The sequence below is a fragment of the Mauremys mutica genome, chromosome 4 (genome assembly GCF_020497125.1).
Source record: "Mauremys mutica isolate MM-2020 ecotype Southern chromosome 4, ASM2049712v1, whole genome shotgun sequence".
Taxonomy (NCBI): Eukaryota; Metazoa; Chordata; order Testudines; family Geoemydidae; genus Mauremys; species Mauremys mutica.
Genome location: NC_059075.1, coordinates 27,535,603 through 27,607,691, shown reverse-complemented (window position 1 = coordinate 27,607,691; position 72,089 = coordinate 27,535,603). Strand labels below are relative to the sequence as shown.

Here is a 72,089-nt window from a genome sequence, read left to right as displayed (position 1 = left end):
TTAGGGTTCTAAGAAAGCGCCCAAGCCATATAAATGTGACTGAGACGGTAGAGGATCTGTCAGGAAAAGAGGCAGGTGAGAGCTGCCTGCATCAGGAAAGAGTCAGCTGCCTGGCAACAGTCTGAAAGAGTCAGGAGATTGGCAGGTGAAAGTTGCCAGAGACTAGGAGGTCCCTGTAGGAAGTTGCATATTTTCCTGGGGGAAGGCTGAAGGCAGGAGAGTGATTTGCCAGCTAACCTGCCCAGGCCAGAAGGCTGGAGAAGGCTGAAGACCAGAGAGCAGCAGAGGATGTTGCCTGCTGGCTTCTAAGCCGGAGAACTGCTGGAGAGGGCTGAAGGCACAGGAGTAATAGAAGGACTTACCCGCTGACCTCTCCATGCTGGAGAGCTGGAGCCAGGTAATCAGTGGAAGGGCCTACTTGTTGGCCTGTCTCTGAGATGAGATTGTAATGGAACAGGTGAAGTGAGGCATGATTCTCTGGAGAGGATGAACTCCCAACGCAGGCTTGCAGGGGAGCAGTGTTCCTGCTGGGAAGAGCTGGAAGGGCTGAGGTGGCTGCCTTGGTAAAAGGACAGAAGAGAACTGAAGAGCCCAAGTATGGCAGAAGATGTGGTATTTGCTATGTCAATGGTCAGGAGGATGTGGGATTGTAAGGACTATATACGCTGGATGTGAGAAACGGACTATGTTTGGGGCTTTTGTTATCAGTTATTTGAACAATATTTTAGTAACAAACTGGTCCCAAAGGAGGGCATTAGGGAATCAAGAAAGCATGCATGGAGTTACTGGTTACTCTAAAGGAGGGAATCTAAGGCAGACCGCTTGCTGGATGGCGGTCCAGGTGGGGATGCCCTCTGACAGGTGCTCATCACAATAGTATTTGTGTGTTTCACAAACATTAATTAGTTAATCTTCACAACAGTCCTGTGAGATGAGGGAGTATTATTAGTCCCCAATCTGTAAAATGGGGATGAGGCACAGAAAGGTTAAGGACAAAAGTTTCCACTAGTTTTGAGTGCCCAATTTGAGACACATAGGACCTGATTTTTTTAGAGTACATAGCACTTTCTGTGTTCAAAGCACAGCTCCCACTGACTTCAGTTGCAGCTGTTAGTGCTCAGCAGTTCTTCAAATCAGACCCCAGGGTCTTAAGTCAGGCACCCAGAGAATGAGGAACACATAATTAGCGACCACCTGTGAAAGATCTGGTTTAAGTGACTAGCCCAGAATCACATAGGAACTCTGTGATGGAGGCAAGGAAAGAATCCAGTTCTCCAGGGTAGCATTCAACTACCTCAGCCATGAGCCATCTCCTGTCATCCCCTGCCTCATTCACTACACACCTTCAGGCTTCTGCACAGATGAAACAGGAGTCTTACTGACAACAGCCTCCTTCACTATACAAGAGAGATTAATTCACAGAGCATGCCCAGCCAGTGCACTGAAGGAGCCCTATGGGTGGATGGAGAATGCTCAGTTGCTCTGTGGGGATGACACACAGGGCCGGCTCCAGGCACCAGCTTAGCAAGCAGGTGCTTGGGGCGGCCACTCCGGAGAGGGGCGTCAGGTCCAGCTATTCGGTGGCAATTTGTCGGAGGGTCCCTCACTCCCGCTCTGAGCGAAGGACCTCCCACTGAATTGCCGCAGATCGCAATCATGGCTTTTTTTTGGCTGCTTGGGGTGGCAAAACCCCTGGAGCCAGCCCTGATGATACACGAGCAGTCTGATCGCAGGTAGGACCTGTGATGGGTTGGTGCATACTCAGCTGCTCTGTGAGCATGGTGCATGCACAATCTGGTCAGCACGGAGAGCTGTGAAAGGCTCAAGCATGCTCAGTGGGGACAGAATCTTCAGAGATTTTAGCTGCTAAAATCAAAGAAGTTTCTATGAGCATGTGCGAACTGTGATTGTTTTTTCCCTGAAGGCTTATGAATCGGCCAAATGTGGGCAGATTTTCCTGGGGATGAAAAAAGGCACATCCCTGACAGAAAGGTCACCTTCCGCCAAATGTCAGATCCCTGCTCCAGAGCATGAAGGTGCTAAATCTTTTAGAGGAAAAGGTCACAAGGATTTTTTTTTAACATGGGAGAAACAATGTATTTTTTCCCCTAACCTGGTTCTCAGAAAAACAACAGTTTTGGCTGAACTTTTCCAAAAACAAATAATAATAATAAGCCTGAAGCAGAAGCAAGCATATAAAATTTCAACATGAGTGGTTAAAGTCTGGCAAAGTTATAAGCAACTGGAAACAGGCAACCTTGATAACAGGCTTCCTTCCCCATGTATAATATTTCACTTTTGTTAGCATGATAAGAAAAGATGTTAATCACACGGCCTACTTTTGCTCTTCTTTTAATCTCCTCTGCCCATCTGTTCTGTTTCCCTTTGTAGGAAACAAGGCATGGAAATCAGCACCATTTAACCAAGTGATCACCAGACCACCGCAGTAGTTCACAGACCTCTGTTTGGAAAACCTCTGCTTTAGAGCATAAATGACTTTGACATTTGTTTGTCAGTGGAATTTTTCAGAGTTATGAATATCATGCTAGATATGATGTAATCTTAAAGATAAGGTGTCCCCCTCCCATGCCCAGCTAGCTTAAAAGAAGGCACCTGGGGCTGAGAAGAGAGAGAGACCTAGTGAATCAGGCTTGCCTGAGAGCATAGACTGGAAGAGCAAAGAAACGGGCATATGAGAGCTGCCTGAGAGAGACAGAGTCTGCAGAGAGCAGCAAGCTCTGCAGGCGCTCCGTGGGAAAAGAGGAATTGGCTGGGAGACCAGCAGAGGCCTTAGTCCGCTGACCTTCCTGAGCTAGAGAGCTCCAGTGCTGGGAGGCTGAAGAGGGCTGACAGCTAGTGGTGGGATGCACAAAGGGACTTAGGTGTTGCAATGCTGAGCATCACAGTGCCTAACCTTTAGGAGCTTAAATAAAAACCATAGGAACAATGCTGAGACCCACAAAGCCTGAGTTAGGTGTCTAGGCTCCCAGTACATTGAATGGGGAGAGACAGACACTTTAGAATGTGATCCACAAAGCCACAAGGCTAGACAGAATGCTGCCTAAACCGGCCCATGGGAGATGCTGACAAGAGGGTTGTCAGCCCACTCCGCTCTCAGAGGGACTAAGCCAGGGAGGCATCTATTTCTGTTTATCGATTCACAAATGGGAACCCACCACCTGGAGTCAGGCAGCTTAGGTGGCTAAGTCTTTTCTCAAAGAAAAGACTCTGCTTTGCTCCACACCAAATGGTTGGGGGAGGGGGTGGTGGTCACCATATAACTTTCAGCTCAGTAATTATAGCACTCTCCTGGAATGGAGCGGCCCAGGTTCAATTCCCTCCTCTCTGCCAGAGAAGGAGAAAAGATTTGAATGTTCCCTGTTTCACACATTTCCTCCATAAGTGTCTACTTGTTTCCTCACCATGCACCATTAGTTCACAAACCATGCCCCAAATCCTTTGTTCTGGCTACATCAGTTCTTTAAAGAAGAGACAGTGACACATCTGGGATACTGGGCACCCCTAAAGTTTCCTGCCACACCTGACTGAGAAGTGTGGATACCCTTTTTGGAGGAGGGGACCAGATGGGCAGAATCTCTGAAGCCTCACAAAAGCAATTTGGGGCCAACCTACAGAAAAATGACTGAAGTGGTTCCCTTTCAGATCTGGTGATGACCACTTCAGTGTGACATTGGCAATACAAGCAGTTGCCTGCTGCCCTCGATGTGTATTGTGGCAGAAGAATGATACAAGAAAGACAAAATAAATTACAGAAACAGAAAATAAGGTTAGCAAGTGATGCAAGCCTGTAAGATGGAGAAGACCTGAGTCAGAAACACAAGTTGAGGTAGGAAATTGTAGCTAAAATACATGTGTTTTCCTCCCCCTTCCTTTCTCCCCTTTGACTGGAAGGATCTTAACAGGCCACTTTACCTTGAATGGTCCCTTGAAATATGTTAACTACTTATGCTAAACAATCTGTTCCACCTTGTACTTAGCTGTGACACTCAGAGTGTGTTTCCCAGACCTGAAGAAGAGAAATCTATATAATTGTATACTTGGGTAATTAATGTGGGGTATTAGATTAGATCTGAGTTGTAGGTTTAAGTGGTAAAATATAAGTAGGCTGACACCACAGGGGTAGGTGACTAATAAGTATGTATCGCTGATGAGTGTGTATTAGGTATATAGGAAAGATAAGGCTGTAATGCAAGGCCTAGGTCTGTAAGATATAGCTTGGCCATAGAAGGCCTCAGGTCAGAAACAGGTCGGCATGACTAGTATTGGTAAAGTGTAAGATTACAGTAAAAGATGTGTTAAGGTGCTGATGTTCTGACAGCTATGCAGCAATAGACTGGGAAATAGGTCGCAATGTATGAGTTAGTATTGCATGATGACCAGTAATAATGTCTTGAGGAATTCTGCAATGACCGCATGTTACCATAGTAACTTATTGACATAAATACTAATGAATGAAAAAGGAACTAAGGCGTTAGCCTATGAAAAACAAGACACCTTGAAATTAGTGGAGTGTGGAAGCACAGATAAAGAAAAGGAGCTGAAACCATTATGCATAAGCATATGGTACAGGGGCATTAGGGTAATGCACTGTAAAGGCTGTATCTTGGAATGTGTGCCTTGAGGGAAAAACATGCCAGGATGACAACTACTGATGATGATGATGATGATGATGATTGATGATAATAATGGTTGACTCCTCAGTGTCTGTACCAGGAAATGTAAGAGATGCCAGTATTAGAATTAGACATGCTGTTTTACCCCTTTCTTTTGTGTTGTATTGCCGTGTTTTTTATATTGTTTATTGACTTAGTAAGATTCTTAATACAAGGACAGTTGAGAACTTGTGAGTACATCGGTTGTGTTTTTATTACTCATGTGCTCCTAGAGTCTCCAAATCTAATTATTTTCTTAATGGTGATTCTCACCCTGCTAATCCTGATACTGTAGTCATTTAGGAGTCCAAACTCTTAACCCAGGGTACTGTGATCTAGTACAAAACCAATCAATAAATTAATCCAGAAATTAATAAAAATGATGATTTTTTAAAATTTAGTATTATTAATAGGAAGATGTGTTTAAAAAAGCAATAACACTGTTCATGCTCTGTTGGTAGAGAAGGTTCTAACTTTTCCAAAACCAAATTCGGACTCTGGCACGTTGAGGAAGAGGCAAAAGGATTAAGAACTAAGCTGTAACTCCACTGACAATGTAATTATACCAGGAATTATTTTTTTAAATTGTCTCTCATCCCATAAATTGATGTGGCTGAGTTCTGTAAGCAGTGTAAAGAATGGCAGCTCCCTGAATGTAAGGTATCTTGTAGAAAGCTTGTCTTGCTAGCATGGACTGGACTGAATAGAGACATGGGATTTATGGTTTATTACAACAATGGATAACCCACTAACAATGCCCCCTCCCGTGCTTTTCCCTCCGCCTTCCTTTCTCCCCTATGACTGGAAGGATGTTAACAGGCCCCTTCACCTTGAATGGTGCCTTGAAATATGTTAACTACTTATGCTAAACAATCTATTCCACCTTGTACTTAGCTGTGACACTCAGAGTATGTTTCCCAGACCCGAAGAAAAGCTCTGTGTAAGCTCAAAAGTTTGTCTCTCTCCGCAACAGAAGTTGGTCCTATAAAAGATATATATATACCTGGTCTCTCTGCTAGCATGGTTATATAACCCCCACTTATTTTATGTAGACTTGTGCTCTCTAGGTCCCACTTAACCAGAGAAAATACGGTCACTGGAACATAGTGGAGATTTGTGACAGCAAATGTTACTTGCTGTTCTCTGCAATAGTTTGGCCTTAAGTCTTATGTCTCTCAGGCATGCAAGTCTTGAGCAGTGGGTTACAGCGTTGTCTTTTATTAGTGATTACTCATGATGGGTCTTCTGTACTCCTGGTACCAGAGAAGGAAACTTCAGTGTAAGCATCTTTCAGCCTTGATTTTTCTGCAGAAAAGTTGTCCTTTGGGAGGAAACTCAAATAAAGCACCTTCCTAAACTGCACTCCAGATGACTGAACACAACAGGACCAAACCCAATTATTTAAGGAGATGCTGATATTAGTCTTTTTTCAATAAAAAACACCAAGCAGAGACAATTCATTGAAACGAACTAAACTCTACATAATTAAAGGTTGCCCCCTCTGCCTCCTTGTTTGAATTGTTATAAAATTATTGACAAACATGGAACAAAATCACAATGTTAAACCTCCAAAACTGGAAAGAAAGACGAATAGTACACTACAAAAGGATAATTTGCATACATTGCAATGACCAGCAGCAATGGTTTTCTATTAGTCTGCACCACATTCTTCCACTTTGCACTGAGCAGACTGAACAATTTGTCTCCATATAATTGTGCTAAGGCCACAGGCATCTGAAATTCCTGATAAAATTTTGCCATCCTTTGTTGTGATGATGAATCACTGTGTGTGTTTCTTCTGTGCTTGTTAATCTCGCTCTGCAGTCTGTACCCTGTATCTGTGCTAAGAGATAAATTGAACATTGACCTTAAATGGCAATGAACTAGGAATGGTTTTTTAAACATATTGTTTTAAAGTCATCCTATTTCATTCTTCAAAGCTATCTGCTTGAATATGTCCTGCAGTTGGGAGATGTCACAATTCCCCCCACAGTGGCTGATTTAGAAATGGATTCATGTATAGAGCATTTGATCCTTAAAATGAAGAGCAGGAATTAATCCCATGAACAAGAGTGCCTTACAAAAACAATAGGAGAGTGTTCTAATATATCTATCGACATGCTGAGGCCTGTTTGGGAAAACAGGGGAACCAATCTTGAAACAAAACAGCTGTGTGTTGCTGCCATCACATAAGACAATAAAGAATTCAGTAAATGTATGGGCTGGCTGGGAAATTTTAATAGAGCTACTTAGCCAAAGAGAATCATGAATAAGTAAGCTAATGATAGAACAATGCAATCTACTCCGAGCAGTGGCAACATTTCATTTTAGTCAGTGGGTTGCTTACTGCTCACAGCAATTGGTGCACCCAAGCAAGAAAATGAATGCAGTCAATCAAGCACCTGCTGCACTTCATCTCTCTCTCAGCGGACACCAGAACCTTTGTCAGACACAGTATCAGCCGTGGACGGAACAACAGGAGGAAGTTCAAAGACCAGATTCAGTCTATTGGTAAAATGCCAGTAATCTGGTTGAAGCTAGTTATATAAACATGTACATACATGTATATCTCCTCCATGTTGTAGTCACTATTAGTATCTACATATCTTACTCAGCTGCTATATTGGAGAAATGAAAACAAGGCTAAAGAGAAAATATTCAAGAGCTAATTAGTAACTTAGGTGGAATGGCTCAAAGGAGTTGTAGTTCTATTGCCTTGCATCCCCATTCTCCTTTGTGGTGCCAATGACTTTCTATGAGACTTAGGCTACTAAGTGTCTAAGTCACTTTTTAAAATGGGGCTTGAGCTCCTAAATCACTAAGACACTTCTGGAAATTTTACCCAAGGGTTCTGTCTTTACTAACAGCTATGGAAAAGATTTAGGATAATTGCTCATAGGAATAATTGTTTAGCCTAGAGGAATAACCCATAGTTATGGGTGCTTCATCAGATTCTATAGAAGTTAGTCCTTCATTAAAAAATAACTTCTTAATGCAAACCAATGCAGGGCTGTCTTGCTAAGTTGCAGATTCAGACAAAAATAATACTTGTTAAGAGTAGACTGTCCCATTCAGGTCAATGGCATGTTGACTCTGAAGACTGATGACAACACAAATCTCATCATTAACTATTTCACTGCTGATATTCCAAATCAGAAATTCAGTCTCTGGTGCTTAGTTGCTGAATCCATTAATCTCACTTATGATTTCTTTATCACCTCCTATGAGGTTAAGTTTTTCCTTTGCAAACTGTAAAAAATGTTTTGCTCTGAATCTGTGAACTCAGTCAGAAGGGATCATTGCCTACCCATCAAGAAGGCCTATGAAAACGAAATGGGCCATTGTGGGACATCACAATACAAAGACTGTTAATTGCCCCTTCAGACCCAGGAAGAAGTTATGTGCAGAAAGGCTTGTCACCTAAGCTTGAATTCTGGAAGAAGGAAATAAAAATAGCCGACAAGAAATTTTTTCATATCTTGTGCTGTTTGGACTCTCACAGGGCTGGAGCTATGTAAGAGAAGCAGAGACTCCCAGGGTTAGCCCCAAAAGACATTCAGAGCTGACAGATTACTGTAACTCTGTCACCTTTTAAAACCATAGGCTGACTAATTTGTGTATATATGCTTGCCTGCTTTAACCTTGTAGTAACTCATTTCTTTTCTCAGTTAATGTAAGATCTAAGGTATAAATTGACCTGGGGTAAGTGACTGGTCCTTTGGGACTGGGAGTAACCTGAATATTGTTGTAATATTTTGGTGTAAAGTGACCATCTATCACTGAGTCCAGCTTGCCTGGGTGGCAAGATAGATAGGAGTGCCCAAGGGAACTGACTGTAACTCCATGGTGTTCTAGCACTTCAGGAGTTCACACTTGCTGCTGGGTTGGTAAAATCTAATTATAGAACAACTGGTTTGGGGTGTCTGCCCTGCTTCTTGACAGTCTGTCCTGAGCCTGGCACTCATGGTTGTGAACCACTCCAGACAGCGCGGCAATTGGCATAAGGTTTCTGGTGTGAATGCTCACCAAACATGAATTAAAAAATTGCTTTCTGTATGCTCAAAAATCTCTTACAGCAACATCCTAGAAAATGTCCTAGATAGCTGAATCATATTAATGTTCATAAGAGGACAGAAAAGGGGTGTGAACATTGTCAGAACAGATTAGTTTTCAAAATTTAAAAGGATATTTGCTGAATTGTTCTGGCATTATTCACCCAGCATTCAATATAGAATGATGATAATTGTTCCATTCTGATAGTCATTCTAAATGTAGGATCTCATTATCAATGCAACAATTTTGTAATAATGAAAGGTTGAAGTGATTAATTTGTAAGGAAAAAGTAAAAAAGCTCCAGTAAGTTTGTATATATAGCTCAGTTTAAGAAATGACAAAATGGGTGTGTCAGGAGACAACATGATACAAGTATTTGCAGAGTTTCAACACCTCTGGATAGAGAGGGATTATTTAGGATTGTCCATTGGTGTTATACCTAGTAGCAATGAGTTGGTACTTTTAAAATGAAAACATAGGCTGAGGACAAAATTCCTGACAGTGAATCCTTTAGGTGGTCTCCTAAGGAAAAAGGAAGCTCCATTACTTTAAAACAAGACGTGTAAAGCAGAGGAGAATGCACGGTTGCAAACTATGGTATACTGGCAGGGGGTGGACAGTGACCCAGCGGAGTCACAGGAATCTGATTCTGGGAGCTTTGCCTTTCTGCTCCTTGAATGGCATGAGTTTGCCCCCCCCCCAAGTATTCATTGTGAGGCTAATGGCTCAAAGGCATGTTCATGTTTGTAGATGTTGCAGGGAGACCCTGGTACATTTGCCTGACTAACCTAATTGCCTTCTATGATGAGATAACCGGCTCTGTGGATGAGGGGAAAGCAGTGGATGTGCTATTTCTGGACTTTAGCAAAGCTTTTGATACAGTCTCCCACAGTATTCTTGCCAGCAAGTTAAAGAAGTATGGGCTGGATGAATGGACGGTAAGGTGGATAGAAAGCTGGCTAGATGGTCGGGCTCAACGGGTAGTGATCAATGGTTCCATGTCTAGTTGGCAGCCGGTATCAAGTGGGGTGCCCCAAGGGTCGGTGCTGGGGCCGGTTTTATTCAATATCTTCATTAATGATCTGGAGGATGGTGTGGACTGCACCCTTAGCAAGTTTGCAGATGACACTAAACTAGGAGGAGTGGTTGATACGCTGGAGGGTAGGGATAGGATACAGCGGGACCTAGACAAATTAGAGGATTGGGCCAAAAGAAATATGATGAGGTTCAACAAGGACAAGTGCAGAGTCCTGCAATTAGGACGGAAGAATCCCATGCACTGCTACAGACTAGGGACGGAATGGCTGGGCAGCAGTTCTGCAGAAAAAGACCTAGGGGTTACGGTGGACGAAAAGCTGAATATGAGTCAACAGTGTGCCCTTGTTGCCAAGAAGGCTAATGGCATTTTGGGTTGTATAAGTAGGGGCATTTCCAGCAGATCGAGGGATGTGATCATTCCTCTCTATTCAGCACTGGTGAGGCCTTATCTGGAGTACTGTGTCCAGTTTTGTGCCCCACACTACAAGAAGGATGTGGATAAATTGGAGAGAGTCCAGCGGAGGGCAACAAAAATGATTAGGGGGCTGGAACACATGACTTATGAGGAGAGGCTGAGGGAACTGGGATTGTTTAGCCTGCAGAAGAGAAGAATGAGGGGGGATTTGATAGCTGCTTTCAACTACCTGAAAGGGGGTTCCAAAGAGGATGGATCTAGACTGTTCTCAGTGGTAGAAGATGACAGAACAAGGAGTAATGGTCTCAAGTTGCAGAGGGGGAGGTTTAGGTTGGATATTAGGAAAAACTTTTTCACTAGTAGGGTGGTGAAGAACTGGAATGGGTTACCTAGGGAGGTGGTGGAATCTCCTTCCTTAGAGGTTTTCAAGGTCAGGCTTGACAAAGCCCTGGCTGGGATGATTTAGTTGGGTTTGGTCCTGCTTTGAGCAGGGGGTTGGACTAGATGACCTCCGGAGGTCCCTTCCGACCCTGAGATTCTATGATTCTATGATTGTGCTGTCTCACAGACCACTGGACCAGCCTCTTCCTCTAGATGCACTGAAGGGGGACAGGCAGCAGCATTCATGTGTGCAACATTTAATTGCTTAGATTTATCAAACACTTTTTTCCTACTAGTTTAATTTAATAGTGTTCTTGACAAAACTGAATACATTTGCTCTGTGAAGCAATTTGCCACTCACATATGAATTTATATATATATATATATATATATATATATATAATTCATGTTCATATATCCTTCATGTTGTTTTACCTTTATATATATTTTCATTTTCAAATGAGAGTAAATTCTCATATCCCTGAAACATTCTGCTGCTGGATTTAGGAATGTTTATGAGAACAAATTGAAGTAATTGGCTCTTGTTTGTCCTGTGTTACATATTACCACCTAAGAAACAAAAGTATAAGTTTCAAAAAGCAATAATTAATGAATGTGAAATACTGCTTGGAACTGCTCCTGTGTGATCATTTTGGGAGACGGAAAAAAGCTGGTAATGGGAAAGCAGCTTTGCATGTAAAAGAATGGACCTAGGTATACACCAAAAACCAAATAGATAACAGAGCAGAGTACACACTTTGTACAAGTAAAGGCAGTGTGGCTACTTTGGCAGGAGCTATAAGTTCACACCCAACATTGTAGCAACTTCCCTCTTTAATTCTGAATTGCACCCTGTGGAAGCCCTGCTTGCAGTGTCTCTCGACTTACAGCAGTGCAACACCATTGAAATCAATGGAATTGCTCCAGATTTTCACCAGTGTGAATGAGGCCAAATTTGGCTCTTCAGTTCCGTCTTGCTGTAGTGGTACATAGGAATTGTCATAGTGCATCAAACCAAAGGTCCATTTATTCGTGTATTCTGTCCCCAGTAGTGGCCAGTACCAGGTATTTCAGAGGAAGATTAAAAAAAACCACGGTGATAAGTAATTATGCCCTCAGAGATAGTTTTATCCTAACACCCAATTGTCACGGAGTGTAGGGGAGTCAGGCCCTGCACCCCCGGGCTCCCTGCCGATTCACAAGGACTCTCAGCCAGCCAGTAAAGTAGAAGGTTTATTTAGATGACAGGAATACAGTCCAACACAGGTCTTGCAGGCACAGATAACAGGATCCCCCCTGTTAGGTCCATCTTGGGGCCCCATAACCCCCATCGGGGATCAGAGCCCTCTCTCTCTGCTTCCCCTCTTTTCCCCAGCCAGCTCCAGTCTGCCCAACCCCCTCCTCTCTGCTCAGCTTCTTTCCCGGGCCAGGAGGTCACCTGACCCCTTTTGTCTCCAACACCTTTAGATGCACCTTTGCAGGGAGGGGCCCGGCCATCAGTTGCTAGGAGACAGAGTGTCAGGCATTCCGCCTTCTGCTTTGCTAGATACTTAGAGGCCTGCACCCAGCATTCCCAGCCCCCAGTACGAACAGTCCCACTTCGTCACACTGATAAGTAATTATGCCCTCAGAGATAGTTTTATCCTAACACCCAATAAAGACCTGACATGCAAGCTCCATCTTGATCCAAGCATAATATTCTGGTACATGCAATTTCTATAGGCAGCACATGCCTGTTAAAGATGGGCAGGGCTAAGGGCCCCCTTTGACCTGCACACACTGTGCTTTGACCATGCCTGGAATAATAGAATCATATCAATCAATGTATCATTGAGGGCTTTTTTATAAGGATAGTTGTGTAAGCAAAGGTCTCACTACAGCTTTTTTAGAATTGGCCAGAGCTTTAACTCCTCTTCCTTAGAAGCTGATAGTCACTTTGCAATTACATTTTTCTGCTGCTGTCTGTGTAAAAGAGCTAGTTGGGAAAGCATCATGGTACAAAACGTGGTTGGCTATGAGATGGAATTATTCAGTCTTGAATGAAAGAATTATTTTATCTTTAGGATTTGATCCATCACCTATTCCGAGCTCTAGGCATGTCACAGAAACTAAAATATATAACAATAGTGAAAAATGTTTGAATTCTTCACTCCCACATTGCTATTATCCAATTATTCAGTTACCTACTGCCCACTGTTAATAAGAAACCCTCCCAACAATAGTGAAGATGAGTACTGAGAAACATACTGAGCTTTTCACCTTTAATCGTTGCTCTCTTGTTTGAGTACAGACTATGGGTGAAATCCTGGTCTCATTGAATTCAATGGGAGTTTTGACATTGATTTCAATGGGGCCAGGATTTCACCCCATGTCTTTAATGATGTTCTCTGTTTAGTGGCCTATTTGAAATCATCATAGAGCATCAAATTACTTCCTATATTTTTACACACTAGCACATTTCCTACTGTTCATTTTGCACTAGTGGTAGCTGCATTGGTGGTAGCAAAGTTGGTAGCATTATGCAGAGCAGAGACATTTTTACTACTGTGTCATGCAGGCCTGCTTAGAAAATGCCAGAGCCCTGTCTTGCCTTTTCTACATTAGTGCTGTTAGCCATGGAGCTGCACCAGTGTCAGATCAACAGTGGGGAAAGTGCTGGCAATCTCTAATGAGAAGTAGAATAGATTCCTTATCTACAACACAGAACTCAGCATGGAGAATGACATTGATTGGATCTTTCATTGGCAGTCTGGAGAGCATCATAGGACTACATAGTGTTGGAGACAGAGGCTGTCTACCCTGGAATTGGGAGATATGATTGCACCACATGTAGACATATCCTTGCAATCTTTAATCTAGCTAGATCAAAGATAGTTCAAGTAACACTAGCAGTGAAGCCAGGGCAGCACATGCAGCAGCATGGGCTAGATCTGCCCACCCAGGATCCTGGGTATGTACTCGAGTGGCTGCTGTGGTGTCATTGCTATTATTACTCCAGCTAGCCTGAGCTAGCTAGATTAAAGCTATCTTGGGTGTGTCTACACATGCTGCAGTCTGAGTTACTTTCTCACCCCAACAGGAAGAGGTGTGCCATGCGATGGGTGAGTTTGTCCATGCTGTCACTGTTCTGTGGGTAAAGTGGGCCTCCATTTAAAGGGGACTCATTTAAAAAGGACCTTTGTCGATGCACCATGGTGGCAGAATGAATGGGCTGATGAGGTACATTTCCCCTAAGGCAAAGATCATGCAGCTAGTGAAGCAAATGGCAAAACTCACAGATTTCATTGATGTCGGATCAGATCCTAGTAACCTTTACCAAAAGGTCATAGAAGCTGGAACTAAGAAACACTATCCAACCCTACTCCCTTGTGTGTCCTTCTATGTGCACTGGATATTTTTCAGCATTTTGCCAAGTGTAGTTTTAACTTTACAAACCAATAGGATTTATGTCACAGTCTTGTGTATCTCAGTCAGAAAGTGTTCATGATATTCAGTGTAAATTCCCTTTCTTAATTCCATTCCATTAATCCTAATTATTCCCCATGTATTGCACCACCCTGTATAATTTCTCTCCATGATTCATGTTTACACCTTTCAATTATGTGAAGCCTCTTATCATGCTCCCCCTCATGTCCCAAAGCCTCTCAGCATATTGTATTCATATTCTAAGGCATATTCCTAAGCCACTAACTTTGCTTTCATTTGATTTATTTGCCATATTCTGAAAGGCAATAACAGCCTAATTTTCATTAGAAAAATTATCCAGTCGGAACATAAATAATTAGGATGTAGCAACAAAAATCCATGTGGACTGCAACATGAGGGAAAGTAGCATTCACACATTTTTTGCTTTAATTCTTGAATGCTTCCGAGTTTAATGCTTGGCTGATCTGTAATAAATGTATTTAATGTAGTTATGTTCTAGGATTCAAAACTTGCTGCATCACAATATGGTGCAAGATTGTGAAGAAAGAATTCAGTAGCACTATGATAATACACTGAATACTTACAAATGTATTCTTTACTTCTCAGATTTTGAGGTGAGAAGGGACCAATGTGATCATCTAGTCTGACATTCTGCATAACACAGGCCATAGAATTTCACCTAGTAACTTCTGCAACAAGTCCAGTAAGTTCTTGTTGTTGTTATTATTGAACTAGAATATATTTTTTAGAAAGTCTGCCAAGTTTAATGTTATACTACAAGTGCTGGAGAATCCACCACATCGTTTAGTAAGTAGTTCCCATGCCTAATTACCCTCACTGTTAAAAAATGCACAGCTATTCAATTCACGTAAAAGTTGAAGAACAATATATAGAGGGAGGGATAGCTCAGTGGTTTGAGCATTGGTCTGCTAACTGCAGCGTTGTGAATTCAATCCTTGAGGGGGCCATTTGGGGATTGATCCTGCTTTGAGCAGCGGGTTGGGCTAGATGATCTCAAGGTCCCTTCCAACCCCAATAATCTATGAGATTTAGACCTGCTGAGTGGTTAAATTGGACAATACTACAATTGATGAATCTTGGTACCTTCTTAACCAAGTTCTCTGTTGGTACAACTCCATTGACATTAATAGTGTTATTCTAGCAAAGAATGTGACTCTCAGGCATTTACCCTTGGAATAAGAAAAATTATACAAGTAATTTCTCAGAGGCTAAAATTAGGTTTTGATTTTTAATTTAAAAACTAATGAAACATTTTTGACATTTCTCTGCCCTATGTAATTATTGTTTTAGAGTATTATATTCCGAACAGTTCACAGAGTATTAATGGTAATATTTCAGAGAAAAGCCAATGATCATTAGAGCAGAGAGAGAAGCTTGAACAAAAGGAATCATTTACCAGGTCTTATGAATGGTACATCCAGATACAATGAGGATCCTGCTTCCCCTCCCCCCATCAGATGATTAACTCATTTTTAAATAATGGACTACAGTTCTTCTCTAGTCAATTTTTGCCACTAACGTGGAAGTTCAAACAAAATATTCTTTGGAAAGATGAATGTAGAAATCAAAATGATCATGTAGTATCCCTGGATTATTTAAACATTCTCATATGATAAATATTTGAGATACTGGAATAATATAGAAATTCCTTAGGTTGTAAAGGGAAATACAAATCATGTAAATGGAAGAGAAGTTGCATTGAGTTTCTTCAGATAAATACTCCCTATAATTCTTATGTCAATGTAACACTTGGCAAAACACTATGCAAGAGGTGTACATATGCACAGTGGTGAGCTGGAGCCGGTTCCCACCCGTTCCCAAGAACCGGTTGCTAAAATTAGATCTCTGTGGAGAACCGGTTGTTAAAGGGCCAGAGGGTGGGCAAAGAACTCCGGTTCACGGGCCGGACCATCCTGATGCTCCCAGGATTCCCAGCTGGGGAGGCTGAGGCTCCCCGGGCCCCTCCCCAACTTCACCCCAGCTGCAGCGTGGCCAGCCGCCAGCACCAGCTGGGCAACTCAGCTGAGCTCGGGAGTCGTCCTGCTGCTGCTTTTTGAGTGGCCTGGGGGCGCTGCTGCAAGCTCCAGGGCTGGCCAGAGGGTGGGGGGAGGGGGCAAGTGGGGCAATTGGCCCAGGCCCTGCAGGGGCCCTCGGCCCCACAAGTATGTCTCCCCCCCCGCCCCCCTTAAATCAGAATTTTTTATAGGGAACCGGTTGTTAAGATTTTGGCAGCTCATCACTGCATATGCATCAAATCTTGTGTATTATTAGCTTAAAATGTATCCAGGAAAATACCACTTTAGTGTATTAGGAGACTGCTCAAGCATTGGCAGTAGTCTGTAGCTGCCATTAAAGCTTTGTTTACAACTCTCAGTGCTGCAAAGGAGGACTGAACTGTAAATTAACTACAAGCTAGTTAAACAGTAAGGGCTAAATCATTGCTTCTGTAGCCAGAGGTGCACCTGGGTGATGGTGCAGCATCTGAGCAGTAGTGCCTGGAGGCATTATACCTGCAGGAAGCAAAGGGAGGCGTGATGTCTCCCGAGAAAGGGAGCATGCTCTGAAGTGGCACTTACTGTGCCTTTATAAAAGTGCATCCACACTGAGTGCTGGTCTTCCGGTGCATGGATGTACATGCCTGAACATGCAACACAACATCACAGAATTTTAGATGGGAAACCTGTGTTTCAAATGAATAATCTGATCTCACAGTCCTTATTCAGGCAAAAATAAAAATTTCCACTGAATTCAATGAGAGATTTGCCTCAGGCAGGACTTCTGGACTTGGCTCATAATTAGTAGCACTTTCCTACCAAAGCTTTTATAGAAGATACTAATTCTGTCTTCTTATTCCCAGCAAATGTACTAACATGTGAGAAGAAAGTACTATAGAATGGATGTTTTTTTTTCTGTTGAAGTAATAACTATACCCCTCCAATTTTTTAAACTTTCTTGGTATAAAATATTTCTGATCTTGGGCATGGTCAGCTCAATTCCCAGGCAGAGAAATTTGAGTCCATTCTGCTTGTTGTCATTAGAAGCTAATGATTTTTTAAAAAAACCCTGACCCAATCTATCTCCAAACACTATCAAACTGGGCAGATGTATCTAGTTGGGCCCCACAGGAGTCTGTTCTGGTCCGATATTGTTCAATATATCCATTAATGACTTGGATAATGGAGTGAAGAGTATTCTTATAACTTTGGAGGACAGGATCTGAATTCAAAGGGACCCTGACAAATTGGTCTGAAATCAACAAGATGAAATTGAGTAAAGACAAGTGCAAGTACTGTTACACTTACCTTGTCTACACTAGCAGCAGGGTATAGGGAGCTTGAAGCCACATGCTACAGTGAAAAGCAGGTTGCATGCACACTGCGGTGTGTAGCTACATATGTCAGTGAAAGGCTCTGGTAATGGGAAGACGATGGAGAAAGACTCCAGTCTCCTGGCCTTGTTGAAGTCCTGCCCGTTCCCTCACAGGTGAACCTTCTTCTAATTAGCTTCCTCTAGCTTTACTCTCTTCACCTCCTTCCCTAACTGGCTGATTGGCCTAATTCAGCCCTCTCAGAGCCAGTGTGGGAAGTATGTCCCGTCACATATGTTAAGGGTTGTTATAAAGAGTACAGTGATTAGTCGTTTTCCACGTGCACTGAAGGTTGTGCAAGAAGTAATCAGCTTAGTTTTCAGCCCGGGAGATTTAGGTCAGAAATTAGGAAAAGCTTTCTAAGTATATGGATAGTTAAATTCTGGAATAGATTACCAAGAGAGGTAATAGAATCCCAACCATCTGAGATTTTCAAGAACAGTTTGGATAAACACCTGTCAGGGATGGTCTAGGTATACTTGGTCCTGCCTCAGTTGGATGGATTAGATGATTTCTTGAGGTCCCTTCCAACCCTACATTTCTACCATTCTACGTTTTCACAGGTTTCAGAGTGGTAGCCATGTTAGTCTGTATCAGCAAAAACAATGATGAGTCCTTGTGGCACCTTAGAGACTAACACATTTATTTGGGCATAAGCTTTCGTGGGCTAAAACCCACTTCATCAGATGCATGGAGTGAAAAATACAATAAGCAGTATAAATATTATAGCACATGACAAATGGGAGTTGCCTTACCAAGTGGGGGGGTCAGTGCTAATGAGGCCAATTCAATTAAGGTGGAAGTGGCCTGTTCTCAATAGTTGACAATAAGGGGTGAATATCAAGAGAGGGAAAATTACTTTTGTAGTGCTAATGAGGCCAATGCAATCAAGGTGGATGTCGCCCATTTCCAACAGTTGACAAGGTGTGAGTATCATCAGAGGGAAAATTACTTTTTGTAGTGACCCAGCCACTCCCAGTCTTTATTCAGGCCTAATTTAATGGTGTTCAGTTTGAAAATTAATTCCAGTTCTTCAGTTTCCCATTGAAGTCTGTTTTTGAAGTTTTTTTGTTGAAGAATTGCCACTTTTAAGTCTCTTATTGAGTGTCCAGGGAGATTGAAGTGCTCTCTTACTGGTTTTGGAATGTTACAATTCTTGATGTCTGATTTGTGTCCATTTATTTTTTTGTGTAGAGACTGTCCGGTTTGTCCAATGTACATGGCAGAGGGGCATTGCTGACACATGATGGCATATATCACATTGGTAGATGTGCAGGTAAACGAGTCCCTGATGGCATGGCTCATGTGGTTAGGTCCTATGATGGTGTCCCTTGAATAGATATGCGGACAGAGTTGGCAATGAGGTTTCTTTCAGGGATTGGTTCTTGGGTTAATGTTTTTGTTGTGTGGTGTGTAGTTGCTGGTGAGCATTTGCTTCAGGTTGGGGGGCTGGAAGAATTGCCTTTAAAGGCAAAGTCATTCTTCACAGCATCAGAGAGGCTGAGTTTTTGGAATAGATTCTTTTGGAATGAACCAGACTCAGTACTGGAATGGCCTCTGATTCAATGTTGATTCAATTAGTCAAATTATCCACCCTGCTCCTGAGCCTTCAGAAGCTCTTGTGTTGCCAAGTCCTTGCAATTTTCCACCTTTGTGCATCCCATTCTATACTTTTCACTTGTTGCCAAAGGGGAAATAGTCCCTGTAATTCCCCATAAATGTCATCTTTTAACATGATATTGCAAAGTGTGGGACTGAAGAAGGGAAGAAAGGAATGTGAATTAGCATGAAGCCATGGCAGTGCTTTTTACCAAAAAGATGTCTGCTCTTCTTGATATTGTTTTATCCCTGTGGAATTCCCAAGACGGAAGGGTGCAGTAAAGAAGGAGCACAAAACTTGAACCAAATTCTCAATACCAAGACTTGGCCTCAAACTGACAAAGTGGCCATCAGTTGCACACATGTAACTTTGTTCGTGTAAACACTGGCTTGCATACGTTTCAAGACCAACACCTGTGCATGGAGGTGATGGGCTCATTTGCATAAATTCCACCATATGCCAATGTTGATGCTCAAAAAAGTGAGCATTCAACGTTGAAAGCACATAAATGAGGCTTAATCCCACTTTGAAAATCTGACCCTTGAAACTTTGAATGTGGTTTTGCCACATGTTTGCAGTCATACTTTCTGTTCTTTTTACTTGAAGCACCTCTCATACTAAATTCCCTCTACGCTGCTCGGCTGCGCAGCAGCCTATTAAGTGCCATGCAGGTGCTCGGGGCTGCGGCAGGAAGAGATTCCTCTCCTCCAGCCCCAGCCCCAACCCAGCCCTGGCATGGACCTGCTGAGGCTGGGGGAGATGCACTTATCCCTCCCCACCAGCCCTGGAGCTGCCACAGCGGGGAGAGGTTCACCTCCCCCCGAGCCCAGGTGCTGCTGCAGGGAGACACAGCTGGGGGGAGTTCTCTCTCCCTCTTGTAGCCCTGAGGCAGCTTTCACCCCAAACCCCTCATCCCTGGGCCTACACCAGAGCCCGCACCCCTAGCCAGAGCCATCACCCTCACACCCCAACTCCCTGCCCCAGCCCTGAGCCCCTCATCCCCGGCTCCATCCCAGAGCCCACAACCCCAGCCGGAGCCCTCACACCCCTCCAACCCTCTGCCCTAGCCCTGAGCCCTCTCCCACACTTGAACCCCTCGGCCCCACCTCTGCCACATGAGTTTTGTTATGTGCAGCAATATGGAGGTGATGTGTCACACATCACCTCCACATTGGTGTACATAACAAAATTCATTCTGCACATCAGTGGGAAAAAATAGAGGGAACACTGCTGTCATACACACTGGAAATCCCAGGCAGAAAATATTTTATTGGCTGTAGGAATTTAACTAGCTCCTGTGATTACAAGAGAAATGAGTGAGAGGCTTCCAGGGGCACATTCTCTTCTGTATTGAAGTGAATACAGTCTCTACAGAGAAAGGAATTTGGCCCAAAGTTTTTTAAAGATGGAAACGGAAGGCCTGTTTCCTCCTTCCTTCCTTAGAACGAGAAAGGCAACAAACCGTACTGAAACAATGTCTTTGTACAGATTGCATTTTCACTACCTGCCCTACTTTACAATAACTTACCAGTTATTTTACATTTCCTTAAAGCTAACCAATTAGCATTCCCATTCTTTTTGAAGCTTCAATTCAAAAGCCCTACATAATGATTTTTAAGGCCATGGGTAATATCAGACTTAAAAAAACTGTATCTTAATGGTTATAACTTTCTGCAGGGTAGGCCAACAAGCTACAAAAAGAGATTTGCTTACTGCCTGATTCTTTACATCTTCTTCTGGTGGAACATCATACAATCTTCAAGTTTTTGATGATCAAAGCATATAGATTTGGGTATTGAGCTGGATTATGCAAATATCTGCTCTACAGTTTGTTAGCTCGATAAAAAGGATTCCTTTATGTTTGCAAAGACACGTTTTTTGTCAGATAAGTGTTGTGACACTGCACCCCATATTCATCATAGTAATATTATTATGATATGGTTGTGGCATAATTATGATGCATTTTGTACAAGATAAGTCTTGTGAGGAGTCACTGGAAAAATTATGATTTGCTGGATATGATTATCCTATTTGTATTCATGTATCATTTTTGTATCTGAAGTTATGAATATTGACTAGGGATCTGTATTTTAAATGGGCTTACTCTGGAAAATACCCACAGCCAGCCTTTCAGGTACAACAGTGAAGAAGCCAGATGGGGCTGATAGCCAATCAGCAAAGACAATGGACTGTGGAATAGCTTAACCTTCCTGTGTGTGTTTTGGCCAGTCTATAAGCAATGGGTGCTATAACATTGCAAGGTCATGTGATCAGACCACATGTCTCCAGATTCCATCTTGGGATGTCAGTAATTTTCCACAAACAGGTCCGGGAAGTTTTGAAACAAAGGGTTCTTACCATGTGCTAAAACTATATAAGGCAGGGAGTGACATCATCTGGGATTCTTCACTCCCCATGGAAACACCTGAGGAACAAAGACTGAACTGGGGGAGGTGCTGGGCCCTGGCTAAAGGGATTTCTAGCCTGTGTATGAAAGACCTGAGGATTTCAAGCTGCAAAGCAAGTGCAGCTGGTCCCATAAGAATCTGCAGCCCACCTGTGTCATCAGCTAGGGTGAGAATTTGCTAGTTCATATCCTATCTTCCTAGTGTTTTAGACTTAGTTTGTGTTTTGTTTATGTACTAGGTGATCTGCTTTGATCTGTTTGCTATCACTTATAATCACTTAAAATCTATCTTTTGTAGTTAATAAGCTTATTTTATGTTTTAATCCAAACCAGTGAACTTTGACTAAAGTGCGTGGGGGAAATCTCTGCTTGGCTACCACAAGTGTGCATTCCTCTCTTCACATTGAGGGAGAGGCGGGCTGGGTATTAAACCCATATACTGGCCAGATTTGACCAGGGCAGGACTGTACTGCTCTGGGATCCTAGGCTGCAAAGCTGGTGGTTAGAGAGCCTGTGTGTAACTGCAGCTGGGTGTGTCCCTACCTGTGTGAATGCTGGTGAAAGTGCTGGTTTGGAGGGCTTTGCAGCTCATCGCAGCAGCACAGTGTGAGAGGGAGCCCAGGCTGGTGGGTCAGAGGGCTTGGTAGTACCCCAGTTCCTCCAGGTGGCACCCCAGGGGGAACCCATCCCAAGCACGTGTAAGATTATATTAAAGTCATATCAGTATTTTCAGTTTTTCTACACCCTTCTCTACTTCTTTTCTAACAGATAGTCTCTTGTGATTTATTTACAGATGTAGGGCACATATGGAGTTAAAATAAAGAGGAGGAAATTCTGACCCTATTTTAAAACTTACAAAAATGTGTGACCCGATCATGTTCACATAGTAAATGTGTGGTATTAAATAAAAGGGTAGGGAAAATACTTGGGCAGATTGTTGTGTTGTTTCAGTTTTTGCTGCAGATAGATTGTCGATATGGCTTTAATTAGGAGAGATGGTGATAAATTAGTTACTAGGAAAACAAAGTCAAAGTTCAGAAAGGTTGGAGGAGATCCAGGGTAGAGAAGCAGATGAGAGAAGAATAAAGGAAAAAGAACATTTTTTTCTATTTCATTGGCTTCAATAATTAATATCGCTTCTATTGTATATGGGACAGCTACATGGGAAGGTGTAAAATTTGTGGAGATAAATAGTTTCTATGTAGTAAGCAGGTTTTAAAAACCTTTCTGTGAACCTGGCTTGATTTGGACTCTGTAATGAAAAGAGACAAACCTCTACTTGTTTTGGGTTTCATTTTGAAAGATCTGGAGTGCTCTGTTGTACAATTTATTGAGCCAAATTAGCATGAACGTATAACAGAGAGCAGAATTTGCCCTATCTTCTTAAGCTTCAAACTATTTAAATCAGAAACACAACTCATTAGGATGAGTTCATCAGGCAATTCTGTTGTAGTCTATGTGAATTCACAGGGGACATTAGTACAAAATTTAGTCCTGCATTCCTACAGTAGTCTGTTAACAAGAGAAATATGTGTAATAGATTAAATATATTATGCAGCTAGGGAATTACTCCTGGCAGGTAGGAGTACCTGTTAAGTAATTCTGTAGTCTACAAAATGAAATGTGCTTGTGTGAAAATCTTGCTGACTGGCTGTGTTCTTCTTCTCGGCTATTTGTATCTGCAAATGTGTGTGTATGTATGATTTACACACAAAAAAACTACATTAAAAGAATATTAAGGTTAAAAATTCAAGCACGCTAAAGTTAGGGAATATCAGAATTAAGTTTGCCTATGCAACCTTCATTTGGCCTCTTTGTGCATATGCAGTCTTTGGGCAGGTCTACACAGCAATTAAATGTCATCAGCTAACCCATGTCAGCTGACGCAGGCTTGTGAGGCTCGAGCTATAGGGCTGTTTATTTGTAGTGTAGATATTTAGGCTTGGGCTGGTGCCTGGGCTTTGAGGACCTCCCTCTCCTGGGGTCCCAGAGCCCAGGCTTCAGCCCAAGTCTGAATGTCCACACTGCATTTAAGTAGCTCTGTAGCCCAAGCCCTGTGAGTCCAACTCAGTGGACACAGGCCAGCCGCGGTGAGGTGCTAGAGCATCTTAGTGAAACAGATGCAAGACTTTGGGTTTTTAATATGAGCAAAATGTACTTTCCCCAACTGCATGATTGAAATATGACCATTTATATCAATGATATTGCCATTGTTAGACCATTGCAACAAATTTTATACAAAGAATTTCATATAAGGTGTCAATGGAAAAGTTAGGATTTGCTAAATAAGGTTATGCTGTTTAAATCCATGTATCATCACTGTATCTGAAATTATGAATATTGGCTGTATATCTGTGTATCAAATGTGTTTGTCACTGCCGTGATACTCATAAGGTAGTTTACATCTAGGCTAGACAGCTTTGTGTTGATGGCCTATCAAAGATACTTACCTCTGACAATGGGCCATAGAAGAAACTCATTCCACCCAGATGGCTCTTCCTGCTGATGCCTCTGCTTCCAAGGGGCCAATGGCTACCCCCTGTGAGCAAGCAAGCCCTGTAAGGACATGTGATATGCTCATGTGACCCTGGACTCCATCTTATGCCAGTAACTTTCCACAAACAGAGGCTGTGAGCTGTGTTTTGAACCAGTAAATTTCCAGGCACATGGAATAAAAGACCCCTGAAATGATTCTGTTTTACCTCTTTCCTGCCCTGATTCTCATGACTGTGGATTTACAAATAAAAGGAGCAGATTGAACTATGCACTGAGGACCTTCCAATCTTTTGGAAGTTACCAGAGAAACTTTACGACCTATCAGTCTATAACATTGCGGCTACAAATCAGACATAAGAATGTTTCAGCTATTGTATGTATATGATCTATTGACCATTTTAACTCTCTTCTTTTCTTAATAAACATTTAGATTTTAGTTACTGAAGGACTGGCAGCGGTGTGATTATTGGGTAAGATCTGAGTTACATATTGACCTGGCTATGTGGCTGATCTTTTGGGATTAGAAGAACCCTATCTGTGATTAAATTGGTTTTCAATAACCACTCATCATCAAGTTTAGTATCTGAGTAGTGAAATAAGGGCTGGAATGCTGAAGGAGACTGCATTTTTGACTTCTTAAAAAATGATATGGTGAGACTGAAGTTTACTTTTGTTTCTGTCTTGGTATAATCTAGTGACAGAATAACCACCAGTTTGAGGGTGAGTCTGCCCTATTTCTCAGCCGTTTGTCCTGAATTGGGTATTCTCAGCTGTGACCCACCGAGGCATGGCGACAATTCATTCCTCAAAATGGTGAACCATTTTTGTGGAAACTTTCCCAAAAAATCCCTCGTCTGGTAAAAACTGAAGTTCCTAAAGTGTTCAGGAATTGGGACTATCTAATATGGTGCTCATTAATGCCGTAATAGGGACTTCAGGTGATGAATATATGTTTCCGATCTTAAACACCACCTTCCCCACAGACAGCCCCTTTCTCCCAAAATAAATAAATGCCATATAATTCCATTTTTAAAACTACACCAAAAGTTGTGTGTGATTATGCAATGCACGCATCCACAAGCTTGACACTGCTTCAGGCATGTGTATTATGGTTTGGGTGACCAGATATCAAGTGTAAAAAATCAGGATGGGGGTGCGGGGTTATAGATGCCTATATAAGAAAAAGCCCCCAAAATCAGGACTGTCCCTATAAAATTGGGACATCTGGTCACCCTAATTAGGGTTGGAATAGGTCAGAAAATGGGGGGAAACTGAAATGTTGAAAAATTCTTTTGAAAAGAACTGAGTTTTCAGTACCACATTTTTTTAAATAGTTTTTTTATGCTTTTCCCCTATTATTTTGTCCTATGTCTCCCACTCCTCCCTTTTAGTTATTCATTTTTTTCAATTTTGCCATTGAAATGGGGGAAGGTAGGGGATAATTTAAAAGACAGTCTCTGTAAAATGGAAAAAATTGAAAAATTAAACATTTTTGTCTGAAAAATTTTGACCAGCACTAATTCTGACTAATGAATCTTTAAATGAGTGATTACATACTATTTCTCAAATAATACAATCTAGTGTACTTTTAAACCTTTGTTTAGAAAAAAACATTATTACTATATCAAGTATAAATACAGGCAAAAATGTATGCAGACAGAGGCAAATGAGGCTGCCATGTTCAAAAGTATCTTCGAACAAGCATATCTTCACTGCAGATAGTATTTATCATAATGGAATTTCCAGAGATTAGCACCCAAAGCTAAATATTTTTACGGCTTTGAAATATTATAAGTCTCAGGAAAATTCAGAAGTTAAAAGTAAAGGAAACAGGATCTCATTTTAACTGATTTTAACTTTTAGATGCACACCTTCCAGTATGATAAATCATCCAACATTTATGAAACTAGCACAAGTCTTTCAGAAGCAAAGTGGAACATACATTTAAGCTGAATATTTTGGATTTCTGATGGATCTAGCAATGTGTCTGTAGAACAAACCCATTAAAAGTAATTTAATGTGACATTCTTAGTACACCCAGGAAGAAGACAAAAATGCCCCTTCATTAACAATAATCCTCACCCTGTTCAAGCTACTGGAAAGGAGCTGTCTATGACTAGGTGTCTAGTCAGAAGTGGTCACTTTCTAGGTGTTGCTGATGTAGAGAGGCAGACTATGTATAATTATGAGATGGCTGTGAAACATCAGGCCTAAAATTTGCTCTTCCCTAGTGGTGCTGTGCTGTTTGTTCAAAATCCTCAGCCAAGGTATCTACAGAACATTTCCCCTAATTTTCCCCATAAACTCAACTTTATAACAGCAATAAAATATAGTAAGGAGCACATTTTGGAGGCTTTATTTACACTTTTCAAGAGGCTGAAAGCATTCAGCCCTTGGCCAAAGTCCTCAACACACCAGAGGTTTGTGGTTACCTCCTAGAAACACATTGTCTGCTATATCCTGTGTCTTAAATAAAACACAACCTGCGTGCAGGCTATAACTGGAGTACTCTAAGAAGGAATTATTGGTCACTTCACTAAAAAAAACCTTACCCATGGAATAGTTGGATGACAAGTTTAACAAAATGCTGCTACACACAAAAGTAATTTTTAATTTAAAATGGAAAGTATAACAGCTTATATTTCTATAGTTCCTTTCAACCCAAAGAATCCCCATAATTAAATTGTATAAAACAACTTCTCAAGTGCAAAGAACTGCGAGGTAAAGGGTAACAGCTGTTTCACACTGCACAGCAGCTCCACATAAGAGATCAGCACAGGGAGTGAAGAAAAATAAATCTACAGAAGTAATTTTAGGTAGGTTATAAGGTAATTTCCCAAGTTGGAGTTTGGCCAGAGCACTGCAGTTATTACCCTAAACTTGCGGGAAATGCCACAGGCTCTTTAATGAGCACAGGCGATCAAGACCCTTATTTTTATATCTTATACAAAAGTCAGTCTGTCCCATAGCACAGCATCCCCGGATGCTATGGCAACAGTACTGGTGAAGCAAGAATGCCACATAGCTAACATTTCTGTATTTTGGGGGTCCACCCTCAAACAAAAGATCCATTAACAAGAAGCTCTGTAGACTAAAATCACACAGTGTTGTTCCTCCACTGGAAGCAATAGTAACTGAATGAACAATTAAGATTGGAGAAGGATAATTGGTTATTTGAGTGATGCTAGTGGTTTAGGAAATTGAAAATTTCTTTTTTAGTGCCTTCCTAAATCTAGTGGGGCTCAGTTCCATGACACTTAGTTCGTTTCTAAAGCAGGCAGGTGCGGATACAAATTTAATGACTGAATAGCGAGTGGTCACATCAATAAAGAAGGCTACTACAGAAATAACAGTAACACATTATGAGTATGGATTGTAAGCAGGTTGTAAAGCTAATAGCTTCCTTATCTTCATTAATAATATAATAAAATAATAATAAATAGTAATAACTGAATTTATATACAATTTTCCACCTAAGGACCTCAAAGCACTTTACACAAGTTAATGTAAAGCTTCACATCCCTGGTAAGTAAATATTATTTCCATTTTACATAAGGGGAAATGAAAACACAGAGATAATATTATCATTAAGTGCTGTACTGGACCTTCAATCAAAAACTACAAACTAAAGTTGGACCAGAATAGTGGAGATGAAAAGAGGAAAAAAAGTAGTGTTTCTGGACTGAATTTCATTTTTCCAATCTGGCTTATTATTCCATTTGACAGTCATCAGAGAATGCTTGCCCAGACTTAGCTGTATGAGTTTAGCCATCACCAATTAGAAACAGAAGTGCTAACTCATTGTAATATTATAGTCTCCTTCTTCTTTATGTAGACCTTTATTGATGCATGATGGGTTGGGTTCATCCATGATGTAACTCTGTTGAGAGCAGTGGAGTCCCAGTAGAAAGAAATGTGACCTATTTTGACTATATCTTTGAAATATGTTTGTTGAGATGCAGTTGGGGGTGTGAGAACCACTGACTAAAGGTTTTTCTGTGCCATTTTTCACACAAATGCACAGAAGTCATTGCCATCAACTGTATGCATCAGAACAGCAAGTAACAAAATATTTGTGGTTTATCAAGCTTACAAACTAACATATGGTGAGAATTGTTATTATATATTCATAATATTCAGGCATTTTGCTTTCTTCACAGTGTGAAATTAGAGAAAATTTGAAAGAGAAGAAAAGCAAAAACTATCATATCTCTTCAAGATATTTGTGTGGTTTCTATGCACAGAGCAAAGCCTACTCCTATAAGCTTGTGTTTGACAGAAAGATTGCAGACTTTTGGCAAGTATGCAGAAATGTATGTTTAAAAAAAAACAGACTCTTTCTATGCTGTGATTTCTGCTGGAATTTGATCTCTTTAGATTTTATAATTGAAGCAGGGTTGAGCCTGGTTAGTAGTTGGATGGGAGATTGGCAAGGAAAACCCAGATTGGTAAAGAAAGTGAAATTGGTGATTCAGTAAATGGCATTCTTGCTTCTGAGTCACCACTGAACTGAGGCCCCAGCATGCTGCTGAAGGAGCTGCCTTTCAGATGGAACCTACCACCAAGTTTGCATCCTTCAGCATCCTTAATGGGACTCTCTTTTAAAGGGAAGGGGTAAGGGCCAATTTCTCCCTTGAATTATATCCTGTGCTTCACATCCACTTCCAGAGTAGTAAATCAGAATAGAATCTAATCCAATAGGTGATGACCAGAAGTGAAGAAAAATACAATGTCCAACTGAAACCGCAACAGGAAGTTCGGGTAAGAAGGATATAATTATCTAAACTAAAATTTGGCTGCAGGAACAAAGCTCAGAATGATTCCTTGCATCTAGTGTTTTTCATTGTGACTGTAATAATCATTTGAACATAATTATGAGGAAGCCAAAGAAACTGACAAAGATACTTCCAAACATTCAGTATTTCAATCTTTTTAATCTTGAAACATGTTGATTTTTTACAAAAGAGAATTGGACAAGTGCTTTGGCCCAGTCAAGGTGTATGTATCTCAGGACCCAAGAAAGGGGGGCAGTGGTGGCATTACTCTACCTTTCTGCCTCACTAGTCCTGGTTCCTGACATAATTTATAGCAGCCTCAAGGTTGCTCTAAGTTGAGCCAGCTGTTAGCAGCTCCCTAGGGCCTGTGACACAGTCTGTGCACAATGTGCTCTTGCCATACTCTTCAAACCCTAACATCCCCTACCTATATCAACGGGAGCTGGGAGCAGGAGACACAGTGACTGGCTAGCAGAGCTGTGTGTACTTGGCAAAACCAACTCTCTAAGCATACACATCCTTTTTTTCCACTTGACAAATCCTATTTTTGCAAAATGGTAGCCACTGGATTTTCAGTATTACAACGAATAGGCATGGATTACTATAATAAGAAAAGAGTGGTCTCTGTAAGACTGTCTTTTACAAATATAAACAATCATTAGGAGGGACAATAAAACACAAATATGGGAAACATTAAATAGACCTTGCTTTCTAAGAGATTATTTTGTGGGGAAGTCCAGCCATATAGAATAATCACCAATAAACCCTCTGGGTATGATCTTTTCATAAATTTAGACAGAGGGTTAACTAAGATTACTGTCACTATCCCATTACCTCTTCCCCATCATCTTCTCATCCTCACTCCTTTCATGTGCTTTACCACGGCCCACATCTTCTTTTCATTTTTGTTTTCTTCTCATATTGTCCCCTTCATTCACATTTATTATTATAAATATTATTGATTATTTGTATTTCTGTTAGGCCCAGGGGCCCTAGTCATGGACCATCCTATTGTGCTAGGGGCTGTAGTTTCATCTCTGTCTTTCCCCATATAATGTAATTTCATTCTAGGTTACACTTCCTTATGCTCTGCCTCTCCCCTTGTCTATCTTTTCTATTCTATCTCCTCTCTTTTGGCTTCTCGTTCTTTTCTGACACTTCTGCTTCTCCTTCTACCTTTCCTCAGCCACTTCTCTCCGCCTGGTGACCTATCTTTGATCATCTCCCTTCCTCCTCCTCCTCCTCCTCTACCCTTCCCTTCCGATATCTCTTCCTTTTTTTATCCACCCGTCTTTCTCTTAACTGGCTACAAGCTCATTGAGCACTTCAGAAAGCTCCTCCTGCAGAAGAGTTGGGAATTCTCAAATTTCTGATTGATCTTTGGAGAAGAGATTCAGCTTAGTTCTGGGCACGAGACATGTATAGTTCACAAAAGGTCAGAGTTCAAAGTCTTGCTAGATGAGCTTATTATAGTATTTCCCATTTAATCATAAGCTTAATTTCTAGCAAGCACTTGGTTGAAGCACTGTTTGAAAGCTATTGAAGGAATGGAGGCATAGCATTTTGATGAAGGGGTTACTTTTGTTCATTGGTGGACTACAAAAAATAGCAGGCTCAGGATCATCCACTCTCCTGATCTTGGTTAGGTATTCTGGGCACTAGCACAATGCAAACATTTGATAACAGTAATAAATAGTTATACTTGCTTACTTAGCTCTTTTAATCCTTCCTTAAAAGTCAGTGTCTTCAGTCTCCTATATGCCAGGTACAGCTGGATCAGAGTCAGATATAGAGAGAGAGACTGTTTGGGACTTGGAGTTGTGCATTCATTTCAGAGCACCTCATTACATGAAAGACTAAAAAATCTGAGGGGGGTGAGAGAAAAAGTGATGCGCAGGCTGAAGGGTTTATACTTCTAAGAAAAGATTAAGGATCTGATCCAAATCCCATTCTGTAAACGGAAAGACGTCCATTGTCTACAGTGGGCTTTGATCAGACCCTAAAAGAGTTAAATAGATCTAGTTTAGCTAGACCACAACTAAGAAGGTAGGGAGCATGCGTCTGCTCTAGACACATTTTATTTACTGATTTATAGGAAACATCTTACATCTTGACCTTAAGAGGGTGAGGGGGAGGGGGAAGGAGGATAAATAAGTATGCTTGTGTCTCCAGATAGTCAAATGGTAGCAGCCATTTTTTGTATCTGAAATACAGTCATATTCTTTGATAGAAGATCTTATTATTTAGGCACAGGGAATTAAAGTACCCAACTTAATCAGGAGTAGAAAAGGCCATATTGCATCTGGGTTTATATTCAGTGTTAAAAATAACGATAACAATTATTCTAGACAGCTGATTTCACTCCTTACTAATGTTCCTTGTTTATTGTCTCTTTGTATCACATTTTACACACTGGACAGTGGTACTGGTCAATAGTCTTTGTTTTTAAGCATTTCATTTCGGATCACAGAACTATTTTGCCATTTCAGTAAATTTTGGAAATTGGCTACTAAATTAATTATTTAGCATAAGCAAATAACCAAGACAGATGAAAAAAATTGGCTTGGCTGTAATCCTTTCAGAATGACACCAGGAAAAAATATATATATTTGAAAGTCTGTGGTGCAGGGAGATGAATGTAATGTCTAAAATGAATTGATCCTTGCCTGTCAAAGCCATTTTCATGCTAGACCAATATGTGTGAAAATCTAAACGACATAATAGTCCATCAAACTGTGCATGCTAAGAGACCAATTTTGCAAGGTGCTGGATGCTTCCCACTCCCATCGACTTCAGTGGGAGTTGAGGATGCTCAGCACTTCTCATGAGGTTCTCAGCACTTTACAGAAACAGACCCTAGAGTACCCAGGAGTATTTTATATGGGGAGTTTCACTTTCCAATGTGAAAACAACACTTGGAACAAATTCAATTTTATAAAGTCAATATTTGAAATGACGCATAGTCTCATGGAAAGCTCTTGGTCACATAGGGTTATTAATACTCTACCTTTGGGACATATGCTCTGTAGATTTGAACGGAGAGAATGTGTTTATATATAAACCCTGAGAGCATTTTGTCCCATATACTAGATAGCATTTCTTCAAGATGTGAAATACAAGGCAAGCACTTCTATTCAGGAATTACTGGACACGATTGGAGATGATGTCCATTTTGTAGTGTGGAAACATCAAGCAGTTGATGGTTAAATCATGGTGACAATTCCTAGAGCTGGTGATTTGGGGTGTCTCATCTATTTCACTGCCCAATCTGAGACGAGTTAAAGGGGCCTGGCCGGACTTTCAAAAAGCACTGAATGCCGGCCCTCTGAAAATCAGACCTCTTTAAGCGTTCTCAAGTTGGACACTGAAAAATGGAAGCACCCAAAATCACTAGTCTTGTTGAAAAACAGAGGCCATCACAAACATATTTAAAGATCAAAATTTGTGTTAAGAATGGAATTGTATTGAACACTTTACATTGCAACACTACAGGTTTTTTTTTCTTTTCTTCAGTATCCTTAATCCTTGCTAGGGAAGTTGATTTAAAAGGTCCTCTTTCTATAACTTTTGCAGCTATGTACAATAATTTGTATTTAATTTTAGCACTAACTGCTTATACAGGTGCACGGACCTTCCCATTCCCAATAACATATTTGACTGGCTAGCGATCAAAATCTTTTTACCTTTCATAAAGGGTAGTACATTTGTACATGCAAAATCCAGTGTACACATAAAGCATGTTACCATTTGCTTCTTGTTCTAAATGTCCTTTACATTGATCCTGCACCTTCTCAATAATGGAGTTAAAATGGGCCAAATTCTGCCTTTGGACAAGCATGTACAGCTGCCATTGACGTCAGTGGGACTCACGTGCGTGTATGTGAAGACAGAACTTAGCACCTGGTCTTTTGTGATATTTATTCATATTATAATATAAGGGTAGACCATCCCTTCCATTTTTTTAGGCCCAGAGAGGGATGAAAAGAGCAGGAAACCTGGTACATGGCCAAAAATCTCTGAGGGAAGGAAGCTGAAAACTAAGTAGTGAAGTCTACATGGATGCAGCTCTGCATGTATTGTGGGGGTGTAGCAGGGGGATAACTATTGTCTGTGCCATCATTATCCTGCAGAGCAAGGTGTAATAGATTCTAAATAAGCACGTAAGTCAATGCTTAGAAAGTCAACATTAACTTATGCAGAGTAACCTATGGTCACTGTTTCCTGGATCACTGGCAGTGGCAGTTACTTTCCGTGTGGACTTATCTCCTTGTTGCATATGCATGGTGGCATGGTGAGATCCTGGCCCCACTGAAGTCATTGGGAGTTTTGCCATTGACTTCACTCAGGCCAAGATTTCATCCCTAGGGTCCACAAAGCTGCTCCCCCACTTTCCTGCCAGTACACTTTCCAGAGGAAGTGGGATAGCAGCACCTCAAGCACCCAGAAAGAGTATATTTGAGCATCCCCTTGGTGCTGAACCCCCTCACTGTTAGCCAAACTATTACTGAATTTATATGTGCACATACAAGCAGGCACCAGGCAAGGGACATAAGTTGAATAGGTGCAGATCAAGAAACTTGCAGTCTAAACCCAACACTGTAATTCTTCCTCAGGCCAAACCCCACTGCTGTCAATTAGGTTTGCCTTAGCAAGGACTGTGGGATTATTTATATCTGATGTGCATATTTATACAGAGCACAGCTGTAAAATGTGTGTATTGTTTTCCAGGTGAGATTCAAATTTGCAGGCCTCCACATAGCCACACAGAGTAGCTCCATACTCTACCACAACCACACTTATTGAAATGGCCACACATTTTTTTTTCTGTATATGGTGTTTTGCATTGAATGTTCAGGGCCATAGCAAGCCCTGCCATGGAAAAATGAATGAAAGCGCTAAGAAATCAAACTCTGAATTCACACTTCTCAGGTTTTGCATGGTTTAGTGCCATTGGAGAGACTTTGTCCCTGAAGAGTTTGCAGGGGGTTTTATGGAAGTGAGGCATTTTCCTGTGGTCCTGGAAAGGCAAGGCAAAGCAGGGAGAGGGAGAAAGGAGGAGTGCTGGTGCATGTATTTTGGGGCAGTAATGGGCAGTTTGGTGTGTCCTAGCACTGCATGATGACACAGGAGCAAGCTAACAGAGGTCCTAGTCCACAACCAGGAAGTTGACTTTGATGGGATTTGGATCAGACTTTTAAGGCCAGATTTTCAATTGCTTAAAACCAACCATCACGGCCTAATTAGCCAAAGTACTCAGCACCTACAGCTACCATTTTGACCCTGTAAGAGTGTGTGGCCACCCCTCCTTGTCAATCTCAGAGGGAGGCCATGCTCCCTCACTCTCCCATCCCTAGAAAGGCAATCTGAAAGGGGGAAATTACCTGTCTCTGTCACCCAAGCCCTCTGAGCTGGGCTGGGCAATAATCAGTCTGTGGGCTCAAGGCCTCAGGCAGGGTGGAGCCCCAAACAGTCTAGGGGCCCAGGCCCTGACACAGGGCAGAGCACCACACAGTCTAAGGGCTCTGGCTTGCAAGCAGGGCAGAGCAGAAACTAGTCTAGGGTGTAATGTCCTAGCCCTGGCAGACAGTAGACCAACCCAGGCATCCTGGCCTCAGGTGTGGAGGCTGCTGCCCGAGGGGTGGGGTTGGCAGCAGGAGGGTAGGGGGACCCAGGCCCAACCTACTCCACCAGGTCCCAGCCCAGGGCTCTCACAGTGGCAGAGTGTTCCACCACTGGGCCAGCGGGGAATCCAGGCACAACAAACTGACCTGGATTCAGGCAGCAATGCAAATGGACTAGAATCAGCTGTCCCTAGGCAACGTCATATCCTCCGCTCAGGGTGTACCTGGATCCCTGCAATGTCCTCTGTTACACCAGGGTACACCACCAATGGTAGTCCCAGCAGCTCTGGAATCTTAGGTGAATACTTCAGGCAGCAGCAGAGGAGAGGCATCTGTCTCCCTCAGCAGCTCCAGCCCCAACTGTGCTGCAGGGCCCATTTCTTGTACTTCCTGTCCCATCCCAACATTTCGGGCAGGAAGGGTGTGGCCTTCCTGGCCTCATCCACTGGTGGGCAGGTGGTGGTTCCTCCTTGTCAATCTCGGAGGGAGGCCACACCCCCTTGCTAGAGACCCTTGCTAGAGACCCCCTTGCTAGAGACCCTGATGGCCATATTTTCAAAACAACTCAGCAACACCCAGTGTGCCTAGTTAAAACCGACTTGGTGAGCATTCATGTATGTTTTAATTGGTAACCAATTTTCAGCTGCTTCCCCAGAGATGCTGCTGGATACAGTATCAGAGGGGTAGCCGTGTTAGTCTGGTTCTGTAAAAGCAGCAAAGAATCCTGTGGCACCTTATAGACTAACAGACGTTTTGCAGCATGAGCTTTCGTGGGTGAATACCCATTTCTTCGGATGACTTGCATCCGAAGAAGTGGGTATTCACCCACGAAAGCTCATGCTGCAAAACGTCTGTTAGTCTATAAGGTGCCACAGGATTCTTTGCTGGATACAGTATCTGTCCCTTAGCGTTGCCCCACCCAGTCTCGTCCCCACTAAATTTGTGGAACCCACAGAATGTTTTGCAACGGGTGAGGGGTGATTAGCTCCACAGCTCTCCATTTGGGAGATTTTGGAAAACAACACTAAAAGGGTGATGTGGAAGTCAAATTTGTGGGGTTATCCATGGTTGAAAGAGGCACCTGAACAATTTTTTAAAGCTGAAAAAGTCATCTTTTTGTCATGTTTGGATGACTTACAATTAGCCAAGTGGAATTTTACCAAACTTTAAAAAAATACGAACAAACACCTCATCTTTAGGGTGAGAACAACCATGAGACATTTCAGCTCCAAAGATCATTTTGTTTAGGAATGCATGTTAACTGAAGGGCAAATTAAGGATTCGGACCTCCGAGATGCAGTGTTCCCTGAACTCTCATTGCCTTTGGTGGCAATTGAGAGTGCTCAGCACCTCGCTCCACCTAGGTCCAGATACAGCCAATGTTATAGGAAATCAGGCATGTGTAATTTAGATCCATTCAAACCTTTCTATTCAATAGTCTTACAAAATGCCATAATCCCCTTTATATTGCAAGGTGGTGACCAAACTCTCATTGACTTTGATGGGAGCAGGATCAAGCCCAGCATGTTATATAAAGCCTGGCTTTTCCTTGTCTCTCTCTCTCCACCAATGGTATTTGCAACAAGAGCAAAGCTGATCATTTAATAGAATTCTTTGCACGCTGGCTACAAGGCTAGAATAAACTGAGTAACTACATATACTGTACTTGGCCAGAAAAGCCTGGCGGATCCAACAGATTTTTACTTTGTAAGACAGATTTTGCTGTATTTGTGCTTTTTTTTTTTCCATCTCCCCCCGAGGAGTATTAACTCAAAGCAATCACAAGACACCCATCCTTGCCTGCTGCTTCCTGGGCTGCTACTTGTATCTTCTTCATTCCTTACTGCTTCTCTAGCCATTTGAATCATCTTTTTAAACTGCCTTCTGCTCCTCAAATGATAACTCTGTCATTTGGGAAAGGCTAAACATGTAAAAGCATTTTCATTTCTGTAGCATTCACTTTCATTTACTCTCTTCTTTCTGTTCAAGTCAAGCAGCACAGAGTGCTGTATAAATAGCAAAGCCTGTACTACATCCAGTTTTGAAGTATTTTTAAAATACAGTATTGAAAAAATAAGAGACAAACTGCAAGGAAAATGCTAAGCTGCTCCTGAGCCTGATGACGATGTACGTATTTTGTCTTGGTTACCTGAGCAATCTCCAGAAGCTTGAATGGATTACAATAATATTCTAACAAGGCTGCAGGCATCATCAACAGCTCTCATCTTCAGAAGAAGATAAGAAATGGAAGAATGTAATTATTTCCATGTAAGCTAAATTCCAGTAGCTGACTGCCATGATAGGGAAAGCCCTGAAAACTTTGCTGTCTTAAATGTTTTAATCTCATATAAAACAAATAGGTAAGTTGTAGAGGCTTCTGTGTTAGTGTGTGAGTTTGAGTGGAAAAATGTGTCTGATATGGACGCAGATTGTGTATTATTTGAATGCTTAAATATGCAGCACTACTTTACATGTTGTCATCTTCTGTTGGTCAGGTTATAAATCCACTCCCTATAGGTTATAAAATTTATTTTGCTACATTATTGTCTTCCATAATCAAGAATATTAAAAGAAATTCCTGACTAATAAAGGTATTAAAGAACCTGCATACTTTTGTATATTATAACGGGTAGTTGTACTTGAAGTAATGTTAGCTGTTAATCTAAATCTGTGCCTAATTTTTTTTTCATCACATTTCTGCTTGCAGATTGGACCTTCCTAGCTGTTTACCACACAGTTTGTTACTCTAATTAAAACAATGTTAATCATTTGATAGAATTAATAACCTATGTAGATGTGGCTTTCTGTTAAACCTTCTCTTCAGATGGTTTTGATTGAATAGCTCTTCTGAGTAAACTGTTTTCTAAACTGAACTTTCTTGTCACTTTAAATTTGACAGAAGTTCTGCATCTTGTATCATGTTTCAGCTTGCAGAAATATTATAGTAAGCAAGGAGTTTCCTAGCCCTTTATTGGGAATGTAAACAAGAAAGATAATTTTTTTTCTTCTTCCTTGAAAGGTCAGCTCTTCTCTTTAAATATTGTCACTGAAGCTCTTCTAAAGGTGGGACACACAGTTTCTTGGCTTTTAACAGAAAAGATACGGTTATCATGTTTAAAATATATATCTCTTTGACCATAAATCAATTGCTTGGCAAGTTTTCTCTTAATTAACATGGTTTCCCTGTCATCTGAGAATATTTGCTAGCTTTTAAAGCAATTATTGTTATTAATGGGAAATGTCTTAAGATAGATTTCTTTTTGCAGGAAGATCTACTAAACAAGGCAGCATTGGGTTGCATTATTAATATTCATACTTTTTAAAAGGCAGTAATTATGCTTGTTTGCAGAAAGCAATTAATTTAAACTGTGTTTTCCAATTTGGCTATGATAATTAAAACCAAGCATGCTGGCAGAGAACAATTATACATAAAAATCTATGAATAATTAGATGTGTAATTGACAGAAGACAGGACTATTATCACTTTCTCCCCTGTATAATAATTTGGTATAAGAGCATGAGAAATAGCTCTCATTAAAATCTCAGCTGCAGAGTAATCCATGAAAGGGATTGAGATATTAAAACAGAAAGGATTTAAGATGTGCATACACTGTGGTTAAATAATTAAAGACAGAGAGACACTAAAGGACTCAGACTGAAAAGAAGGAGGCAAAAGAGAATATTCAGAAAATAGGTGTGTATTTTCTTCTTCCTTGTCCTTTTAAAAAAGAAAGGAAACTGTTAAGTGTCATGGGAGTGGTTTTTGTTTGTTTGTTGATTCTGAGTGGGCCACTGTGAATCCCTGCTCATTATTCATTTGTATATCTTTGCAAATATTAATCTGTGGACTGATAAACAGCGTGGTCTCAGAAGAGACAAACAAAGGACTCAAGTCAATTTTCACAACAACTCAAGTGTATTTGCTATAAAGTTTAGTGCTGGAGGATTTGTTTTGATGACGTTCAGCAGAGGAATGCACATAAGGGTGCCTCCACTCTTGGCAGAAAACAATTCTGCAGGCATTAACTAATTGCTTGATGAGGCTTGCTCTTATAAAGCAAAAGAAATAGACTAGAGCTGTGGTGGGTTGGTTTTTTCTTTTTTGGTCTTGAAAAGGGACTTTTGGAAAGGAATAGTACATTTAATAGCAATGATGAGAACAGATACTTTTAAAAAAATTATCTTATACCATATCTCTCAAAGTGCACTTTTTTTTTCTAGTACCATTTTCCTGCAATACACTTACCCCTGTTTTCAAAGTGTTTAACGATCTTTAGGGAGTACCTTGGCTAACATGAGGTATTCAGCCCTCTAAAGAATTTATAAAGCAGCAATCAAAAGTACTAGTATTGAGGTCCCAGTTTATCAATGAAAATTCCACTTGAGTGAATTATATGAATATATAATTTTCTTTTACTTATCCCAATACTTGGGGGATACCCCAGTGAAGGAAATTTCCCCTTTTTTTTCAAAAGACTGCTGTTGCTTATAAATGAGTATGAAAAAGAAACACTTTTTGCCTGTCTTTTATGCTTATGTTATTAAGCAGTAATATCATTTAATACACACAAGAGAGCGTAACTAAACTTTAATAGGACTAATTTAGCTGATGCCTGTGTAATCCTTCTTTAACATACTGTAATGTTTTTTGCCCAATGGGTATATTGCCAATTCAGAAAAAACGTGCATATTTATTCAGCAGCAATAACTGTTGCTCTGCTTAGCTTACTTGAGAGCTTTTCTTTACCTACTGTGAATATGCTTCTGTAGAAAAGGATTACAGGCAGAGGAGTGCCCTTGAGATTCAGTGAATTCATGCATTGCATGTCCTGTCTTATTACACAGCTGTACAGCAAGATGAAGTTTTTTTTCTGATGAGCTTCAGCTATAAATAGAGAATGTGCAAATACATCATTGCATCTCTTAGGCCATTCAAAGAATGGTATCTTAAACTCCTATGGTGTTTTAACATACAAATTGAACCATTTTATGTAAGCAACATGAAATGCATTACTCCCTCTTTCTTCATTTGGTGTAATATGCCAACCAGTTTGGTATGAAAAAGAATACACCTAATAATAAAAGAGGGCCCAAATCTAGAAGTCAAATGGAGTTTTGCCACTGACTTCAATGGAAGCAGTGTCAAACCCCTCCTTTTGATGCAGAAGTTTGATTCGGCGCTGCTGACCTAGAAAGATAAAATTAGTCTTTCTCTTGTTAAATAAATTGCATTTAGCACAAGATGTCACTTTTAAATCTGCTGGAACTGAAATTGAGGTGTTAGCAGTATTCCACTAATGTGTTTTGGAAGTGTTTTTGAAACAAGGATTTTCTTTTGAAAGAAAAAAACATTTATTATATGTATTTACTGTATGCAATGTGCCTGTAACTCTAGTTAGATATTCCGATATCTGTGTGCCGGGATACAGTTACTGTATAATATGCTAAATTCTGCTCTCAGTCACACCAGCACAAATCTGGAGTATCTTCATTAAAGCAATGGGAAAATTGCGGTTTTATACTGGTTTAAGTGAGAATAGAATGTAGCCCAAGAAGCCTGGTTCTGCTTCCAGTTACTCCGGTGTAAATCCGGAATGAATTCACCAAAGTCAGCAGAGTTACACCAGTGTAAAGTCAATGTAAGTAAGATTAGAATCAGACCCATTACAACTATATTTTAGATTAAAGTGACAAAGGTGAAAGTAAACCTATCTATTTATAGTCATGAGCTGGAAACTTTTTTTTTAATCTTTTATTATACAAGTTACTTTTCAAGTTCCAGTGCAATAGCATTTACTTAAAGGAAACAAGAGCATGGATCTAAAAGTAGACAGGGAAACTACAACCAATTCATAATGATTTGCATTTTACCAGCCTGATTCTCCTCTAACTTGCGCCAGTTTTTCCCTGATGTAACTACATTAATCTTCTTGTGCACTGGCGTAAGTGAAAGAAGAATCTAACCTGCTACCATATGGAATGCAGATACAGATAAGAAGAACTACAATAATAATGTGCTAATTTATTTAGTACTTTGTAAAAATCTTTTATTATGTTTTGTTAAATTTAAAGGTATAGTGTAATATTTTATTGAACATATATTCAAAACAAAGTCAGTTATTCTTTAGATTGTTGTGAAAAGAATGTATTACACAGGTAAATATCACTATACATGTATATTTTTTTCAATATACTCACGTGGTCAGAGATTTTCCTGTTAATTGCTGATTGCAGTCTTCAAATGAAATCACTGAAACTCAAATATTTTAGTATTTAAACTAAAAAGGCAAAAATAAATGTGGTTGGTTTTACTGAAATAGACAGAATAGTAATAGAGATATGGGATATTGAAAGGTCAAAATAGAAATATTTCCAGACATCATCTTCTGATGTATGGATTACTTATTTCACATACTCTTAGTTAAAATTCAACATGTATTGGAAGTTGCACATATTATTTAATACCTAATGATTTCCATGCACTCTACACACCCTTTCAAATATTCTGCAAATGATAGTGTTTTTAAACAGGAAATTCAGGGAGTGAGAAATGACAACTCTTTTGGCAAGACTGTAATTTACAAGTGGCGATGAAATGGTCTCTTTAATGTATTTAAATTTGATAATAGTTAGAATGAAGGTCCATCTTTTGGTATTCTAGGAACTGCTGGTAGGGTCAAGCAAGAATGTGGCAAGGAAGTGGATGGAATTGGAGGAGTGGCTAGGGGTTACTATGCTCAGCTTTCTCCTGCCACTTGAATCATATTATGCATGAGTGCCACTGGCGTGCTGCTTGGAGGAAATCTGGAGTGAAATTGTACCTCTCTGGGGATGGGGACCCAGTAGGGATAACTGTTAGAACAAAAGTAAGGCGGTAGTAATGATGATTTTGAAAGGATAGAAAGTGCCGGGAAAGATAAACTAAAAGAAAGTGGAATAGGAAATGAAGCATATACTTTACCAGAGCTTCTCAATGCATAATAATACGTAGCATTTATATCCAGTGACATTCAAGACCTATGCAGCACTTTTTTGAGGGCTGAAGTAGAACTTAAGTGGTTGTGCTGGCCCTTTGCATGGGGTTAAATTCTATCTGTAGTGCTTTGCATTTTCTAAATGTTATACAAACATTAACACCTCTTGTCTTTTCTCACTGAGGTTTTTTCTAATAATCTGAAGTCTCCCGATTCTTGTATGCCCAGTTGGAATCACCAGTTGTTGCCTTGTTTCCATTTATAGTTATTTCATTGTATTGCTTTGTCCTTCTGCTGCCTTTCCTTGGCACTTTTGATGAAATTTGCCTCTGTGCAGAGAGCTAGCATACATTCCACTTGAACCCAGCTTCCTATAAAAAGAATGGATTTCACAGTATAGAAATAAAATACAGTGTGAAGTATATAGAAATACCAGCAGCATATTGCCATTCTTCCCAAAGGCCTTGCTGTCTGCAATAAAAACAGATAAATACATAATGAACTGGATAACAAATGTGTGATGAAACGGTAATAGAGCAATCATGACTGATAACTAATGGCTATTGCCAAGAACTATTGTATACTCTGTATATATTGAGTTACTTTCATGCAGGCTCAATGATTTATGTGCACAAAATAGTCAGGGAGACCTCCCCAGCGGTGTCTGTTCCCTGGGTTGAAATCTGTAGGAATTCCTCAGACCCCTGGGCACATGTTTTCTCTTCCTCCTTATACATTTCTATATTTTTCAACCTGGCAATGTACTATTTGCCCAGTCTGTAGTTTTGAGACTTTAGCATGAGGTCCTCTATGGAACTTCATAAATCATTATACAAGCTCACAGTAAAGTTCAGTTTCCTTTTTTCTCTCACGCTTTCCCATCACTTCTCCATCGCCTCCTCTCTTCCTTCTGTATAAACTTTTGATTTCTTTCAGAAAAGCAAGTGGCACGCTAAGCAGGATCAGCACAGTAGCATCCCTGTCTGGCAATGGATCTAATGGTTTTCCCTGGTTCTCATGCTCTTCCATTCTGTGGATCATTTTGTAGGAGAGATATTATCTCATGAAACCCCCTTTCCCCTCTCAATTCATACGCATACACCCCTATATGCACACGCTACCAACCCTACTTCCTTTCCCACTACACTTTCTGTATGTTCTTATGATCTTTTGGATGACCAGAAAGAGAACCTTGGGCAGTAGATGGAAAACCACTGCCCTAGAGCACTGTAGCACTTTCATTGGTGTGGGTATATATAGCAGGGGGTGAAGGCCAGGAAGCAATTTAAGAACACACGGAAGTTTCAGAAAATGTTAATGAATCATTTGCTTCAATCACCACCACAGAATATCTATGCTGTCAGACTTACTCTTATCTGGTAATAAAGATGAGGTACTATCAGAAATGGAGATGTCAAAAGAAGAGGTGCTGTGACAAATGAATAATGTGGAATTGATTATATAAATCAGTGGCCCTTAGGTGGAACACTGTGTTCAGTTCTGGTTACCCCATTTCAAAAGCTGAAACAGAGTGGGTTCAGAGATAGTCAGGGAGAATGCTAAGAAGCATGGAAAAACTCACAAAGTAATATATCAAGGCCCATCATAACAGAGGATCCACCTCTCCCAGTCCACGAGCACAAACCTCACTGTTCTCTGTAGCGTGGCCTTGTCCCCTCTCCACCAAGTAGTCAGCACTTTTTGCAGCACAAAACAGGATATATGTGGTAGCTTTTCAAAAGGGAATGTTATGTGTCCATTTATGTGGCTGCATATTCACATAGTACTTAGGACCCTGCTCTTCCTAATTGTGTCACTTTAACTGAAATAAATAGCAGATCTAGTGTATATCTTTGATAACCATCACACGTAACACATCTGGTATAGGATTTGATGGGGCTTACAATGCCTGTAAGAGTGGGGCAAGCCATGAGGCCATTTCGTGTTTTCTCAGTCCTTACTCAAGCAATGGAAGTACTTGTCACCCTAGTATTGCTGTCCCTTCTATCTCAAACTCTTCTGTCTCATGCAGAATTTTGGCCTTCCTTATTAAGGACCCAATCCTGCAGCCACATTGAAAACAATGGTAATTCTTCCAAAGGAGCAGCTGCTGGAATGCCCCCTAAAAGGCAACTTTCTATAGCTCATCATTGAATTATCCAGTACTCCTGGCTTAATATTCAAAAATTATTGGGAAAGCATTTGTGCTGTTTTAAAAACTACAAGTGAGTTAGCTCATGAAATTTTGATCAAATTGACCAGAAGATTAAATAAACCAGTGACGGAATTAAGTTGGATAGCTCTGAAATGCAAACTCTTGGAAATACATCCAGAGAACTGCAAGCTCTATCTTAATTTACAAGCTCTCCTGGTCAGAGAATGTGTCTTACTCTGTGTTTGTGAAGAGTGGTGTACATGTACATACGGTACCAGTGATTGGAAATTACACTAATGTCCAATGAATGTGATTGCAAGAGCATGGCCTCAGCAGTCACTGCTTGGTGGCTGGTCAATAGTATAGCGTATTTCGAACCTGCATGCAACTATAATTATGAAAGTTGCTCCTTGCTTTAACTAAATGTTTTGCCACATGCATATAGAGCCAGAGGATTAATTCAGCTTTGATTTTCAATGGAGTGCTGTAATTTAGCTACTCCTTTGTCCCTCCCACCCCAGTTCATCCATTTCTCCCTGTGCATGGATCGGTTTTCCTTTGCCAAGCCAGCCCTCCTGACCTAGAGTGCCCCTGTCCAGTGCAGCCCCCCTAGGGGTTGTAGAGCCAGAGGAATCCTCTTTTGTAGCAGCAGCAACATCACTGTCAGCATGAAGCAGGGCTATTCAGCTGAGTCCTGTCAGTGCAGCATGAAAGGGAGGAGAGCAACCCACAGCCTCTCCCCTCTGCATTAATGTGGGCTTTTTCCTTTCCAGGGCAAACATTTGCCAAGGTTTCCTGCAGGGCAACTGAACATACAAGTGCGGAGAGGTGGAGGTAGGAAAGAGACAGAAACCAGACCCTCTGGATCTTCGTCTTCTCAGTGCTGCTACTGCTGACGCTGTGGTGAAGGTATCAGTGTGACTCCCCAGCAGTTTCTCAGCAACTAGAATCAATTAATATGCTTTGCAGAAGGTAGAGGGGAAGCCCAGGCTGCTGCCAACGAGAAGGTGGGAGGCTCAGGGTGCTTCAAAATCCCACTCAACCCTCTCTTCCCTTAGCCATTGTCCTTTATCTGTTCTCCTTTCCCTACTAGGGTGACCAGATGTCCCGATTTTATAGGGACTGTCCCGATTTTGGGGGCTTTTTCTTATATAGGCACCTATTACCCCCCCACCCCCATCCTGATTTTTTACACTTGCTATCTGGTCACCCTATTCCCTACAGTATATAGATGCCCACTGAACTTCAGGCATGATATCTCCTAAACTCTCCTCATCTTTAGGGGCTTGGCTTTTATACTTAATGTATTCCTTTATTTACTTCTTTATTTTTGCCAAGAATTCTCCAAAGCTAATCTAGAATTTCTAATGCCCGCGCTAGTTGGGAAAGAAAATGGATAGCTCATGTCTTGGTAAGATAGTTTCAAAGATTCCTTAAGATTACAAGGGTTGGGAACACCTGTGGGAATCAGGAAAGTTTGGTTTTGATTGGTTTGGTTTATTATACAGTAACCAGCTCTCTCTACATGATGAGATCAAATAGATCATATTGCTTACTGTGAAACATATATAGAGAGAGGGAGAGAATACATTATTTTTTCTTTGCATAGTAATTTCAGGGCTTCAGTAAAGTGTTTTCTTTCTTTCCCTCCCCCTTCCCCTTTCTTTCTTTGATTTTCTTTGGAGTCCTTCTGACACCACATATCTGGGAATGAAGAGCTTCTCAGAGCTGATTGGAAATGGCATTGCTGCACTGAAACTTAACTGGAGGAAATACATCTCCCGAAGAAGAAAATATAATGCACTTTAAGGATCTGACTTCTGGTGAAAAATTCAAGCCTAGAGAAAACTTGTCCGCTTTATTAAGAAGAATGGGTTGGACAATCTTCTTCAGTTCCAAAGGATATCTGAACGCCATGCTGAACTTAATCTCTGCAGCATGCTCTGTGCTTCTCTTCTCCTCCTGATGCACTGCATGGTAAGGCCTTTTCCTTCCTTATCAGTAACGCTCTTGGTATGCTGAGAGTTAAAAACAAAAGGAAAAAAAGAATCTTTTATAACCTGGTTGTTTTCAGGACTAGGGATCCTGATCACTACAGCAGTTCTCACTGACATTTTCTTTCTTATGTCCAAGTGTGTGTGTGTGTGTGTGTGTGTGTTGTCAATTGTGCATTGAAATGGGTTTCAAGAGATTTGTTTCTTTGTAAAAATTTCCAGACTAAAGTTGCCGTTTAAGAGTCTTTCTTGACATTTTCCCAAGAGTGTGGGGGTGTTTGTGCAGGGTGAAATATGGCATATCTTTCCAGTTCTTCAGCTGTGTTTGACCATACAGTACTGACAGCTAGAAGACAAAAACAGAAGGTTAAAAAGGAAAAAAAACACAACACAACTATGTGACCAGTTTCTAACAAGTATTAGTTAAGTAAGTAAAAGCTATAGCAGGGTTTTGAAACAAATGCCATTTTTAAATGCAAGATTAGATGATAGATTCTCCTCATTTTGTTTCCTGTGGACAAAGAAATGTAAAGTGCACAATTGTGCATACACAGATGCTGGGATTAACAAATGGGGTGTGTAGAAATGCTGTGCTTTTAAACATTTCAGAAGGTTAGAAATAAGTTGCTTGACTAGTCCTATAAAATTATTGTTGTAAAATTAATTCATAGAAAAGCTCTATGTGCAAATTGTTTCATAGGAAATTATTTTTGTCATGTGTTAATGAGATTGATGACGCTGATTGCAAATGGGTACATTACTTCTTACGAGGCTGTTATGAGGCTTTGTTCATCTACAATTGTAAAGTGCTTTGAGATCCTTAGGTGGAAGGTGTTAGAAGCCTGCATGTGGTGTTACTAATCAGCTATTTGACCTGCTAGTAATGCTACAGTCAGGAAATCACCAAGCAGAGCAGAAATCACAATCCCTGGGAAGGGAAGTGCAGTTCAGTTCAGTTCTTCACAAAACACAGTTCCCTTGGATCTTCACTCTGAAAATCAGGACAAGTTTAAGAAGTGAAAGTACTCATGGGCATGTTATTTCCCTGAAGGATGTTGTGTGATTGGGAACATGCTCAGTCCTTCTCCACACTGGTTGGCCACTGAGGTTTGGGAAAGACGGAGTGGCCACATCTGGAGAAGTGAACTGTAAAAAGGATCTCATGCTGCTCTCGTTTAAATCAATGGCAAAAGAAAAAACAACCTTGATTTCAGTGGGAGTAGGATCAGACCATTAGTGGATGTGCTTGGCAGATTTCATGTGACTCAACAATATAACTGGAATGGAGGGTGATGGTTTCCTAGCAACAGCTCTAAAAGTCAGAAAGGCTCCAAAGAGCCAGGCCAGGCCAGATCCGACCCTAGGCCAAGTGATGCCAGGATAGTTATAAACAAGGCTGAAGACTTAAAAATCTGACAGATTTGCCAAGTCTCACCAGTACAGAGGAAGGCTCCCTTCTCATTTTGGATCAAATTTTAAGGCAGATCTTAACACACCTCACTCTTTTATGATGAAGAATTTTACAAGGTTTGTGTCAGAGAGACCCTGCAACTGTCACTCATTCAAATTTTCACAACTCGAGGTAGCCCAGATCATCAGAGCACATTCCTGAAATCTGACAGTACTCAGAGAACTTACATGGATTACAGAAGCAAGGGTTGGGCCCCAAATATGCACATAGAACAAAGTAGATTTTCCTATATTTTTCTATTTAAAATGTACTGAGAACAGGGGTCATAACTAAAATCATTTTAAACTGGAAAAATGCAACTGCTATGCTCTGTCTTGCAATCCTCACTCTTGCAAGAAGTTCTTATTTGCACAAGTAGTCCCTCTAACTACTCATGTGAACAAAGGTTGCAATATTGGACTCTAAATATGGGTCTAATCTTACAAATTCTTACTCATGTCGGCAATTCAGTTGTAATCAATGGGACAACTTGTGAGTAAATCAGTAAAGGTTTTGTAATATCAGCCTCTTTGTCATGGCAACAGAATTATTAAGCTTTGGGCATAATTTATGTTTCAGTTCTTAACAAAGACATTCTTTCTTTTGCCCACATAAATCTTTCTTTACCATATAATTAGGAGAAGTAAAACAAGTTAAGAACAGATTTTTCAAAGATTTTCAGCTTTCTTTTTTCAATGTATTCAATAAAATTTCCTTTTATTATTGGTCTAGAATTGTGAGCAAAATTTTCTGATTTGAATAATTAACTGCTTTATTTATTGTCATGACACTATTGAAGATATTAGTGAGGATTATTATGGATTTCCACTGCAATCCATCAAGAAAAAATGCGCCTATTAAAAGGTGTTTCTGAGATCTGTATAAGAACATGGTACTATTAAACATAAGTCGGTTCTATATGTTTTCCCGTAAGTTAAATGTATTAGTTTCTTATTTATATTTAATAACTAGTTGTTCACTAGACCCTTGCATATATTTTATCTGTAGGGTATGGAAATATAACAATAATTATAATTATAGTTGCATACAGAATAAGTATATGCATTGACACACACAAATTAAACAGAGCATATACTTTTTCACATTTTATTTTACATGCTTACAGGAATATGTATTGTTTGTTTGTTTTATAATAATTATACTATCATTACTTGGTTCTAACTAGCAAGGAGTGGGACATTTCCAGAATACAAAGAGTACAATAAAAAGTTGGTATTCAGTTATGAAATTTGGGGAGAAAATCAAATGTTACACTATATGCGGAAATCAACCTTTAAAATGTATCATATACCAAATGTCAACACTTTAGCAGGACAATTTTTTTTATTCCTAAAATAACGATGACATATAATTAACAAGACTAAGTTTGATCATATTGTATTTGTAGTTGTAAGGACATACACTACTTTGACACAGAAACTTTTGTACATAATACTGAAATCTTCATTGTCATTTTTTCCAAAGGTCTGATATCTGTTGGTGTTTGTTACTGAGATTTAGAACACACTGTCTACAGTGCCATTTCATCCATTTACTTTAAGGCCGTTGCACAGGGGCTCTATTTAGCTCACCATCTCACTATGTATTCTAAAGTTGATGAAATCTAGAATCTTAAGCAATATGGGTCTGAAGCTGCAAAGACTACTTCAGTTAGTCTCTATGCATGTAATTGATTCCATGGACTTTGATGGGATTACTCATTGGACCCTGTGTTAATGGGGCTGTGATCCCATATGTTGGAACTATTTTGTATACTTACTGCATCGGTTGTATTCAAGAGGTATATACTTAATACAACACATATCTGATTTCTATGTAGGGAATGCCTTTCCCAGACCAGGTCACTCCCACATTCCTCATCCAAGTCCCTCTAAAAAGCTATTTCTTCCACAAAGCCAACAAAAAATAGTGAGGCTATGACTTACTTTTGTATGAACAGGAAAAAATATGCACGCAAAATTATCCCAACCTCTGGATTAGAAAACTGTAATTTTCATCCCACCGTAAATTACAATATTTGAACGTGTTTGTCCCAAATCAGGACAAAGAGTTCTTTGCAGGGAAGGATTGTCTTTAGCTTTTCGTATTGTACACCACTGAGTATATCATCTGCATTAAAGAAAGATTAATGACACTGAATAGCAGCCAATATCTATTTTAGGTCTGTGGGAGACATACATTATTGTTACCATTAATTATTTTTATTATAGTAGTGCCTAGAGTCTCCAATCATGTGTAGGACCCCGTCATGCTAGGAGCTCTACAAACACACAGTAAGAAACAGTCTCTACAGCAAAGAATTTACAGTCTTAAATAGACAAGACAAACGAAGGGTGAGAGAAAGGAAGTATCACCACAAGACCATCCTTCCTTTCATTAATTTTCCTCTCAATTATTTGCATTCAGACTTTTAGATTAATAATTTTAGTGGGTTTTTTTTTAGGTAGCAGATATGAAAGGGAATTGCTGATATATACTTTTACTGTTGGAATAAATATGCCCCGGGTATTTTAGATCTCTCCTAAAGCATTCCTTTTAAATATAAATGCTAATTCTGTAATTGGTTTACTGTATATGGGCATTAGGTCCTAGATTCAGTGGAAAATTTGCAAATAGAAAAATCCTATGTGGGCTTTATCAGCATGGGGGGGGAAGGCTATGCTGGGGTGAGAGAGAGGAGAAACATCAAGTTGTGAAATTAAAAGACTGCCCATTTATTGTCAGGAATTTGTACAGGACATTATTAATACAGTACTTGTGCACAAAATGGTGGCACAGAGAATATGACAAATAAGAGATGTTTTTAATAACCTCATTGAGACTCCTCTATCCAAGGTAATCTTTCAGATTTTGTTTCCTTTATCAAAAGGAAAAAAATAAATGGTGTGACTAAAAACAACTTCATGGCAAAAATACATCAGAGACTGAAGAAAAAACACTTTGTCATCTTAATACCATGCAATAAAAATATTTTATCTCTGGTGGGAAAAGTTCTCTGTAAATATGTCAGAGTTTTGGAAATAATTCCACAACCATCTATCCCTGAAAGCATAAAGGCATGTGCCTACCTGAGTGAATGGGGATACAGCTCCATGTGTGACTCAGCTACAGAAGATGGAGAATGTTATTCTTATCCAAATTAACTAGACATGAATGAATTAGGAGGGGGAAAGTTAATTAAAAGTAACTTTCTAGCTGGAAATCTCACACACTGAATGTATGTGAGTATTTTGTTCCTGAGAAGTATTAAGTAGAGGAATGGAAACATGCACTGACAGGACAATCACACTCTTTTGACATTTCTAATTAGTTTACTGTGGAAGAGAATATAAAAGAAGGTCTGAATCCAGAATGCTCCTTTTAAAAGTCTGATTATATATCGGAGCAGAGATATTTGATCCAAAATATTATTCTCTGTGTTTAATGTATGGAGCTCAGGGCTGAAAATAAGGATACTGGTATTCTGTTCTCACCTTGAATAGTGCCATGCCACGTCACCTTGGGCCAGTCACTTAATATTGCCTTGTTTTCCCCATCTCTAAAATGGAGATAATAATACTTACTATAATTACCCTAAAAGGAGTTATGAAAGACCTATCCAGTTAAATTTAGTAAAATATTCAGAAGTCCTTGGATGTAAAGTTCTATAAAAGTACTAAGTATTAACATTCAGCCCCGTTGATGGAAATAGGACCAAACTTAAGCAGTTGAGGTACAAGGTGGATGTTAAGTGGGAATAATAAGAAGAAATCTGAAGACCAACCAGACAATCAAGACAAATAATAAGATCTTATTTAAGAAGATCAGAAGTTGAGGCCTGTAGAAAAGTTAGTGGACCACTAGGTTTTAAAGATAATAAAAGGTTGCAGAGAAGTTAAATGATGTATTAATCTTTACCACAGAGCAGGATGGAGAAATACCTGTCCCAGGGATTACTCCTTAAAGACAAAGGACATAGATGAGTCTGATATGAGAGGGGGCCGCACCAGCATGACCTTTGTAAATGTAAATCATGCCTCTATAACTTGATGCATGCCTAAGTCAGTAAAGAAAATGATGTATTGTGCATTCTTAAGACTCCTGACATTTTTTATCAGATTCAATAGTACCTTATTTCACAAGTCATCCCTTAAAAATCAGTGGGACTGTTCATGGAGTAAAGTGCAACTAACCCAGAAGAAAAGTATCAGAAACTGTCCCTGATGAAAAATTGTATCAGGACCAAGTTTGATGCTTGAAAACAAAACCACATTTAAATTTGTGGAATGCAAATGTCAAGACAGTGTATTTTAAAGTCTGATTCATGTATTTTTTTCATGTGTACCTAAATCAAAAAACAATTTTGTTTAAAATTTCAGAGTAGCTCTGTGCTGCAAAACCAAACATAGTTAAATTCCCTGCAGTAGGAGATTTTGAGAGCATTTGTTAAAAAATACTAGAAATAATGGCTTTTAATGGAATACCCAGCTTGAACTTTATTATACTGTTGCTTCCATGATGCTAAAAAGAAACACAGCCTGTTCCCTATCCCCATATACTGAAGATCAGAACAGTAGCCAAAAGGTCATCCATTCCACCGCTGTCCTTTCTATTTTGTTTCCATGCACCGATGTTTCCGAGGCTAGGACATGCCATAATGGGCATTGCATCAAAGTGCAGTATGGCTTGGTACAGATGGATGCATTCTTTAAACACTGAAACATTTGACAGTGTACATTGTAACTGCTCCTTTGGAACCATTATACAGTATTGTTACTTCAATTCTTAATATGAAATTGTTAACAGCATCTTTGACATGTGTTATAACACATGCTTTAGAGCACCACAGGATATCTTGTCATTGGAAACACCCCATAGGATGAATAGTGTTAGTGACTTAGTGCAGTTGAGCTTATGGAAGTAGACTTGGTCAGTCCCATCTGATCTGACTTATGAGGTACTAAAAATCCCGCATCTGGCTATGCATTATATTATTAGCTGGTTTCCTTTCCCAAAGGGAATTTCCCCCCCTGTGATTAATTCTGTAATGCATTTTAGCATACAATGGACTAATTTAAGTCCTCATTGACTTCGGTGGTGTTGCACCTGTGCACAGAGAACAGCATGTAGGCCAGTATATTTCATGTAAGATGGTTGCTATTCATTTTAACAATGAAAATATAGAAGTGGAGCAGTGTAATGAGCAGAGATGTCTTGAACACCTGTATTTGATTGATTTAGTTGGAGTGAAATTCACCCGGGTACAGAGGAACCATGCAAAGCTCCTTTCACTTAAGTACTATTGTGGGATTGTGCGGGAGTGGGGAGGGGTTTGCATGTGTGCATGTGTGGTAGGCAGACCATCCTGCATGTGAAGGCTTCCACACCTGGTGTGCCATGTTGGTGGTTTCCACCCTACTCGCATTCTCCGCCATAAAATGACTATATTTCTACCTCTGTGTCAATTATAAACAACTGCAGATTGGGTCAGCCAACATATTTTGTAGGTTTCACTTGCATTATTTACTGTATTGTTGAATGCTTAAAAAAAAGTTCAGTAAAACTGAAAAATAAAAGAAAAAAAATTAAAATAAAAAAAAATGAAGCTGAAACAGCCGTAAATCTTCCTTAGCTGGAGGATGATGCAGCCAGTGGGATTCCAGTTTGGTGTTTTTGACAGCTAAAAGAAACAGTAAAGCAAAAATTAACAATTACAAGTCAGGACAGAAAACAGAATGAAGGTAGCACACAGATATAGTTGAAGGTGCTGAGGAGGGCATGGCTTTTGATAGATGACAATATGCCTTTTACAGAGAGGTGTTTGTAGAGCACTTATTCTTCAAATCTCAAATTTTCTTGGTACTAATTGCCACCTAGCAGGAGTGAGGGAGAAGGAGCATGTATTTTACCTGGCTATGGTGAAAATCATGTAATGGAATAAAATGTCTGACACTTGTGCACAGGATCTCCCCAACAGTGCATACTCTGTGGAGAGGAGTGTTTGTAATTGGGGGAATTCATTTAAACAGAAATAATAATGAATAATTAATATAATATCTAGCTCGTATATAGCACTTTTCATCAGTAGGTCTCAGTGCTTTCTCAGAACCATAATATTTTGCACTTCCATACTGACGTAGATCAAAGAGTCTCAATCAGTTTCACAAACATTAATGAGCCTCAAAACCTGACAGAGAAGTCCACGATAGAGATGACACTAGATGCCATCTCTGATGACTCCTAACCTTGTGCATTAGCCACAAGACCATCCATGTGCATACTAAAGGCAAACACATATGCTTTTTGGCAATATTTTCTTGAGCCCAAGGTATTGTAAGGTTAGTTAAGCCATTTCCAGAGAGGGGATGACTTCATCAGCAGGAGGAGTGTCACCTAACTTCCATGGAAGACATTTAAGAAGGCTCATGCAGGGGCCCTCACCAGCAGCACATCTCTGGAAATAAATTTCTCACACTTGTAGTCTAGGTTGTTTGAAGCAAATTTTGACAGTGTGCTGTACTCAAAGGGGTGGTTCTTGGATCATTGCTGTGTGGGTTTGAATTGTACTGAAGATCTCTGAGAATTGAACATCCCAAAGCTTTTTCTTGGATTTTGTGGAGTATTTTTGGTATGAAGGATGTGTAAGGGATGTGTAAGTGCCTACAGGATCAGCCAAGCAAAGTTGCTTTTGGAAGTGGAAGCAAGTCACTGTAGGTTCAGGCAGAAGTCCACCATCCCAGGCTTCTCTTCCTTTTGTTCCCATAGCACAATGAGCCACGAGAACAGACATTGCCCCCAACCCCAAGCTGAGCAGCACAGTGGGCAAATGTCTCTACCTAGTTTGGAGTTGCTCTTGGAAAAAAAGTAAGTAAGTAAAAGAAGAACTGAGCAAAGAAGTGAGTAAGGAGTTAGGGGGATGGGAAGAAAAAGAAGCCTTGAGCTTCGGAAGATATGTTTTTTGATGTCCTCGTTAGCAGGCATCTCTTTCATAGAACTATAGTCAAGCACATTGGGGCACAACCTGGCTTTTCTGTAAATCAGCTGTTTTTCTACCAGCGTGGCTGAAGATTGGGAGAAAGGAATGATCTGAATCCATCATGGGAGCCCGTGCCAGGGCTGCTTTTTGCACAGATCTCTCTAGCATTATTGGAATTCCAGGAACCCCTCCACAGACTAGACTGTCCCCTTCCGAAAAGTGCTGCTAGCTACCTCCATAGCTCCCAGTATGATTTCACACATGCACATGAAATGTAAGCAACGGTAATTACAGTGCAGGGGGATATTATGTCTCCCTAGACAGGTTTCCAAATGACAAAATGAATAGAAATACTGGATCCATGGAAAGAAAACGTCCATTGTTAAAATCAATTGACAGGCTTGTATCAAGAAAAAGTGCTTTCTGACTCAACCCAGTGTCACTCCTGCTGTGATTTTAAATTGGAGTTTGCCGAGTGAAGCACTCAGATTTTATTTAAAAAGTAAAGTCAGGAGTGTTAAGCCCCTCTGGCTTAGGTTTTTAAAATAGAAGAAAGTGAATATAGTTGTTATACAAATAAAGCCTTTTAACCCCTTAGCTCCTGAAGTCTGTGGTTCTGGCACAGAGAAGTTATGTCTCTTGATGTCAGGGGTTAAAAATATCTCACTGTGTAAATTCCTCGTGTAACTTGTCTTTAGGATTGCCAGTTTTGGTTGGATTTATTCCTGGAGATTTCATCACATGACATAATCTTTAATTAAAGATTAATCTTTAATTCCTGGAGACTCCAGCCAAATCCTGGAGAGTTGGCAACCCTACATTGTCTTTAGAAAATTCTTTGTCCCTTCCTATCCTATGAAGTGATAATCACTGTCTGTGCTTCTCCCCAGAATTGGCTGCATTTCACTTTGTACTGTTTGCATATCAGATATCAAAGGCTGTAGAGCATTTTGGGAGCATTTTGGGACCAGTGGAGCTGAAAGGTCCTTCATATTGACAAGGACTTCCGAGCCCCACAGATTGATGTAGCAGGGAGAAGATTGTAGCATTCTGCTGCCTAGTTGGCGCCAGTGGAGAGGTAGGGCAGTTTCCACATCAAAAGACTCTGAGGAGAGGATGGCTTTTACTAGAGAGATCCTGCCCCTGAAGGACTGGCTGGTAATGGCCACGGTGCTCTATCTCCCACCACCACCAAAAAGCTGTGGAGGAGAGGAGGGTGTGAAAACTAACCTCTCTTAAGAAAGCAAACAACAGAGAGGCCAGAGACTGGGGCTAAGGATGTGTCGGTGAGGTTTGGGACAGGCTGGGGACAGCTGAGTCTGTGGAGATACAAGGCAAAGGGTAGCTGGCTAGTGCAGAGGGTAGCCTGTCGTGTGTGAATGGCAGGGCCTGGGAAGATCTGGGGCTGGGTAGGGAGGGAGTACTGTGAGAAAAGTGTGCTCCTGAAACTGGAACCAAAAAGAGCCCTTTAGAGATTTTGCTTCTGCATCAGGAGGAAGGGGAGAGAGCTGGACTGGAGGTTTTGGTCCATTCTGGTAAATGTGGTAATTTCTTTACATCTGTTATTGGCATTGATAATTAGTGAGGTGGTTTAAAAAAAAGTGGAGTTGAGGGATTGGGTAATGGTATATGAAATCTGGGTTTCTGGTTAGACACAACTCAGGAGGTGGAATCGGAGTGGCTATAGCCATTTCGCCACCCCAAGCATGGCGGCATGCCGCGGGAGGCACTCTGCCGGTCGCTGGTCCCGCGGCTCTGGTGGACCTCCCGCAGACGTGCCTGCGGAGGTCCACCGGAGCCGTAGGACCAGCGGACCCTCTGCAGGCACGCCTGCGGGAGGTCCACCGGAGCCGCCTCCCGCCCTCCCGGTGACCGGCATAGCGCCCCCGCAGCATGCCGCCCCAAGCACACACTTGGCGTGCTGGGGCCTGGAGCCGCCCCGGGTGGAATATTATTACTATTTAAGGGGTGTTTGGTGTTCTCTGTGAAATAAGCAAGTGGAGGAGTGCCCACATCACAAAAATATCCCACTACTTGCAACCTTGTCTCTGGCAAGGGTTGAATGAGTATGAAGACTGAACTACCCTCTCACTCACAGAGAGATGATAATCTCTCCAGCAGATGTCTGAGAAATGTTAGCCGACAGTGTAGAGAAGATGGCACTGCATGTGCATGATCAGGTGGATAAATAAATAACTTCACTTTTCAGCAACTTTAAATTAAGAAAAAGGGTAGAAATGCGAGGGTGAAATCAGAATTTTTCAAAATGTCAACATTTTAAGGAAATAGTGGATTTTACATAAGTTTGCAATGCAACAACATCTTGTGGTCCCTCCACCATGACTAAAACACCCTGAGATGTGCATGCATTTTGTGAGGCGAGGCCAGATATTAAAACAAAGTACTTTTAAGTGAAATAATCATTCAGAGGGGCATGGGCCTGATGGGGGCACCTCTCAGTGATACCTGAAGAAAGATGATATTACCTATGGCTTGGAGACAACTCCTGTGCTCCTGACTAGCCAGAGGCTCACTGCTGAGTTCCTATGTCTGTAAGGTGGAAAGACATTGTAACACCTGCTACATTTTCACTACATTGTTTCTCCTATGTGCAGTGCATGAAAATGACAGTTGCTGATGCTGGTTCCTAATCTACTGCTAAGCACCAGAGTGGTCTGTATAGAGCCTGATCCAAAGCAAAGTCAGTGGAAGTCTTTCTGTTGATGTTATTGGACTTTGGATCAGGCCCATAAAGAGTGGGAAATGCCAAGGAGGTAACAGTGCAAATGGCTCAGAGGAACTAAAAATGCTTAGTTATTCACGGACAGTTAGCTCCACCTATGACTAGGCTATCTTCTACGTCTGGCATTTTTGCAGCAAACAGACTTTGCATCTGATAAGGCAGGTAGTTTCAGTAAGGATCTGCTTGCACAGTGCCTCCAGTCATTAGTCCGCAGTTTCTAATCCCCTTCAATATGTTTTATTCACTTATTTGTGTACCAAAATAATATGCACTTCAGCGAGCAAAAAAACCCTGCACATTATACTTGCAGTTGTTCTCCTCCTTCAAGTCTCAGGAGCCATAGATCAACTACGAGTGTTTAGTGACCTTCTGGCCGAGAGTGTACAGCCCCTGGGTGGGTCTAACTTGTGTGGCTGGCACTTATGTAGCAGATAATCCAAGATGACACTGACCTTGGCAATCTTATGGGAGAAATATTTTCAGTAGGATGAACTGTTATTGCATAATTTCTTCAGTGTGGTATATTAGACTCACAACCATGGTTTTCATCCATATCAGTGTATGTTATGAGTTTTCCATCTATGCTACCATTGTTGTACAGACTTCACTGAGGCCAACAAAAATATAAATCATGTTCTCCACCTATGTTCCTGCATTGCCATTGGACACTGGATTAAAGTACGTATGCAGCAGATTGACTTGTTAAAAACATATGTGCCAGATCCTCAGCTGGTGTAAGTTGGTAAAGCTCCGTTGTTTTTAATAAAGCTAACTCAGTTTACAGCAACTGAAGATCTGGTTCAGTGGATAGGAACTTGAACTGGAAGCCAGAAAAACTGCACTGCATTCCCAGCTACTGACAAGCTGTGTGATCTTGGGTAAGTCACTTTCCTGCCCTAGGTCTCAGTTTCTGCATGCACATGTGGCGATAATGATAGTTACCCTACTTTGCAAAATACTGTAAGATCTATGACTGAAAAAAGCTTTCTTACATTAATCAGTACAACTGTCTCTTTAGCTTACATTGTGCCATAGCTCCGAGCACCATTGTATCTATCATCACTGCAGTATTCTGCCTTCTCCCATCTCAGGTTCTAGGACTCTCTGCATATTAAGGAGGCCCCAGTTGTATATGACGTGAGCTTTGAGCTTAAAGCAGTTATTCAACCTCTCTTTTATGCAGGAAAAATCAGCAAATCCTCATGAAAATAATAATGCTTAATCTGAGAGGATGAATGATTTTTTTGAGAATTTGCAAGAAGTTTCATCCTCAATCGCAAACCCCATTTGTCCCAAATGATGTTAATAATGGACTAAAGCAGACATTTCAAACTTCTGTATAATTAAAACTCATAAAATCTTGTGAACAGGCAATATATGAAGAATTATTCTATGATTACAGGTAATCCCGCCCACATTCTTCTTCATAACTCAGTTTCTCCTTCAGCAGAAATTGCAGAATAATGGTCTACAACAGAGAATTCCATGAGGAACTGCCCTCTTTTGAAATGGCTACCATTTCCTATGGTTCTCCATTGGACTGACTGAGGCCACAAACTGCCTTTTGCCAAGATAGCCTTTGCCCCCATTCACCTGCAGCTCACACTCTTTCTGTTCACCTCCTTAGAGCATAGGGATTTCCCATCTTCCTTGAGGGCAGATTTAATTTATTCCTATTACAAATAATGGGAGATGGCCATTTTAATGGAGTGCATCTTGAATCAAGGCAGCTTGCAGCAGTCTCATTGATAACAATATGATATAGCAACTATTTTGAGAGAAGGCAATTTTTCAGGAGTATCTTGGGAGGAGAAGATTTTATGCATCAGCCTCTGCTGACTGATGATTCCAAGGCCAGAAGGGACCATTGTGATCATCTAGTCTGACCTCCTGTATTAACACAGGCCATAGAACAGGCCTGCACAACTCGTAAAGCGGCAATGGCCATATTATTCCAAAGAAAACAGCTGAGGGCCGACCCCACCCCCCGGCCCTGTTGACCCCCCCCAGCACTCCAAGCCCCCCGAAACACACACGCCCCAGTGCCACCCCCCCCAGCACCGCACGCCCCGCAGAAACAAACCCTCCTTCCCCAGCACTGTCCCACTGAAACAGCAGTATTGAACCTTGGTAATATAAACGGGCCCCTAAGGTAGTATAATTAAGGTAAAAGAAAAATGTCTTTTTGCTAGAAGTAGAATAAGATCTTCCCTCGACTTTGTAATCAATTGCCTTGTTGAATGAATGAGGTGCGAATGAGGAAGGCGTGGAAGGCAGCATCTCTAGACAGCTGCAACCCTTGGAGAGGGGATAGGAGCCAGACCAGATCAGTAGAACAGGGTCAGCCACTGATTCCTCGCTTGCATCCTTAGCCCCTCACCTCCCCGGCTCGCCTCCTCACCCCCTGCCACTGCCCAACCGGCCCCCCCTCCCTCACCCGCCACTTTCCTACTCACCCCCCACGGGCTGCACAGTGAGCCCACCTACTCACCCCCCGTGGGCTGCACAGTGAGCCCACGCGGGATGCGGCCCCTGGGCCACATGTTGTGCAGGCCTGCCATAGAACTTCCCCAAAATAATTCCTAGAACAAATCTTTTAGAAAAAACATCCCATTTTAATTTAAAAATTGTCAGTGATGGAGAATCCACCATAACCCTTGGTAAATTGTTCCAATAATTAATTACTCTCACCATTAAAAATATTTCATGCTGACTAACTCTAGCTTCAAACTGCAGCCATTGGAGCGTATATATTTCTATGCTAGACTGAAGAGCCTATTATTAAATTTTTGTTGCTCATATAGGGACTTATAGACTGTAATCACATCACCCCTTAACCTTCTCTTTGTTAAGCTAAATAGATTGAGGTCCTCGAGTCTATTACTGTTAGGCAGGTTTTCTAATCCTTTAATCATTCTTGTGGCTCTTCTCTGAACCCTCTCCAATTTATCAATATCCTTCCTGAACGTGGACACTAGGGACTGGACACAGCATTCCAGTGGTTGTCACATCAGTGCCAAATATGGAAGCAAAATAACCTCTCTACTCCTACTCAAGATTCCCCTGTTTATGCATCCAAGGATGGCATTAGCCCTTTTGGTGACAGCATCACACTGTGGGCGCTCATGTTCAGTTGATTATCCCCCACAACCCCCAAATCTTTTTCACTGTTCCCCAGGATTATGTCCTCTATCCTATAAGTATGGCCTACATTCTTTGTTCCTAGATGTATAAATTTACTTTTAGCTGCATTAACACTTTCAGTTTTGAAAAATAAGTGCTAAGAGTTGTTGCAAATAATTAAAAAGATATGCTTAGCAAATGATCCTATCTACAGACTATTCACCACACCAATTTTCCATGATCCTGTGCTCTTCCTACACACAAGGGACTTCTGGTGGCTATTAACATCCAATAAACTCTAACCAAAGATGGGGGTAGAGAAGCATCTGTGCCTCTCTGAATTTTTATGTCACCCAAGTAATTTGACTATTTTACATCCTAATTGATAAGTGCCTTTTTCTTACCTATGATATTTTTAAAACAATCTATTATATGTTATTCAAAGACCTGCGTAATAGTTATGGGGTCAAATCTGGGGCTCTTGGTTACACTGGTGTAAATCCAGAGTAATTTTGCTGTAAGCTATGGCGTTACTCCGGATTTATCCAAGTGTAACTGACAGCAGAATTTGGTTCAATGTCTATAACCGAAAATGTAACTTAACTTTCATTCTTCTCTCTAAATCCTTAAAAGAGTGCCTTTAGTGCAAGGTAGCAAGAAAATACTTTTAGTTTTATGGGTAAATTCTTGCTTTTATTCCCATTTTACATGAGCATTGTTTTAAATTACTGACACTACATTAGAGTATGTCAGGATGCATCAGATAAACTGATACAACCTACTATGTCCTTGAGGCAATATGATATATATGTTTCATTACATTAAACATCAAAATATGTTCTTTATATAGTACACTAGCCACTGCAGACAGAAAAATGATACAGATTATTATGTATACTGTATAGTACTGGAAGCCATCTGCAAATAATCTAGTAAATCTCTAGACAAACTGTATATTTGCAAAGGGACTAATACTGGACCATAGACAAATATGAAAGGGCTTTGCTTTGCCAGCTAGATCTACATTGCATTGTTTATTGTGAGAAAGGTCTAATATTAATTTCATTTCTTTAGAGGCCATGCTTGTCTAAGGAGACTTAGACTCAGCATTGCAATGCATGACATTTAGGTGCCTGCCACCTAGAGGAATCCATAGCCCTGAATTAGGTGCCTAAGCTCCCTATACAATGTAAACTACTCCCCTTTGTCCCAGTCTCCCCTTTTCCTGGCTACTTCTTCCAGACTCTTTGCCTAGTTAGTACCAGGTACGCCCCAAGACCTTGTCAGCTATGTCTCCCTTCACTGCCATTCCCCCACAGGTTCCTAGTCCCAGTCTCTCAGTTCCTCATCCAGTCTCAGGGTTTCCCCAACCCCAACCAACTGGCTCCCACTCCCGCCCATTTTCTTAATCAGCTATTCTTTTCTATATAGGTAAGGACGTATACCTTATGCTCATGGCTGTAGAATCTAGTGCCTTCCAGTAGTGCATTAAAATGACGTAATTATATGTCTGTCAGATATTGCTTGTTCACTGTCCCTCTCCCAGGTGGTGAAGTGTGTGAAGAGGTGTGTCTTGTTTTGGTGTCCTCCCAGCGCCCAGTCCTCCCTATCTCCTGGTCACAGTTTGTCTCCCATCCTCCAGTTCCAGTCTCGCAAGACTCCTTGTCCATCCCCCTGGTCCTGCTTTTGTCTCTTTTGGATACAAATCACATAGCTTCCTCCCCCACACTGCCTGGGTGCCAGCCGGGGGCTAACTGAAAGCACAGGAGAAATGTATCATTTTCAATGCCTGACCCATAGCAGCTGGGAGCAGCAATTAGAGGGAAAGTCTGGCTTCACCCCACAGCCATGGGATGGAGCATAGAATCATAGAAATATAGGCATGGAGGGGGCCCTCGACAGGTCACTTAGTCCAGTTCCCTGCACTGTGGCAGGACTAAGTATTATCCCTGACAGGCATTTGTCTAACCTGTTCTTAAAAACCTCCAAGGATGCAGATTTCACAACCCCCCTAAGTATTTTGTTCCAGCATGCTCAGTCACTCTGCGGTGCGGGTGGGTGGGTAGTCTGGTAAGCGCCAGGAGCTGAGAGGAGGTAAAGCATGCTCAGCTGCTGTCTGAGGATGCCACATGTACAGTGTGGTCAGCACTAGAAGCTGTGAGGGGCTTGAGCATGCTCAGTCAGGACGGAATCTTTGGATATTTTAGCTGCTAAAATCAAAGTCTCCACTGAGCATGTGCAAACTGATTTTTTTTCAACTTGGCCAAATGTGGGCAAACTTTGACAGGGACAGCAAAAGGCCATCTCCCCAGCCAAATTTCAGGGGCGTTTGTCCCTGCTCCAAAGCATGAGGGCATTAGATTTTTTCAAAGAAGAGGTCTCAAGACTTTTTTAACCTGGACAAAACATATGTTCGCCTAGACTCGTTCTTAGAAATAGCTGAATTGTTTTGGCTGAAATTTAAAAAAAAAATCAGCCTGAGGCTTGGATGAAAAAGTTCAGCCCAAACTGTTAAAATCTGGCAAAGTTTTAAGCAACTGAAAAAAGGGTCTTATACTGGGAAGTGTTGGTCAATCTGAATAACATGAAGTGTTACCAGCCACGGCTATAGTTAGTTTTCAGAGCAAAGACATGGGTGGAACTGAAAGCTAAGTCTTCAGGCTATATACATGATTGCTATATACCTAAGATAGAAGTTGCATTATAAAGTGTTGTGTTATATTGCTAGGTGTTTTGATGACAATTCTACCTATTTGTACAAAGCAGATTATAGTATGCTTGTTAAAGGAAGACTCACCTTGTAATTCCATTGCAAAGTGCTTCTTCATTTAAAAATAGTTTGTCACGCTAAGGGCCAAATTATTTCCTGGTGTAACTTGAAGTCAGGGGAGTTACACCAGTCAAGAACTGGATTCCAGATTTATATTTATTTCTTAGCTCTTTCTATAGAAACAAAAATGTTCTTCTATGAATATTTTTTTAAAATGTCTTCTATGGCAGGTTAGTATGAAATACAATTTATAGTGACATTAGGCCAATTCTTCAGACTGCCTATGACAAAGGTTATGTGACTCTTTGCTGGTAATTGAAGGGCTGTCTCTCACTGAGATACAGCTATTACATTTTTTGTATAAGTCCTTGTGGTCTGTTATTTGTAAAAGATAACTCCAGAAAGACCCTAGAGAATGAGGACGACGAGCTGAGATCTGAGGACCTGGAAGCAGTTGCTTTAGCATATCCTCTTTTCCTAATAGAATTCCTACAAGTATTTTGGTTAATACTATATTGCATTGGAGTATAAAAATATAAATTTTTAAGATTTTTTATTTTTGTCTTTTTCCAAATGGTTTTGATTTAATAACAGGAATGGGTACCAATGAGGAATATTATTCAAAGATAAATAAATTGTGGTTCCTGTTTATTGATTTATAAGATCACATCCACATATTGCAAGGAGGGTACACATCTATATCTTCCAGCATCCAATTGTAGTTGCTGCAGAAATTCTTTATTTTTATTTCTCAGGAAGGATGAGTTTGTGATTAAGACACTGGACTATGAATCTCAGAAGATGAGAATTCCATTCCATTCCATTCTAGCACTGCATAAAAGATCCGGAGCTGCCCAAAGGAAGCTAATATATCGGCACAGAAACATTGTCAGGTGTCCCACAATTTCACTGGCATTTGGACTGAGCCATGAAATTCAAATCCAAACATTCCCAAATGCATGGGATTTTAGTTCAAGGCCATTATAAACTGGCACAATGTTTCCCCTCTTTTCTTTCTCTTTGTCTTAATGATGCCTCACGTTTATATGATGCTCTTCATCCCAAAGCATCCGTAGGATCTTTACGAACAAAGGCAGGATTCTCTGCACCCACCACTGAAATGCTTCTGGGGAGGAACATGACTGCTGTGTAAGAGCACACAGTGCACAACTCAGCAGTTTAGGCCAGGAAGTGAAGAGTATCCTGTCTATAGGAATGGCATAGGGATTCTAGTCAGGTAGAATGTGGGAACTTTGCCATAGCAACTTGTACAAAAAGGGCCAGTGGATCTTTCACAAAACACAGGCGCTAAGGATAGTGTTTGACATCTCATTCCAAAAATAGCAGCTCCAGCAGCACAGTATCTCTTAATGCTACTGGGAATGACTGGCTGGTGTTGAGCAAAGGCACTCAACTTTCCCTCCCAACTTCATCCTGAAAGGGGCAATGTGATTACAAGAACTTTGAATTAGAACAATCACTTCCATGTTCCATCTGACTTTTCAAACTCCTGATTTTCAAGTGGGTCCCATTCTCTAGAATCCTCTCTTCCCTGGCTTGGTAATTTGAGCACTGCTAGAGCTTCCCTTCTTTGTGAGATAAGGAAGGTGTCCCACTTCAACAGCTTATGCATCTTTGCATGATTTCAGTGTCCTCTTCAGTTTGCTAATCAAAACCAGTTCTGCTGTGTATTTCTCATCCCTGGAGGGTGAAACTGTCTTCAGAAAATTAAAGCTCTTGTATCTGTTAATGTGTCATCACAACTAAACGCCTGGGGACTGTAAACAAGTTTAAATATCAGAACAATTTTGCTGGTGATTGTCTGTGATTATGGATTAAGCATGCAGAATTTATAGCATCTGATCTTCAAGCTAGATTGAACGTAATGGGCCAGATCCTCAGAGGGTGTTAACTGATGTAGCTCCACAGAAGTCAGTGGAGCTATGCTGATTTATACCACCTGAGGATCTGGCCCAGGGGGCTTTTCAAAATGTTGTTCAGATAATACATGATAGCATGGGAACGATCCAGCAGCAATCAAAGCATCTCCCACAAGTCACTGATCACGCTTAGCTCCGCCGGAGCACATCAGAGTTTGGGCACTCGGGGTAAGCCTTTAATCCAATTGAGGACCTTATAAATAATGACTTGTAATCATGAGTCATGTCACTTCCAAAACTTTTTCAATAATAAATCAAAGTGCTAGCATGTAGAAAGTCCATCAAACATATTGGTGCAGGCAGTTCTTTAGGGATGTGCGCCAGATCTTAGATGTAGCAAACCTACTGCAATAAATTGGGGTGTGTGTACTTGCTGCTACCCTCTTTCAGAATCATAATTACTCTGTGCCATAGAATCACTACTGTTAACAGAGCAGATTTAGTTCAGTTGTTATTGGTCTGTGCTATCAAAGGAGGAGGATCTAAGTTCCCCCCCCCCCCGGCATTGCCACCCTGAAGTTCCCAGTGGCCAGGAAGTCCTATAGATGTGCTGGCGGCCATGTTACAATACTATTGGATTTGGAATCTGCTATGCTAAGCTATCCATTTTAGGTACTCTGGGGGCCCCCATTACTGTAGTATCTGAGCATTCACCATATTTATCTTCACAACGTCCTTGTGGGGTAGGGAAGAGCTGCTATTCTAGTCTATGGATGGGGAACTGAGACACAGAGAGGCAAAGGGACCTGCTTAAGAACACACAGGAAAGTTGTGGCAGGGCAGAGAACTGAGCCCTGGGCTCCTGAGTGCCAGACTAAGGGCTTAACTACTGGCTCAGCCTTCCTCCCCTGCTCACAGTAGAGTAAAGAGAATATTACACTTTCCCAATGATAATGGATCCCACAAAATGAAGCAGGGAGCAGATTAATTTTGAGTGAGGTAATACTGGGATGACCAGGCCGTTATGTAATAATCAAGTTGTTATTGTACATGCAATGGAATACTATGTCAACAGATGAATTATTGGATAGAGAAACAGTATTGTTATTTGAGTAAAGGTTCCTTCTTTGGTTGTCGCCCGTCAGCTCAGCAGCAATGATGGTGCCAGATGAAGACTTTCCACCATTTTCTGTCTTGTACCAGCTTCACAGCTTTGTTTATCTTTAAACCTTTTTGACCTCTTTAATTCTTCACCATGTCTAGCCAATACATCCTCATTTCTAGTTCCTTGCACTCTGGTATGTATTGCCATGTGTGGTATCCTTTCCAGGTCCTTCTTGACACACATTCAAACCACCACAGTCATCTTTCTTGGATCTTCTGTAACAGCATTATTTCTGACCTTAGCCATTTTCTTATCACTTCATTTTTTCTTTTTGTCATCTTAAAACATTCCCCTCAGCCCGTTCATTTCTGCAGTCAATATCTATCATTCTTTGCTATTCCTCATATTCCAACTTGCTGACCCATACAGCAGTATCAGCATGAGAGTTGTCTCATATATGCTGATATTTCTTTTTATCTAAATTTCTTTAGTCTTCCAGCTTCTACAGACTTTTTCCTAATGCAGTAGCGGCTAATGCGTAGCTGCACAAAGGAGGCTAATCTTCACAATTACCACTCTTCGATGCCAGTCTTTCAAGGTACACACATTTTTCCACTTGTTCTAACTCTTTGCCTCCGAGTTTGACTTTTACCTCTTCCTCTTGTCTTCCAATTGCCATCATTTTTGTCTTCTCCGTGCTGATCTTCAGTCTGAATTTTCTGCTTTCCTGCTCTACCTTGTTAGTTATTCTCTAAATCCTCTTTGGTCAATGCTATGAGGTCAATGAGAGTGAAGACTTATCAGCTTTAAAAAAATGTTTGAAGGGAGTGAAGTGGTGTAAGGGTCTCAAAAATACAATACAGCATGGTATAAGTAAGATCACAGCACCAAAGGAACTATAGAAGCTGCCGATAGTTGGATAGAAGAAAGAAGAGGACAGCAAGCCAGAGGGAAAGACATGTTTGAAATGAAGCAAATTATATTAAAACTGTGGGCCGACAGTTTTGCAGTAGCAAAATATACCCTCTGCCTGTTAGAGGGGTGAAGACTAAGGGCCTGATCCTGCCACATATTGAATGACCTTAACTGAATGCCATTGACAACATGGAAGATGAGAATGCTCAGTCTCTCGCACGGTCAGTCCCTACATTTGTAAAAGTAGTTTGGATTCTGCTCTCATTGATGTCAATGTCCAAACCTCCATTGACTGCAATAGTGCTAGATTGGGCCAAATCAGGTACTAATAAGGTCATATTTAGGACCCAGTCCTGTTAGGTGCTCAGACTTTCTGTTTCTGTCAAGAGCAGTGAGAGCTGGCAATGCTCAGCACTCCCCACATTAAGCCCATTGAGTACTATGTGTAGTTCAGACTCCCTGGGTTTGAGCCTGCAGAGTGCATGAGGGTGTGCAGTGCTGAGCCACAGGATGCTTTGTTCCTCAGTCCCTGGAAAAATCATGGAGCAGGTCCTCAAGGAATCAATTCTGAAGCACTTAGAGGAGAGGAAAATGATCAGGAACAGTCAGCATGGATTCACCAAGGGCAAGTCATGCCTGACTAACCTAATTGCCTTCTATGAGGAGATAACTGGGTCTGTGGATGAGGGGAAAGCAGTGGATGTGTTATTCCTTGACTTTAGCAAAGCTTTTGATATGGTCTCCCACAGTATTCTTGCCAGCAAGTTAAAGAAGTATGGGCTGGATGAATGGACTATAAGGTGGATAGAAAGCTGGCTAGATCGTCGGGCTCAACGGGTAGTGATCAACGGCTCCATGTCTAGTTGGCAGCCCGTTTCAAGTGGAGTGCCCCAAGGGTCGGTCCTGGGGCCAGTTTTGTTCAATATCTTCATTAATGATCTGGAGGATGGTGTGGACTGCACTCTCAGCAAGTTTGCAGATGACACTAAACTTGGAGGAGTGGTAGATACGCTGCAGGGTAGGGATAGGATACAGAGGGACCTAGACAAATTAGACGACTGGGCCAAAAGAAACCTGATGAGGTTCAACAAGGACAAGTACATAGTCCTGCACTTAGGACGGAAGAATCCCATTTACTGTTACAAACTAGGGACCGAATGTCTAGAAAGCAGTTCTGCAGAAAAGGACCTAGGGGTTACAGTGGACGAGAAGCTGGATATGAGTCAACAGTGTGCCCTTGTTGCCAAGAAGGCTAACGGCATTTTGGGCTGTATAAGTAGGGGCATTGCCAGCAGATTGAGGGATGTGATCATTCCCCTCTATTCGACATTGGTGAGGCCTCATCTGGAGTACTGTGTCCAGTTTTGGGCCCCACACTACAAGAAGGATTTGGAAAACTTGGAAAGAGTCCAGCAGAGGACAACAAAAATGATTAGGGGGCTGGAGCACATGACTTATGAGGAGAGGCTGAGGGAACTGGGATTGTTTAGTCTCCAGAAGAGGAGAAGGGGCGAGGGGGGATTTGATAGCTGCTTTCAACTACCTGAAAGGGGATTCCAAAGAAGGATGGATCTAGACTGTTCTCAGTGGTACCTGATGACAGATCAAGGAGTAATGGTCTCAAGTTGCGGTGAGGGAGGTTTAGGTTGAATATTAGGAAAAACTTTTTCTCTAGGAGAGTGGTGAAGCACTGGAATGGGTTACCTAGGGAGGTGGTGGAATCTCCTTCCTTAGAGATTTTTAAGGTCAGGCTTGACAAAGCCCTGGCTGAGAGGATTTAGTTGGGAATTGGTCCTGATTTGATCAGGCGGTTGGACTAGATAACCTCCTGAGGTCCCTTCCAACCCTGATATTCTATGATTCTATGATTCAATCAAACAAAGGAAGATGAAAGCAGCAGATAATGCAGGCGTTTTGCTATTGACTGTTAGATATACGGTTGCTCTCCATTGCTCTCGCTTTCTTCTAAATGCAGCACATAAGCTCCCTCCAGTGAGCAACAGCTCCTGGCTGGCAGCAAGAGTAACTGACAGACCTATGGACTGGATTACATTGAAATACCTATGCCCCGACCGCATCCTTTCTCTGTGCACACATTTTCCCCCAGTGCCCAGCTCTTGTTGCTGAATGTGGCATATATATTTCTCCATGTTGTGCTGAACTTTCCACTCAGGTGAGGCCTGATCAAAGTGCTGAATACCACTGGGACAACCTCATTGACATTGAAGGGATTTGAAGGCACTCAACACCTCGTAGCACGTGATTAGCTTATCGCTCATGGCAGCCCGGCTTCCTCAGTTCCTTAAAGGCCTCCTATCTACTATATCTCTTCTACCTGTTTCTCCCACCTGGGCTCAGATTTTCCTGGCATTCAAGGCTGTACTTAGCTTGCAAGTGCTGCATGGAGGGGAGAGATATGTAAACAGGTTAACTGGGTGTTCATCCTTCACCTCTCCTCTGTATACACTCCAGCATTCCCTCAGCATTATCTCAGTGTGATTCACCAGCCTCACTGAGATCAGGTCAGTAAGGATACGTCTACACAGCAATCAAATACCTGAGACTGGCCTGTGTCAGCTGACTCAGGCTCAGGCTACAAAGCTGTTTAATTGCAGTGTAGATGTTTGGGCTCAGGTGGAGCACCTGAGGGTCCCAGAGCCCTACACTCCAATTAAATAGCCCCATAGCTTGACCCCCATGAGCCCAAGTCAGCTGCCATGGGCCAGCCACAGGTGTTTAATAGCAGTGTAGACATGTACTCTAAGTGGGTGGTTGTGTGGAGGAGACAAGGAACAGCTGATCTACAGTGCATGTTCTCCTGTCTGTTCTGTGTAAAGCCCACCTACAAAATATGGTGGTTGGCCATTTTCACCACATTTTGTGACCCCCAGGGAGGAATTGCAGAGTGCAGCCACGGAGCTCAGGTAGCATGTAACCTGAACCCAGATCTTGGCAGGTCATTTTGTGTTGGGAAACAGAATGGCCCTTTCCAGGTTTGTGGGGCTTTGGGGCTTACAGAACAGACTCAGAGCCATCAGCTGGAAAGCTGAAACTGGCACAAACTGAAGACTCCACTCTGTAGGAGCCTCAAAGGATCTGAGGCTGTTCCTTAGAAAATGGCTGAATCCTTCACACTGGAGGGTCTGATACTTTTCAGCTGACTGCGCGGCAAGTAACTTTTTATCTTATATTAAGAATAAGGAAAAAAGTGAAGATGGGGCGTTATTTTGTCTCTGCTTTTGTTCTGAATTATTTATTGCAAAGTCACTGTTGTCTTCCTTCTAGTCAAGAAACAAAATGTTTTTGTCTTATTATTTTCCTATTAAAAGAAACAAGGTCTGCTCAGTTTTACTTCTCTTATCAATTTGCTGTGTAGTCCTATAGTATAAACCAACTTTCCCCACCACTTTATGGGCTGTACCTTGCTGTTCTGATGCAGACAAAGCTCCCACTTCAGTGGGAGTTTGTCTGAGTCAGGAGATACACTTTATATGAAAGGTACATTTATAAACAGTTTAGAAGGTTAATAGACATTATAATCATGTTACAGACATGAGTAGTATGTGTTATAAATGGTCATAAGCACATCAGTAGAAACTGTTATACGCAGTTATAACTAACCTTCTGAGTGTTGGACTATAGCATTTGATTAACCATTTATTAAAACATCTGTTAATCATTTGTGAACCCTTTATAAACTATTTTAAAATGTACCATAAGGGGATAAGGACTGCAGGATTGGCTCCAGTATTAGAAACAAGTCATTGTAACTAACAATTTACTTTGATGCTCATCTTTCTAATTCTAGGTTAGCCTGAGGAGAAGGATAAAGAAACTGGCCTCCAAGATGGTAATCACTAGTGGAAATGAAGAAGATAAAGGCAATCAAGAAAAGGAGAGCAAAGAAGAAACCATCCTGGCAATGCTTGGGATTATTGGAACAATTCTGAACCTCATTGTGATCATTTTTGTGTACATTTACACAACATTGTGAGCCAGAAGGCACACGATGAGAACCAATGAAACGGCTGCTAAAGGTGATAACAAACATTTTAGGTATTGACATGTTGCTTAATCAGAATTTATTCTGTACTATATTACCACATCATAAAAGCACTGCCTGCAGGCAGTGAAAGCTGAAGCACAATTAATTTAACCAGACTTTTTCACGCAGTAACAAGCTAAACTCTTCTGTCTTGCTCCTTTTCCTTTTTGTGGGGGTTTGGTTTTGGGGGAAATTACTGCAATGATGTAAGTGGCAGCTTTGAAGAACTCAATCTGGGATACAAACACAATAGAAAGAAACTGTACACTATTTAGAATTACTAATGTATACCATGTACTCTGAAAGATAGCTAGATAACACAGATTTTGTGTCCATTAGGTCAAATAATTTTTTTTTCTCCTTGACTTTTCAATTTTATTTACATTGAAACTGACAGGCTTTTTATTTAGAATGAACATATGGTGCAATCATGGAAAAACAATTCCGTCGAGCAAGATCTGCCTAAAAACAATAAAATGTTGGGGGAAATAAGTGACATGATTATTTTTTCTTTTTCATTTGCTTGACATTTGTGTCTGTTCATACCAATGTTTATAAATATATATTTTTAATAAATGTGCTATATTTTTAGCATGAACCAAATATTTGGAGACAATCTGGTATTCATGCAGCTTGTTTTGTTTGATGAAGTGCCCATTGTTGACTATGGATGGGATGCTCTTCAGCAATTATATACTGATCTTGTTTGCAGCCATTTCATTGTAGTCTGGAACAAACTTACATCATGCTTGACTTGAAGTTGGAATGTCAGCTGAAAAGCATTGCTTTTTAATACAGGAGATAGGAAAACATTATAAGGTGACCTTTATAGACTGGTTGCAGGGACAGGGCTCTATTTATAGAACAACAGCAAATGAAAAGAATATTAAGGCATCTCACATGCCATTCGAAAACTCATCAGATATATGGCTCTTTAAAGCCCCATCCCATTCGATAAGTACCTACATAGGGAGAAGATTTCTGATAGTAGGGGGCTCTTTAATTGAGCAGACAGGCATAACAAGATCCAGTGGCTAGAATCAGTCTCGCCAACCCTAAATGTGCAAACAACACGAGTCAGGGCCTAGCAAATCTTGAGGTTGGTTTAAAACCCATGAAAATGTTGTAAAAATTAATACATTTGGGGTTCTTTTTATTTGCCATCTCTGTTTTGAGCTGTTAGGGTTCATGTTTACAATCAAGAGGGCTAGACACTTATTCTTTTTTTTTTTTAAAAGGAAATGCAAGATGATTTTGTAATCACAAGACCCCAGGGGCTGGGGCTTTAAGAAAACCACCAAATATCACAAGACCCACAATAAACTAATGAGAATTGAGGACACTGTAGAATAAACTTGTGACCGGGTGCCTGGATGGGCCACACTGAGAATGTTATATTCCGGGCAAACTGCAAGGAATAGGGCAGACAATTCCTCAAACTGTATCAGAGGGGTAGCCATGTTAGTCTGGATCTGTAAAAGCAGCAAAGAATCCTGTGGCACCTTATAGACTAACAGACGTTTTGGAGCATGAGCTTTCGTGGGTGAATACCCACTTCGTCGGATGCAAGACTTGCATCCGACGAAGTGGGTATTCACCCACGAAAGCTCATGCTCCAAAACGTCTGTTAGTCTATAAGGTGCCACAGGATTCTTTGCTGCTTTTCCTCAAACTGGTGGTTTGTTC

At 41.0% G+C, this 72,089-nt stretch overlaps 1 long non-coding RNA gene across 7 annotated transcripts; it reads left to right on the top strand.

Moving 5' to 3' along the window:
- Positions 1–14,594: 14,594 nt before the first annotated feature.
- LOC123370494 lies at positions 14,595–70,836 on the top strand. Of its 7 annotated transcripts, none has more exons than XR_006579428.1 (4): positions 35,851–36,633; positions 44,176–44,311; positions 45,088–45,379; positions 70,167–70,836. It is a non-coding gene; the product is annotated as an uncharacterized LOC123370494 (long non-coding RNA). The 7 variants fall into 7 exon arrangements; XR_006579433.1 differs by having other exon boundaries at positions 44,176–44,813; XR_006579432.1 differs by lacking the exon at positions 35,851–36,633 and adding an exon at positions 14,595–14,689 and having other exon boundaries at positions 44,176–45,379.
- The last annotated feature ends 1,253 nt before the right edge of the window (positions 70,837–72,089 follow it).